Raw genomic sequence first — 62,678 nt, 5'->3', positions numbered from 1 at the left:
CATTTCAGTCATTTAACGAAACTCTGTTATTACTACCCAAAGCCCATAGCCATGTATGTATCATATAATTAGTTCATGTACAAACAAAGAGAGCTATTATTTGAATTGTGTGCTGAGGTTTAATAAATAAGACAGTTAAATGGGGAAGTGACTAGAAAATGGGATTGTCAAAATGGGACCATCAATATCCTTGAAGCACCACTGAAATAAAAGAAATTGGCTATTGCTAACTTTTTTAATGAGGTCCTCTGGGATCAGTGGAAGGTGTTTCTTCTGGGCTCAGCATATTCTTGGATGCACTTCTTCCATAAGCAATAAAATATGAGGATGAGGAAGATTTATTCTGCCAGAAAGGCTGTCTGCAAATTGAAGGGCAACAAAGGGTAAATGTTTGTCTCATCTTTGCTTTTTTTACATTGTCTTTTTACATGGCTTTAGTTTTCCTCCCTTGCCCCTCTGTTGATCATTCAGCTCACTCTGGATACCAGTTGCCGGAAGCCACAGGAGAGGAGAGTGCTGTTGTCCCGCTTGCTGGCATCTGGTGGGCCACACTGAGAAGAAGATGCTGGGCTAGATGGGCCACTGGCCTGTTCCTGCAGACCCTTCTTATGTTCTTAACTTCCTTGCTAATCACTACTAAGGAAGCAAAGAGAATGTGGAAGGGGTCTGGTGGAGGATCAGGATGGGAGGCATAGTGGCTGTATTTTCTGACTGCCTCAAGTCTTTATGGCAGAGTTGGCTAAACTGCAGCCCTCCAGCTGTTGTTCAACTTTCACCAGCTCCAGATACCATGGCAAGTGGTCAGGGATGGTGACAGTTGTAGTCCAGCAATATCTAGAGGACTAGTGGCTCCCTACTCTTGCTTTAAGGGGACAGTCATTACTTTCAATGCAAAAATTAGAAGGAATTTGTATTAAAATGCTGATTGGTTTTGATTAGGACTCTTCTTCTAAACAAATATCAAACTGATGTTGAAATGTGGGAAACTGAATTTAAGATAGGAAAAATGAGAAACCAAGAAACTGAAAATGACAAATCCTTCGGTCCCTAGTCCCTGAGCTCTGCATGTATGGCCAGCACTACCATTTAGACAAATTGAGGAAGCTGCCTCAGGTGGCAAATGCTGGAGGATGGGAAATGTGGAGGGCAGAACTGTGTGTTCCATATGGTCTGCCCTTTGCATCCTAAGCTAGTTGTAGTTGAGGTGTAGTTGAGGATTCTCTGGTATCAAAGTAAAGTTAAGCTGCCAGTTTTGTCAGCAGCTGTGTTTGGTATTATGGAGTGGGGGGGCACCATCTTATTCAGGCTTCCTCAACTTCGGCCCTCCAGATGTTTTTGACCTATAACTCCCATGATCCCTAGCTAGCAGGACCAGTGGTTAGGGATGATGGGAATTGTAGTCTCAAAACATCTGGAGGGCCGAGGTTGTGGAAGCCTGATCTAATTCATATCTTCAGGCAGCAAAAGAGTTCTGCCAGATCTGCTCATGGTCTTGAGAATCTCTGTGGTTGGAGGAAAGAAGGTGTAGGGTCCACCACCAGCAGCAACAGCACTGGATCTCTCTCTTGTTAGTCTTAGATTTGGGAAATGAGCCATAGTGGTAATCTGTTTTGCACTTCAGAAGGTCCCAGGCTCAATCCATTCAGATAAGTGCAAGTTTCAAAGAATAGTTGTTGTTTGTTTATTGTTTCTGAAAGTGCAAATGTGGTCAATTTGGCTTTAACTGCACACTGAATTGAATTTCTCCTCTTCACTATCATTGACATCATGTTCAGATCACAGAGGACTCCATGTAACTCATCTCCTGGGTTTAGTTTTCTGAACAATATGCAAACCAAAGAAAAGACAACCTTTGAAATTTGCACCTGTTTGAATTTTGCAGTGTAGGAATTATAGTCACCTAAGTCCTACTCATAGTTGACCCATTGAAATTAATGAACAAAATATTGCCATGTCCAATAATTTCAATGTGTCTGCGCTGAGTAGGACTAGAGGTGAATACCATCCTAGTCCTACACCTAAGTAATATGTACAGAATAGCTTATAATATAGCAAAATGTGCATTAAAATGCACATAAGTGAAAATAATATTTAACGGAATTGATTAGATCAAAAGAAATTGTTTTGCAGAAATCTGTGTATATTTTTCAAAATTGCATACAAAAATATTTATATTAGGAGAAATTTGCAATAAAATGATGATAAATATTTATGTGGTTTTCTTTTTAAAAAAACCATGGAGTGATGTGTAAATATAGAGAATTTAAGATTGGAAAGATGAGAAACTGAGAGAACCTGAAACTGATAGATCTACCCATCTCTATCTGAATTGCAAAGGAAATACTTTTCCTATCATCAAGACAATATTCCTTGTATAAATTTGGCCGATTGTGAACAGAAAATGAAGTATGAAAAAAGGAATAGTGGCATCAGAAGGCAAAAACAAACACAGACATGTATGTATGATACATTTGTTTGTATCAATATTGTACTCGTGCATCAGTGCTGTATGTGTCCCTGATTCCTATTTCTAGGTAAATGCAAAACATGCATATAATTGACAGAGGTGTTATCAAACTTGGGAATAGAGAACAACAAGGAAAGGATTGTTTTGTTTCTTTGCATTTATGTTCTACCTTCCATCGAAGGAGCTCAAGAAGGCATACATGGTTCTCCCCCACCTCATTTAGCTCTCACTACCATGTGAGGGAGGTACATTGGGATTCATTGCTGTTGTTTGAGGCTCAGATGGCTTCAGTGATGCAGAGTGCCTTCCATCATCTTCAGTTGGTGACCCTGTGGACAGGGATAGCCTAACATCTGTTGTCTATGCTCTGGTAACCTCTAAATTAGATTACTACAATGTGTTATATGTGGGGTTGCCACTGGATAAGGTTAGGAAGCTTTAACTAGTTTCAGCATGTAACACTGATCCTGGCCTGACTGCACTAGCTATCATTTAGTTTCCAGACCCAATTCATAGAATCTTAGAATTGGAAGGCCATTCATTTTTTAAAAAAATGATATTTACTGAAGTTTCAGAAAAAGTTACAAAAGTAGAAAAGAGATAAAAAAGAAGAAGCAAAAAATACAAAGTACAGAAAAAACAAAAACAATTAAAAATAAATCCATCTCTCCATGTCTTGTCTTTCATTTACCTATTTCCCTGACCTCCTCACACCTCCCTTTTTTGTATTCCAGTTCAGTTGGTTAATTCAGTTCAGTTGGTTAATTCAGCAAATCCTTTCCCTCTTTGTTTTTATCTTAATTCTTTATCTTAATATATTATAACTTTACATTTTCACCTGTTAACAATCCATTTTTACATACTCCTTTATAACATTACTGATAAAACCACTTAACTTCATTCCGACATCATTTTAACATTCATTAATTTTACAATGTTTCTGTAAATAGTCTTTAAATTTCTTCCAATCTTCTTCCACCGACTCTTCTCCCTGGTCTCGGATTTTGCCAGTCATTTCCGCCAATTCCATATAGTCCATCACCTTCATCTGCCATTCTTCCAGGGTGGGTAGATCTTGTGTCTTCCAGTACTTTGCGATGAGTATTCTTGCTGCTGTTGTTGCATACATACAGAAAGTTCTATCCTTCTTTGGCACCAATTGGCCGACCATGCCCAGGAGAAAGGCCTCTGGTTTCTTCAGCCATTCAACCTCTCTTTAAAAAACCACACGGAAGGAGAGTCCACCACCTCTTGTGGGGATCTATTCCACTGCTAAACAGCTCTTAGTGTCAGAAAATTTTTCTGAATGTCTCACAGGTACTAATCCCACACTCTAACCACTACAAAACACTGGCTCTGTGTTATGTACTAAGCTTGGATCCTAGAACAATAGGCAAGTAGGATCCTAGAATGCAACAACTGATTGCCCTGCAGGAAAAGACCAATCAGGCTCCAGGAGGGAAGCAGAATCAGCCATTCAGACAGGACTCATTGTGTAAATAATGTACAGTGGTACCTCGGGTTAACTACTTAATTCGTTCTGGAGGTCCCTTCTTAACCTGAAACTGTTCTTAACCTGAAGCACCACTTTAGCTAATGGGGCCTCCTGCTGCCGCCGGAGCCCGATTTTAAAAGGAGCAGGGGTATTGCAATCATTTATTGTTTAACAATCCGAATATAATTGTTTTGCAGGACTACATCTGCAAGGATGGAAAATGGGAATCACACTGTAGTGAAAGAGTTTGTTATCCAGGGGTTGTCACAGCTCTGGGAGATGCAGCTGTTCCTCTGTGTTCTTCTCCTGCTCTTCTACATCATCATCCTACCTGCAAACTTTGTCATCATTGTGACAATCTGTAAGGACCCCCATCTGGGATCCCCCATGTTTTTCTTCTTAGCCAACTTGGCCTTCTTGGACATCTGCTACAGCTGTGTCACCCCACCAAAGCTCATGGCTAACATATTCTCTGGTCGCAGGACTATATCATACCTGGGATGTATCACTCAGATTTTTTTCATTCATTTTCTTGGTGCAGCTGAGATGTTCCTTCTCATTGCCATGGCCATTGACCGGTATGTGGCCATCTGCCAGCCACTGCGCTATGCTACTATGGTGACCCAAGTAGTCTGCTGGGGTATGCTGATATGTTCATGGCTTGGAGGATTCCTGCACTCCATAATCCAGGTCATTCTCATCATCCCTCTCCCATTCTGTGGTCCCAATGAGCTTGACAATTTCTTCTGTGATATCACCCAGATTATTAAGGTGGCTTGCACCAACACTTACACATTAGAATTTGTCATGTTTGTTAGCAGTGGCCTTGTAAGCACTGCGTGTTTCATCCTCCTCCTCATCTCTTATGGGACCCTGCTAATAAAGGTGAGGACAAGCTCAAGCCATGGGAAGAACAAAGCCTCCTCTACATGCATCACCCACATCATCATCGCCTGCATTATGTTTGGTCCAGCCATCTACATCTACTGCCGTCCCTTCCAGGACTTTCCCTTCGACAAAGTGGTAGCCTTTTTCCACACTGTGGTCTTCCCTCTGATGAATCCCATGATCTACACACTGAGAAACAAGGAGATAAAAGTTGCTATGTGGAGACTGTTGAAGAAATATAAAAATTAGTGATTTCACAATCAGTCCCTCTTCCCAAGATTCATGGGGCACAGGCTAGACAGCACCCTTTTCTGACACTCCAATGAATGAATATAGGGGAACAGGTGACCATGGATACTGTTTTGTGTTCCTTGGAGGAACCATGGTATTAACATAAAATAAAACAAATAAATAATGTCAAATAAAAAAGACCCCACTTTTTCCCCCACTGAGGAAATAAAACCTTTATTAAAAAACAAAATAAAAGCAATAAAGGTCTTGGTGTTTTGGTCATTGTTCTAAAATATGTGTCTTCTTTGGGGAGTGCAGAAATGGAGCAAATCCTTTTCCTGTGTACTGCCCCCAGAAAATCATCATGGCAACCCCTCCTTACCATACAACCAGTCATTTCCCTTCTCTGTAGATCAAAGCTGTCTTGCAAGAGTCATAGCTCAGTGAAAGAGCATGTAGACACTCCCAGATTCAATCCCTAGCATTGCCAGGAAGTGTAGGGAAGCTTTGGAGAGCCACTGTCAATCAGTGTGGACAATACTACCCCACCCCCCAATTTTTAAAACTAATTTTCACATTAGTCACGTACAAAAGAAAAAGAAAAAAGACAAAAGAAAAACATTACAATACACAAAAATACAGAAAAACACATAGAAAAGAATTTTAACTTCCAAATCCTGATTGTATTACATTGATGACTGACTTCCTCGAATCCCCTCTAACTGAATTTCATTTTATCACCTAATTAGCAGTTCTCCAAATTCATATTTCTAATAATATTAACTTCTTTAATTTACTAACTTCTTCTCCATTATTAATATTCCAATCATTTGTATTTTTAACTACATCAACTTATTGTAACCCTAGGCCTAATTTTTTAATTCCAAGAGATTTCTCTTTATCTTATATTACAGTATTTAGCTAGATATTCTTTAAAATTCTTCCAATCCTTTTGGGTCTCCTCTTCTTTCTGGTTGCGGATTCTTCCAGTCAGGTTGGCCAGCTCCAAAAAGTCCAACATCTTCATCTGCCATTCTTCTATTGTTCTTTGGTATCTTTTGTGATTTCCAGTTTTTGGCTAATAAAATTCTTGCCGCTGTAGTGGCATACAAAAACAATCTAACATTTTTTTTGGGCAATTCAACCAGAAAGGCTTCTGGTTTTTTAATAAATGTATTTTTCAAGATTTTTTTCAACTCATTATAAATCTTCTCCCAGAAGTCTTTCACCTTGGGACACGTCCACCACATATGGTAGAAAGTATCTTCTTTTTCTTTACATTTCCAACACAAATTATCCTTTGTATGATACATCTTTGCTAATTTCACTGGGGTTAAGTACCATACACCATTTTCATAATGTTTTCTTTTAATACCGTACATGCAGTAAACTTAACACCTTTCTTCCATAGCCTTTCCCAATCTTCCAACATTATATTGTGTCCAACATCTCTTGCCCAATCAATCATCACAGATTTAACTTGTTCATCCTTTGTATGCCATTCTAACAACAAATTGTACATTTTAGAGAGATTTTTTAACATTAGTATCTAACAATTCTGTTTCCAATTTGGACTTTTCTGTTGCAAAACCGTTTTTCCTATCCAATTTATATAATTCATTAATCTGATAATATTGTAACCATCCATCTAATTTGTCTTTGATTTGGTCAAATGGTCTTAGTTTAAATTCTTCATTTTCTTCCACTAGTAAATCATCATATTTCAACTATTTACTCTCCATATTCAACTTTTTCTGAGCCTTAGCTTCCATTGGTGAAAGTCATCTGGGTGTTTTCCTTTCCAAGAGATCTTTATATCTTATCCATACATTATATAGAGATTTTCTAATTACATGATTTTTAAAACCTTTATGAGCCAATATCTTGTCATACCATAAATATGCATGCCAACCAAATACATTGTCAAATCCTTCAAAGTCTAACACATCAGCATTATCTATTTGAATCCATTCCTTAACCCAGCAGAAAGCTGCTGCCTCGAAATATATCTTCAGATCTGGCAGGGAAAATCCCCCTCTCTCTTTTGCATCTGTTAATATTTTATATTTAATTCTGGGTTTTCTCCCTGCCAGATAAATTTAGACAATGCTTTCTGCCATTCTTTAAAACATCTGACATTATCAGTAATTGGTAAAGCTTGGAATAAAAACAACATCATTGGCAGTACATTCATCTTAACCACCAATATTTGGCTCATTAATGACAATTTTAAATTTGACCAAATCTCAAGTTCTCTCTTTATTTCATTCCATAATTTCTCATAATTGTCTTTATATAAATTCAAGTTTTTCACTGATAAATTCACACCCAGGTACTTCACTTTTTACACAAAAACAAGGCCTGTCTTTTCCTGAAGGATTTTTCTCACCTCATTATCTATTTTTTTCCGCCAGTACTTTGGTTTTGCTCTTGTTTAACTTAAATTCTGCTACTTGCCCGAACTCTTGAATCAACTCCAGTGCTTTCACTGCACTGGAATCTGGGTCTTGTAATGTTAACACCAAATTGTGAGCAAAGGCTTTTAACTCATATTGTTTGGATCCTACTGTTATACCTTTAACCTCTTACTCTTTCCTTAGCATGTTTAGCAAAACCTCCAGGACCGAAATAAAAAGCAGAGGGGAAAGTGAGCACCCTTGCCTGGTTCCTTTCTCAATTCTAATTTATTCTGAAACCACATTATTAACTATAATTTTAGCTTTTTGCTCAAAATAGATAGCATTAATGCCATTTAAAAATTATTGTCCAACCTCAATACTTTCTAAATTCCTTTTCATAAAACTCCATGAAGCATTATCAAAGGCCTTCTCAGCATCTACAAACATTAACATTGCTTTAGAGGTTTTTTTAACTTCCAATCTTTCTAACACATCGATTATATTCCTAATGTTATCTTTCATATGTCTCCCAGGTAGAAATCCTGCCTGGTCCTTATGAATATAATCTGTTAGTACCTTCTTCAACCTATTGGCCAGAATGTTAGCAAAAAAATTGAAATCCACATTGAGTAATGAGATCGGCCTATAATTTTTCACATTGGACCTATCTTGTTCTGGTTTTGGAATCAGGGTTATAAAGGCTTCCTTCCAGGTTTCAGGTGCTTTGTCCCCTCTTAATATCTTATTGCATACGTCCATCAATGGCTGAATAAGCCAGTCTTTCAAAGTTTTATAGTATTTTGCTGACAAACCGTCTGGCCCTGGTGTTTTACCAAGCTGCATCTGATTTATTGCATTCTCAACCTCTTGTTTTGTGATCAATCCGTTAAGTAGGATCTTTTTATTTTCAGGATTTTTTTTGCAATCCATGTACTTGGAGAAATTGCTCGATTTTACCATTATCTTCTTTTCCATTTTTATACAGTTGTTTATAGTATTTCTAAAAACATCTTCTTATCTCTGCAGGATTCTCCATAGACTTTCCTTCTAATACAATATTAGTAATAGTACTTTGTTTCTGTCTCTTTTTTAACTGCCAAGCCAGCAGTTTTCCACATTTATTTGCTGATTCAAAGTTTCTCTGTCTCATCATTTTTATTTTCCATTCTATTTCCTGATTTATAATCTGGGAGTATTAGATCTGTAGTGCTTTAATTTCCTTTTGAATCTGCTGATTCTTCGGATTAGATCTCAAGTTCTTCTCTTTATCTTTTAATTGAGACAGAATATTGTCTTTTTTCTCATTCTGTATCCTTTTCTTGATCAAATTTTGTTGTATAGGGAATCCTCTCATTACTGACTTACTTGCATCCCAAACGACTCTTATTTCCACCTCAGAATTAATATTTGTCTCAAAGTAATCCTTTAGAGGGATGCGGGTGGCGCTGTGGGTAAAACATCAGCCTAGGACTTGCCGATCGTATGGTCGGCGGTTCGAATCCCCGCGGCGGGGTGAGCTCCCGTCGTTCGGTCCCAGCTCCTGCCCACCTAGCAGTTCGAAAGCACCCTTAAGTGCAAGTAGATAAATAGGTACCGCTTTACAGCGGGAAGGTAAACGGTGTTTCTGTGTGCTGCACTGGTGCAGGCTCGCCAGAGCAGCTTCGTCACGCTGGCCACGTGACCCGGAAGTGTCTTCAGACGGCGCCAGCTCCCGGGCTCTAGAGTGAGATGAACGCACAACCCTAGAGTCAGTCACGACTGGCCCATACGGGCAGGGGTACCTTTACCTTTACCTTTAATCCTTTAGAGTCTTTTGGGCCTTCCTAATCATCTGCTCATTCCTCAATAAACCATCTTTCATTCTTCATCTGTAAGACCCTGCAGAGACAATTTTATTTCCAACAACACTGCATTATGATCTGAGCAGGTCAGTGTGGACAATACTGAGGCAGATTGACCTGTAGATCTGAGTCAGTACAAGGCAGATTCCCATATTTCTACACAGTCACTAAACTAGTCTGCTGCCATCAGGTACAATGGAGGAGGATACTCTCCCATTGCCATATTTGGATTTGATATTGAATATGTAAATAGATTCCCCCCCCCCATTTTTCCTATTTTTCTCTTTTTCTCTTTTCCCCTTTAAGAGTCGTTTCTTGATGTTTATTTTTTTGCGATGTTTGTTACTGAGAAAACTAATAAAAATGTTTAAAAAATAAAAAATAATCATTTAACAAAACTGTGTTATTACTACCCATAGTCCATAGCCATGTATGTATCATTCATGTACAAAAAAGGAGAGCTGTTATTTACTCTGTGTTGAGGTTTAATAAAAAAATGACAATTAAATGGGGAAGTGACTAGAAAATGGGGTTGTCAAATCTCATGCTGATTATCAATATCCTTGAAGCACCACTGAAATAAAAGAAATTGCTATCCTTTTTAATGAGGTCCTCTGGGATCAGTGGAAGGTGTTTCTTCTGGGCTCAGTATATCCTTGGATGCACTTCTTCCATAAGCAATATAAATATGAGGATGATGAAGATTTATTCTGCCAGAAGGGCTGTCTGCAAATTGAAAGGGAACAAAGGGTAAGTGTTTGTTTCATCTCTGCTCTTTTTTACATTGTCTTTTTACATGGCTTTAGTTTTCCTCCCTTGCTCCTCTATTGATCATTTGGTTCAATTTGGATACCAGTTGTCCTGCTTGCTGGCATCTGGTGGGCCACACTGAGAAGAAGATGCTGGGCTAGATGAGCCACTGGCCTGATCCTGCAGACCCTTCTTATGTTCCTATATTCCTTGCTAATCAATACTAAGGAAGCAAAGAGAACACGGAGGAGCCGTTTACCTTCCCACTGAGGTGGTACCTTTTTATCTACTTGCACTCTGATGTGCTTTTGAACTGCTAGGTTGGCAGGGGCAGGGACCAAGCAATGGGAGCTCACCCCATTGTGGGGATTCGAACTGCCGACCTTCTGATCGGCAACTCCTAGGCTCTGTGGTTTAACCCACAGCACCACCCGCGTCCCCTTTAAGGGGGTAGTCATTACTTTAAATGCAAAAAATTAGAAGGAATTTGTATTAAAATGCTGATTGATTTTGATTAGGGCTCTTTTTAAAACAAATATCAAGCTGATGTTGAAATGTGGGGAATGAAATTTAAAATTGGAAAAATGAGAAACCACAAAACTGAAAATGACAAAATATTCTGTGCCTAGTCCCTGAGCTCTGCAAGTATGGCCAGCGCTACCATTTATGCAAATTGAGGAAGCTGCTTCAAGTGGCAAATGCTGGATGGTGCGAAATGTGGAGGGCAGAACTGTGTGTTCCATATGGCCTGCCCTTTGCCTCCTGAGCTGGTTGTAGTTGATGTGTACTTGAGGATTCTCTGGTATCAAAGCAATGTTAAGCTGCCAGTTTTATCAGCAGCTGAGTGTGGTATTGTGGGGTGGGGGCACCATCTTATTCAGGCTTCCTCAACCTCGGCCCTCCAGATGTTTTTGACCTACAACTCCCATGATCCCTAGCTAGCAGGACCAGTGGTTAGGGATGATGGGAGTTGTAGTCTCAAAACATCTGGAGGGCTGAGGTTGAGGAAGCCAGATCTTATTCCTCATTTCAGGCAGCAAAAGGTTTTCAGTCAGATCTGATCATTCTATCATGGTCTTGAGAATCTCTGGGGTTGGAGGAAGGAAGGTATAGGGTCCAGAAGCAGCAGCAGCACTGAATCTCAGTCTTGTTATCCTTAGATTTGGGAAATGGGCCATAACTCAGTGGTAATCTGTTTTGCACTTCAGAAGGTCCCAGGCTCAATACATTTAGATAAGTGCAAGTTTCAAAGAATAGTTGTGTTGTGGTTTGTTTATTGTTCCTGAAAGTGCCAATGTGATCGATTTGGCTTTAACTGTACACTGAAATGAATTTCTCCTCTTCACTATCAGTGACATCATGTTCTAATTGCAGAGGAGTCCATGTGACTCATCTCCTGGGTTTGGTTTTCTGAACATATTTTAGCCATCCAGTCCAGCTGGACCACATATCACTGAGACATCTAACCCATACAGTGCTGTTAGGCAATCATCAATTCTCTGCGCAAAAGCCACAGAATCTGAATGTAACATGAACCCGTGAGCTATTTTGATCTGCTCCTGGCCAGCCTACCAATTGGTTGCATTTATAATAAGGTGTATAAATGGGGGCGGTGGGATTGCAATCATTTATTGTTTAACAATTCAGATATAATTGTTTTGCAGGACTACATCTGCAAGGATGGAAAATGGGAATCACACTGTAGTGAAAGAATTTGTTATCCAGGGGTTGTCACAGCTCTGGGAGATGCAGCTGTTCCTCTGTGTTCTTCTCCTGCTCTTCTACATCATCATCCTACCTGCAAACTTTGTCATCATTGTGACAATCTGTAAGGACCCCCATCTGGGATCCCCCATGTTTTTCTTCTTAGCCAACTTGGCCTTCTTGGACATCTGCTACAGCTGTGTCACCCCACCAAAGCTCATGGCTAACATATTCTCTGGACGCAGGACTATATCATACCTGGGATGTATCACTCAGATTTTTTTCATTCATTTTCTTGGTGCAGCTGAGATGTTCCTTCTCATTGCCATGGCCATTGACCGGTATGTGGCCATCTGCCAGCCACTGCGCTATGCTACTATGGTGACCCAAGTAGTCTGCTGGGGTATGCTGGTATGTTCATGGGTTGGAGGATTCCTGCACTCCATAATCCAGGTCATTCTCATCATCCCTCTGCCATTCTGTGGCCCCAATGAGCTTGACAACTACTTCTGTGATGTCACCCAGTTCATTAGTCTGGCTTGCACCAACACTTACACATTAGAATTTTTCATGTTTGTTAGCAGTGGCCTGGTAAGTGCTGCATGTTTCATCCTCCTCCTCATCTCTTATGGGGCCCTGCTTATAAAGGTGAGGACAAGCTCAAACCATGGAAAGAACAAAGCCTCCTCTACGTGCATCACCCACATCATCATCGCCTGCATTATGTTTGGTCCAGCCATCTACATCAACTGCCATCCCTTCCAGGACTATCCCTTTGACAAGGTGGTGGCCTTTTTCCACACCATGGTCTTCCCTCTGATGAATCCCATGATCTACACACTGAGGAACAAGGAGATAAAAGTTGCTATGTGGAAACTGATGAAGAAATAAAGAAATTAGTGATTTCACAATCAGTCCCTCTTCCCAAGATTCATGGGGCACAGGGTTCTCATGGATGTGTAGATCTTATGCAAATAGGGTAGACATCATCGCTTTCTGACACTCCAATGAATGTACATTGGGGAACATGGATACTGTTTCATGTTCCTTGGATGAACCATGGTATTAACATGACAAAAATCATATTAATATAAAATCATATATAAATATTTCCAAATAAAAAACACCCATTTTTCACTGAGAAAGCAAAACCTTTATATAAAAACAAAAACAAAATAAAAGCAATAGAACTCCTGGTGTTTTGGTCATTGTTCTCAAATATGTGTCTCCTTTGAGGAATGTAGCAGAAGAGAAAATCCATAGCCTGTGTACTGCCCCCAGAAAATCATCATGGCACCCCCACCTTACCATACTTTCCTAAGCATGTTTATGCAAATATATTTACTTCCCAATAAGTGTAGTTAGGATTGCAAAATGGGGTTGTCAGCCACAAGCTTCCAATCAACATCCTTGAAGTAGCCTTGAAGCATTGGAAATAAATGAAAAAGGAGTTTGGTTTATAATAAGGCCCTTGGGAGCCTGTGGAAGGGTTGTACCCAAGAGCCCAGCTTATCCTTTGATACACACCTCCTCACCTTCAGCTCTCCCAGGGCCAGAAGTAATATAGCTAGGGAGGATGAGCAGACCTGCCGCTGCCTCAAGGGCTGTCATACACTTGGTGGCAGCAGGGGGTAAGTGACAGCTACATCTTCACACTTCAGCCTTCTCTGTCTCCCATCATACCCCACCCTCCCTTCCTTCCTCCCTCCCTTCCTTCCTTCCTTCTGCAAGAAAGCAAGAGGAGCGATAAAAGAATAGGATGAGGGAGCTGAAGTGGCTGTATTCACTCCTTTAGCCACAAGGTCTTTTATGGGATGGGCAAGGTTCTGAATTTTCTCTGCTACCAATAGTGAAGTGGTACAGAGGCCACAGAGTCAATCCCTGGGTTCTCCAGGTAGGGAAGACTCCTGTCTAAAATCCTGGAGAGCAACTGCCAGTCAGTGCAGATAATACCAAGCTAGATAGACGAATGGTCTCACTCGGTATAAGACAGCCTCCTATGTTCTTTATGTTCCTATGTTCTTATGTTCTTTATCTAAACTGTTTTTCTCTCATTAGTAGTTTAAAAGGAAACATACATTCATTGTTTTCTATGTTGCAAAAGATAGTCTAAAACTTGCACCATTTTAATGAGAGAAGAACAATCATGCCTTTTCTCTTGGAGGGACCGAATTTCAGAAAAAGAAAGGTAATATTTTGAGGTCCCTCTTCTGGAAAACTCATGTGTTTGCATATTTTCTACTTCACGGGTCCATAATGTGGGTATCTGAGAGAGAACCTTTATGTGTGTGTGTATCTATTTCCTGTGATTATTCAGTCCCATTATTTATCCAGGCAAAGAATGATGGAAGCAAGCAGGCGCTCCTAAAGCAGGGAATAAATCTTCAGAGAACAACTTCTGTACTCTCTTAACTCCATTTAGGCACTATAAGCACAGGATCTCTCTAATCAAATATTTTTGCTCGTTCTCTCTACCCACTTCTGCCCACAGCTGGATATTTCTTATCTCTTCCTGATCTGATGGGTATCTAATTGAAAAGATGTATATATCTCATATATATATTGCCCAGAGGAGAGAGAGAATTTGTTACACACTGAACACTCAGCCTAAACTATTAGCACACCAGTAACCTAACAAGGAGGACATTAGTACCCAATCATAACATTATTTCTACTGTATTAAGTTGGGCAGCAAGTGAAAGAGCACTAAAATATGAAATGCACAGATGAGCCTTGAACTGATGCTTATTAAATAGAAATTCCACCACTCTATCTTTCTCATTTTTTTATTTCAGTCAATGACCAGTAGAGAATAACCCTCCTTGCAATTCTTTCACTAGAACAGGGAAGGAAAACCTGTGGTCCTTTTGGTGTTGCTGGGCTGCATCAAGGCCCAGACAGTATGGACAATGGTCCCAGATTATGTTGTTGGCATGTGGAGGTGAATGCTCAGCCGAAGCTGAACTGAATACTGAACCCCTCTTGGAGGAGCATGCTTTACCCCAGATATAATCACACTGAGACTCTGGGTTTAGGAAAACAAGGAAGCCAGTGTTTATTAGAGGAAATATATGTTTGGTAAAAAAAGAGATTACCAAGCTTTAGTCAAGAAAGTGCACCTATTCCTGGCACTTTGAAAACTATACCAGTATGATAAACTTCTTTTCATTTGAAATTGACTTTTCATTTGCCTTTTGAAAAAGCAATAGCTGGACAAGATACCCAAACGATAACTGGACCACTGGTTTCTTACAAATCAGCCAATCAATGGGCTGTATGCACTGTTTATATAACCTTGAGATGAAAGGGGGGAGAGGGGAAACCCACCTTGTAGATTTTTCCTGTTTAATATCTTCATCATTATTTGACTGCAGAGCTATGCACTCTAAAAATGGAACAATGGAACCATACAGTAGTGGAGATGGAACTGAACTATACAGTAGTGGCAGAGTTTGTTCTCCAGGGATTATCACAGAACTGGGAGCTGCAGCTGTTCCTCTGTTGTCTCCTCTTGCTCTTCTATGTCATCATCCTACCTGGGAACATCCTTATCATTGTGACCATTTTGAATTATTCCCATCTGGGATCCCCCATGTTTTTCTTCTTGGCCAATTTGGCTTTGATGGACATCTGCTACAGCTGTGTCACCCCTCCAAAGATGATAGCCAACGTCTTGGCTGGCTGCAGAACCATCTCCTACAGGGGCTGCATTGCGCAGCTTTTCTTCATTCATTTTCTGGGTGGGGCCGAGATCAACCTCCTTATTGCCATGGCTGTGGATCGGTATGTAGCCATCTGCCACCCACTGCACTATGCCACTGTGATGACCAGAGTGGTTTGCTGGATGTTAGTTGTAGGTTCATGGGCAGGAGGATTCATACATTCAATAATCCAGGTGATTCTCATCATACCACTTCCTTTCTGTGGCCCCAATGAACTGGACAATTTCTTTTGCGACATCACCCAGATCATCAAGCTATCTTGCACCAACACTTATGCATTAGAATTTGTCATGTTTGTTAACAGTGGTCTGGTCACTACTGGATGTTTCATCCTCCTCCTCATTTCATATGGGGCTTTGCTGGTCAAGGTGAGGACAGGCTCTGGTCAAGGGAAGAGCAAAGCACCTAACCTGCAAATTGCTTCCACAATACAGGGCTTTAATAAGATGCAGGAGGTGTTTATCCTTAGTACTAGCTGTAATTTGGACCATAGTTGGAATCTGAGGATGGAGTCAAAGGCAGATTTCAGGTCCATAAAGGTCACAAAGAGTATTCCCTGTAGAGGTCTGGTGTACTTCTCAGCTAGGAGGGACAGCATTAGACAGTGGTCTGATGTTGAGTGGTTCTCGCGGAAAGCTGCCTGAGCTTCAGATAGTATATTATAGTCATTTAGAAAAGTTGTCGGTTTGTTACAGAGAAAGCGGGGCTACAGCTTTCCAAAACTGAAAGCAGACTGATTGGCCTATAATTAGAAGGCACATTTGGCTGGCCTCTCTTAAAGGTTAGGGCTACTATTGCATGTTTCCAGCTAGACGGTACTTTGCCCGAGTTATTTACTATGTAAAAGTGCCACCAGAAGAGGATCAATTCAGCTAAGATAAAGTCATTTCCTGGGGCCTTACCACTCTTCAGGTTCCCAATTAATGTGTAGACTTTTTCCACTGTAATCGGGCTCCATTGTGGGAGCAGTGACAGTTCTGCTGAATCTTCATCATAAAAACTGGCGGGGAGATTTGAATTTTCCATGAATATATTTCTAAAATGGTTCTCCCATACCTGAGCTGGAATGGCACAGCTAGGGGCTGGAGAGCTATTGCTCAGGAAGCCAGAGACCAGTTTCCAGAAGAGTTTTGTTTCATTGTTTAGCGAAGCATTCAGTAAGAGAGACCAGGAGTTTTGTTCAGACTGCGTTTTGTTTGAAGCAAAAGGGCTTTGTACTCTTTTTAAATTTTGAAATAAGTTGGGGGTAAATAGTTTAGGCCAGCATTAGGCCAAATAAGAGCTCCTTAAGGCTTTCTTCTTCGTGCAGCACTCTTGGTCGAACCATCTGAATCCTTTAGCTATATGGGGCTTGCTGGCTGGGTTTGTGTTAACAGAGACCACATCCTGCAAGAACTCAATGAGATTATAGTAAACCAGCAGGGAGGAATCTGTTGATAGGTCATTTATTATAGTTGATCTTAAATTAATTGCAGTTTGCGAATTCAATCCGGTCTCAACTACAGTAGCCAGCTCAGGTGTCCATTTTTTCCTACACAATGCTGGAACATTAGCTTTATCAATTTTCCCTTGTTCTATGTGAGAGCGCTGAATTGAATTTTGGCCAATAGTGGAGATGATTAGAGGCAAATGATCACTGTTATCGATATTGAAGTTTTTGATTAATTAAAAGGCCTCCCTGTTAGTGAGACAGTACTCTACTCTGCTAGCAATTTATAAATAACTAAATAAATTTCTCTCCACACTTTCATAGGAAAAATGGAGAACCTGGAAGGAAACTACACTCGGGTCAATGAATTCCTCTTGGCAGCCCTTTCCCCATCATGGCAGTCCCAAGCCACCCTCTTTGTGGTCTTCCTCCTGGTCTACACAGCCACCCTAGCAGGAAACACCCTCATCTTGCTTACAGTGACCTCTGACCCCCGGCTGAGCACACCCATGTACTTCCTGCTGGGTAACCTCTCCTTCCTGGATCTTTGCTACTCCACCGTCACAGCCCCTAAGATGTTGATGGACTTCTTGGTCGAGAAAAGGAGCATCTCCTTTGATGCCTGCATGGCTCAACTCTTTTTCCTCCATTTTGTGGGTGCTGCCGAGATGTTCCTCCTCACCATCATGGCCTATGACAGGTACGTGGCCATCTGCAAGCCACTGCACTATCCCAATATCATGAACAGGCAACTCTGCAGCTGGTTGGTGGCAGCTTCTTGGACCGGAGGCTTCATCCACTCTACAGTCCAGACCATCCTTACTATGAGGCTGCCCTTCTGTGGACCTAACCAAGTGGACAACTTCTTCTGTGATGTCCCACCTGTCATCAAGCTGGCCTGCACTGACACCTATGTTATTGAACTCCTCATGGTCTCCAACAGTGGTCTCATCTCAAGCAGCTGCTTTGTCATCCTGGTGACCTCCTATGCCACTATTCTGGTGAGGATCCGCTCCCCTGAGGGACGTCGCAAAGCACTCAATGTCTGTGCCTCCCACCTAACTGTGGTGACATTGTTCTTTGGTCCCTGCATCTTTATCTATGCCAGGCCTTTCTCCACTTTCTCAGTAGATAAGCTGGTCTCTGTCCTTTACAATATCATCACCCCCATGCTGAATCCGTTGATCTACACTCTGAGAAACAAAGATGTGAAGTCAGCCATGAGGAAGCTGAGAAGCAGGGAAACAATTTCTGGTGGGAAGGTAGACATGTGATTCCCTGCATTCTTCCCTATAAAGACATTCACAGCAGCTAAAATGTACACAGTGTGTTAAATGGAGAGTCTCCAAAGTAATTATCTAAACAGCCATGAACTGATAAAATGTGAGATGCTTTGACTCCTCTGATATATGATATTATGACCCACCCTGTTCTTTTGCTAGTATGGTGAATGGTTTATAGGAAATTATCATGATCACTGCTATTTTTCTAGAAAAAGAGATGCTGGAATTCACCCTGAACACCTCCGTTGTTGTCTTATGACAATGGTGCCCAACTGAGAGCTGCTGGAACTGAGTTCCGATGAGTTCCAGCTGAATAAAAGCCCTGATATGATTATCACTCTACATTGAAATCTATGCTATTATTACTCTACACTGAAATCATTAATTTACTCAAGCCATAGGGAAGTCTCTGAAGTTTAATACATTTCTGAGTATTCCATCATGTGCTAGTTTGGGCTGATGAGAGTTGTCATCATCTGGAAGGCACTAGGCTGGGGAAGACTAGAGTACATTTCAGTCATTTAACGAAACTCTGTTATTACTACCCAAAGCCCATAGCCATGTATGTATCATATAATTAGTTCATGTACAAACAAAGAGAGCTATTATTTGAATTGTGTGCTGAGGTTTAATAAATAAGACAGTTAAATGGGGAAGTGACTAGAAAATGGGATTGTCAAAATGGGACCATCAATATCCTTGAAGCACCACTGAAATAAAAGAAATTGGCTATTGCTAACTTTTTTAATGAGGTCCTCTGGGATCAGTGGAAGGTGTTTCTTCTGGGCTCAGCATATTCTTGGATGCACTTCTTCCATAAGCAATAAAATATGAGGATGAGGAAGATTTATTCTGCCAGAAAGGCTGTCTGCAAATTGAAGGGCAACAAAGGGTAAATGTTTGTCTCATCTTTGCTTTTTTTACATTGTCTTTTTACATGGCTTTAGTTTTCCTCCCTTGCCCCTCTGTTGATCATTCAGCTCACTCTGGATACCAGTTGCCGGAAGCCACAGGAGAGGAGAGTGCTGTTGTCCCGCTTGCTGGCATCTGGTGGGCCACACTGAGAAGAAGATGCTGGGCTAGATGGGCCACTGGCCTGTTCCTGCAGACCCTTCTTATGTTCTTAACTTCCTTGCTAATCACTACTAAGGAAGCAAAGAGAATGTGGAAGGGGTCTGGTGGAGGATCAGGATGGGAGGCATAGTGGCTGTATTTTCTGACTGCCTCAAGTCTTTATGGCAGAGTTGGCTAAACTGCAGCCCTCCAGCTGTTGTTCAACTTTCACCAGCTCCAGATACCATGGCAAGTGGTCAGGGATGGTGACAGTTGTAGTCCAGCAATATCTAGAGGACTAGTGGCTCCCTACTCTTGCTTTAAGGGGACAGTCATTACTTTCAATGCAAAAATTAGAAGGAATTTGTATTAAAATGCTGATTGGTTTTGATTAGGACTCTTCTTCTAAACAAATATCAAACTGATGTTGAAATGTGGGAAACTGAATTTAAGATAGGAAAAATGAGAAACCAAGAAACTGAAAATGACAAATCCTTCGGTCCCTAGTCCCTGAGCTCTGCATGTATGGCCAGCACTACCATTTAGACAAATTGAGGAAGCTGCCTCAGGTGGCAAATGCTGGAGGATGGGAAATGTGGAGGGCAGAACTGTGTGTTCCATATGGTCTGCCCTTTGCATCCTAAGCTAGTTGTAGTTGAGGTGTAGTTGAGGATTCTCTGGTATCAAAGTAAAGTTAAGCTGCCAGTTTTGTCAGCAGCTGTGTTTGGTATTATGGAGTGGGGGGGCACCATCTTATTCAGGCTTCCTCAACTTCGGCCCTCCAGATGTTTTTGACCTATAACTCCCATGATCCCTAGCTAGCAGGACCAGTGGTTAGGGATGATGGGAATTGTAGTCTCAAAACATCTGGAGGGCCGAGGTTGTGGAAGCCTGATCTAATTCATATCTTCAGGCAGCAAAAGAGTTCTGCCAGATCTGCTCATGGTCTTGAGAATCTCTGTGGTTGGAGGAAAGAAGGTGTAGGGTCCACCACCAGCAGCAACAGCACTGGATCTCTCTCTTGTTAGTCTTAGATTTGGGAAATGAGCCATAGTGGTAATCTGTTTTGCACTTCAGAAGGTCCCAGGCTCAATCCATTCAGATAAGTGCAAGTTTCAAAGAATAGTTGTTGTTTGTTTATTGTTTCTGAAAGTGCAAATGTGGTCAATTTGGCTTTAACTGCACACTGAATTGAATTTCTCCTCTTCACTATCATTGACATCATGTTCAGATCACAGAGGACTCCATGTAACTCATCTCCTGGGTTTAGTTTTCTGAACAATATGCAAACCAAAGAAAAGACAACCTTTGAAATTTGCACCTGTTTGAATTTTGCAGTGTAGGAATTATAGTCACCTAAGTCCTACTCATAGTTGACCCATTGAAATTAATGAACAAAATATTGCCATGTCCAATAATTTCAATGTGTCTGCGCTGAGTAGGACTAGAGGTGAATACCATCCTAGTCCTACACCTAAGTAATATGTACAGAATAGCTTATAATATAGCAAAATGTGCATTAAAATGCACATAAGTGAAAATAATATTTAACGGAATTGATTAGATCAAAAGAAATTGTTTTGCAGAAATCTGTGTATATTTTTCAAAATTGCATACAAAAATATTTATATTAGGAGAAATTTGCAATAAAATGATGATAAATATTTATGTGGTTTTCTTTTTAAAAAAACCATGGAGTGATGTGTAAATATAGAGAATTTAAGATTGGAAAGATGAGAAACTGAGAGAACCTGAAACTGATAGATCTACCCATCTCTATCTGAATTGCAAAGGAAATACTTTTCCTATCATCAAGACAATATTCCTTGTATAAATTTGGCCGATTGTGAACAGAAAATGAAGTATGAAAAAAGGAATAGTGGCATCAGAAGGCAAAAACAAACACAGACATGTATGTATGATACATTTGTTTGTATCAATATTGTACTCGTGCATCAGTGCTGTATGTGTCCCTGATTCCTATTTCTAGGTAAATGCAAAACATGCATATAATTGACAGAGGTGTTATCAAACTTGGGAATAGAGAACAACAAGGAAAGGATTGTTTTGTTTCTTTGCATTTATGTTCTACCTTCCATCGAAGGAGCTCAAGAAGGCATACATGGTTCTCCCCCACCTCATTTAGCTCTCACTACCATGTGAGGGAGGTACATTGGGATTCATTGCTGTTGTTTGAGGCTCAGATGGCTTCAGTGATGCAGAGTGCCTTCCATCATCTTCAGTTGGTGACCCTGTGGACAGGGATAGCCTAACATCTGTTGTCTATGCTCTGGTAACCTCTAAATTAGATTACTACAATGTGTTATATGTGGGGTTGCCACTGGATAAGGTTAGGAAGCTTTAACTAGTTTCAGCATGTAACACTGATCCTGGCCTGACTGCACTAGCTATCATTTAGTTTCCAGACCCAATTCATAGAATCTTAGAATTGGAAGGCCATTCATTTTTTAAAAAAATGATATTTACTGAAGTTTCAGAAAAAGTTACAAAAGTAGAAAAGAGATAAAAAAGAAGAAGCAAAAAATACAAAGTACAGAAAAAACAAAAACAATTAAAAATAAATCCATCTCTCCATGTCTTGTCTTTCATTTACCTATTTCCCTGACCTCCTCACACCTCCCTTTTTTGTATTCCAGTTCAGTTGGTTAATTCAGTTCAGTTGGTTAATTCAGCAAATCCTTTCCCTCTTTGTTTTTATCTTAATTCTTTATCTTAATATATTATAACTTTACATTTTCACCTGTTAACAATCCATTTTTACATACTCCTTTATAACATTACTGATAAAACCACTTAACTTCATTCCGACATCATTTTAACATTCATTAATTTTACAATGTTTCTGTAAATAGTCTTTAAATTTCTTCCAATCTTCTTCCACCGACTCTTCTCCCTGGTCTCGGATTTTGCCAGTCATTTCCGCCAATTCCATATAGTCCATCACCTTCATCTGCCATTCTTCCAGGGTGGGTAGATCTTGTGTCTTCCAGTACTTTGCGATGAGTATTCTTGCTGCTGTTGTTGCATACATACAGAAAGTTCTATCCTTCTTTGGCACCAATTGGCCGACCATGCCCAGGAGAAAGGCCTCTGGTTTCTTCAGCCATTCAACCTCTCTTTAAAAAACCACACGGAAGGAGAGTCCACCACCTCTTGTGGGGATCTATTCCACTGCTAAACAGCTCTTAGTGTCAGAAAATTTTTCTGAATGTCTCACAGGTACTAATCCCACACTCTAACCACTACAAAACACTGGCTCTGTGTTATGTACTAAGCTTGGATCCTAGAACAATAGGCAAGTAGGATCCTAGAATGCAACAACTGATTGCCCTGCAGGAAAAGACCAATCAGGCTCCAGGAGGGAAGCAGAATCAGCCATTCAGACAGGACTCATTGTGTAAATAATGTACAGTGGTACCTCGGGTTAACTACTTAATTCGTTCTGGAGGTCCCTTCTTAACCTGAAACTGTTCTTAACCTGAAGCACCACTTTAGCTAATGGGGCCTCCTGCTGCCGCCGGAGCCCGATTTTAAAAGGAGCAGGGGTATTGCAATCATTTATTGTTTAACAATCCGAATATAATTGTTTTGCAGGACTACATCTGCAAGGATGGAAAATGGGAATCACACTGTAGTGAAAGAGTTTGTTATCCAGGGGTTGTCACAGCTCTGGGAGATGCAGCTGTTCCTCTGTGTTCTTCTCCTGCTCTTCTACATCATCATCCTACCTGCAAACTTTGTCATCATTGTGACAATCTGTAAGGACCCCCATCTGGGATCCCCCATGTTTTTCTTCTTAGCCAACTTGGCCTTCTTGGACATCTGCTACAGCTGTGTCACCCCACCAAAGCTCATGGCTAACATATTCTCTGGTCGCAGGACTATATCATACCTGGGATGTATCACTCAGATTTTTTTCATTCATTTTCTTGGTGCAGCTGAGATGTTCCTTCTCATTGCCATGGCCATTGACCGGTATGTGGCCATCTGCCAGCCACTGCGCTATGCTACTATGGTGACCCAAGTAGTCTGCTGGGGTATGCTGATATGTTCATGGCTTGGAGGATTCCTGCACTCCATAATCCAGGTCATTCTCATCATCCCTCTCCCATTCTGTGGTCCCAATGAGCTTGACAATTTCTTCTGTGATATCACCCAGATTATTAAGGTGGCTTGCACCAACACTTACACATTAGAATTTGTCATGTTTGTTAGCAGTGGCCTTGTAAGCACTGCGTGTTTCATCCTCCTCCTCATCTCTTATGGGACCCTGCTAATAAAGGTGAGGACAAGCTCAAGCCATGGGAAGAACAAAGCCTCCTCTACATGCATCACCCACATCATCATCGCCTGCATTATGTTTGGTCCAGCCATCTACATCTACTGCCGTCCCTTCCAGGACTTTCCCTTCGACAAAGTGGTAGCCTTTTTCCACACTGTGGTCTTCCCTCTGATGAATCCCATGATCTACACACTGAGAAACAAGGAGATAAAAGTTGCTATGTGGAGACTGTTGAAGAAATATAAAAATTAGTGATTTCACAATCAGTCCCTCTTCCCAAGATTCATGGGGCACAGGCTAGACAGCACCCTTTTCTGACACTCCAATGAATGAATATAGGGGAACAGGTGACCATGGATACTGTTTTGTGTTCCTTGGAGGAACCATGGTATTAACATAAAATAAAACAAATAAATAATGTCAAATAAAAAAGACCCCACTTTTTCCCCCACTGAGGAAATAAAACCTTTATTAAAAAACAAAATAAAAGCAATAAAGGTCTTGGTGTTTTGGTCATTGTTCTAAAATATGTGTCTTCTTTGGGGAGTGCAGAAATGGAGCAAATCCTTTTCCTGTGTACTGCCCCCAGAAAATCATCATGGCAACCCCTCCTTACCATACAACCAGTCATTTCCCTTCTCTGTAGATCAAAGCTGTCTTGCAAGAGTCATAGCTCAGTGAAAGAGCATGTAGACACTCCCAGATTCAATCCCTAGCATTGCCAGGAAGTGTAGGGAAGCTTTGGAGAGCCACTGTCAATCAGTGTGGACAATACTACCCCACCCCCCAATTTTTAAAACTAATTTTCACATTAGTCACGTACAAAAGAAAAAGAAAAAAGACAAAAGAAAAACATTACAATACACAAAAATACAGAAAAACACATAGAAAAGAATTTTAACTTCCAAATCCTGATTGTATTACATTGATGACTGACTTCCTCGAATCCCCTCTAACTGAATTTCATTTTATCACCTAATTAGCAGTTCTCCAAATTCATATTTCTAATAATATTAACTTCTTTAATTTACTAACTTCTTCTCCATTATTAATATTCCAATCATTTGTATTTTTAACTACATCAACTTATTGTAACCCTAGGCCTAATTTTTTAATTCCAAGAGATTTCTCTTTATCTTATATTACAGTATTTAGCTAGATATTCTTTAAAATTCTTCCAATCCTTTTGGGTCTCCTCTTCTTTCTGGTTGCGGATTCTTCCAGTCAGGTTGGCCAGCTCCAAAAAGTCCAACATCTTCATCTGCCATTCTTCTATTGTTCTTTGGTATCTTTTGTGATTTCCAGTTTTTGGCTAATAAAATTCTTGCCGCTGTAGTGGCATACAAAAACAATCTAACATTTTTTTTGGGCAATTCAACCAGAAAGGCTTCTGGTTTTTTAATAAATGTATTTTTCAAGATTTTTTTCAACTCATTATAAATCTTCTCCCAGAAGTCTTTCACCTTGGGACACGTCCACCACATATGGTAGAAAGTATCTTCTTTTTCTTTACATTTCCAACACAAATTATCCTTTGTATGATACATCTTTGCTAATTTCACTGGGGTTAAGTACCATACACCATTTTCATAATGTTTTCTTTTAATACCGTACATGCAGTAAACTTAACACCTTTCTTCCATAGCCTTTCCCAATCTTCCAACATTATATTGTGTCCAACATCTCTTGCCCAATCAATCATCACAGATTTAACTTGTTCATCCTTTGTATGCCATTCTAACAACAAATTGTACATTTTAGAGAGATTTTTTAACATTAGTATCTAACAATTCTGTTTCCAATTTGGACTTTTCTGTTGCAAAACCGTTTTTCCTATCCAATTTATATAATTCATTAATCTGATAATATTGTAACCATCCATCTAATTTGTCTTTGATTTGGTCAAATGGTCTTAGTTTAAATTCTTCATTTTCTTCCACTAGTAAATCATCATATTTCAACTATTTACTCTCCATATTCAACTTTTTCTGAGCCTTAGCTTCCATTGGTGAAAGTCATCTGGGTGTTTTCCTTTCCAAGAGATCTTTATATCTTATCCATACATTATATAGAGATTTTCTAATTACATGATTTTTAAAACCTTTATGAGCCAATATCTTGTCATACCATAAATATGCATGCCAACCAAATACATTGTCAAATCCTTCAAAGTCTAACACATCAGCATTATCTATTTGAATCCATTCCTTAACCCAGCAGAAAGCTGCTGCCTCGAAATATATCTTCAGATCTGGCAGGGAAAATCCCCCTCTCTCTTTTGCATCTGTTAATATTTTATATTTAATTCTGGGTTTTCTCCCTGCCAGATAAATTTAGACAATGCTTTCTGCCATTCTTTAAAACATCTGACATTATCAGTAATTGGTAAAGCTTGGAATAAAAACAACATCATTGGCAGTACATTCATCTTAACCACCAATATTTGGCTCATTAATGACAATTTTAAATTTGACCAAATCTCAAGTTCTCTCTTTATTTCATTCCATAATTTCTCATAATTGTCTTTATATAAATTCAAGTTTTTCACTGATAAATTCACACCCAGGTACTTCACTTTTTACACAAAAACAAGGCCTGTCTTTTCCTGAAGGATTTTTCTCACCTCATTATCTATTTTTTTCCGCCAGTACTTTGGTTTTGCTCTTGTTTAACTTAAATTCTGCTACTTGCCCGAACTCTTGAATCAACTCCAGTGCTTTCACTGCACTGGAATCTGGGTCTTGTAATGTTAACACCAAATTGTGAGCAAAGGCTTTTAACTCATATTGTTTGGATCCTACTGTTATACCTTTAACCTCTTACTCTTTCCTTAGCATGTTTAGCAAAACCTCCAGGACCGAAATAAAAAGCAGAGGGGAAAGTGAGCACCCTTGCCTGGTTCCTTTCTCAATTCTAATTTATTCTGAAACCACATTATTAACTATAATTTTAGCTTTTTGCTCAAAATAGATAGCATTAATGCCATTTAAAAATTATTGTCCAACCTCAATACTTTCTAAATTCCTTTTCATAAAACTCCATGAAGCATTATCAAAGGCCTTCTCAGCATCTACAAACATTAACATTGCTTTAGAGGTTTTTTTAACTTCCAATCTTTCTAACACATCGATTATATTCCTAATGTTATCTTTCATATGTCTCCCAGGTAGAAATCCTGCCTGGTCCTTATGAATATAATCTGTTAGTACCTTCTTCAACCTATTGGCCAGAATGTTAGCAAAAAAATTGAAATCCACATTGAGTAATGAGATCGGCCTATAATTTTTCACATTGGACCTATCTTGTTCTGGTTTTGGAATCAGGGTTATAAAGGCTTCCTTCCAGGTTTCAGGTGCTTTGTCCCCTCTTAATATCTTATTGCATACGTCCATCAATGGCTGAATAAGCCAGTCTTTCAAAGTTTTATAGTATTTTGCTGACAAACCGTCTGGCCCTGGTGTTTTACCAAGCTGCATCTGATTTATTGCATTCTCAACCTCTTGTTTTGTGATCAATCCGTTAAGTAGGATCTTTTTATTTTCAGGATTTTTTTTGCAATCCATGTACTTGGAGAAATTGCTCGATTTTACCATTATCTTCTTTTCCATTTTTATACAGTTGTTTATAGTATTTCTAAAAACATCTTCTTATCTCTGCAGGATTCTCCATAGACTTTCCTTCTAATACAATATTAGTAATAGTACTTTGTTTCTGTCTCTTTTTTAACTGCCAAGCCAGCAGTTTTCCACATTTATTTGCTGATTCAAAGTTTCTCTGTCTCATCATTTTTATTTTCCATTCTATTTCCTGATTTATAATCTGGGAGTATTAGATCTGTAGTGCTTTAATTTCCTTTTGAATCTGCTGATTCTTCGGATTAGATCTCAAGTTCTTCTCTTTATCTTTTAATTGAGACAGAATATTGTCTTTTTTCTCATTCTGTATCCTTTTCTTGATCAAATTTTGTTGTATAGGGAATCCTCTCATTACTGACTTACTTGCATCCCAAACGACTCTTATTTCCACCTCAGAATTAATATTTGTCTCAAAGTAATCCTTTAGAGGGATGCGGGTGGCGCTGTGGGTAAAACATCAGCCTAGGACTTGCCGATCGTATGGTCGGCGGTTCGAATCCCCGCGGCGGGGTGAGCTCCCGTCGTTCGGTCCCAGCTCCTGCCCACCTAGCAGTTCGAAAGCACCCTTAAGTGCAAGTAGATAAATAGGTACCGCTTTACAGCGGGAAGGTAAACGGTGTTTCTGTGTGCTGCACTGGTGCAGGCTCGCCAGAGCAGCTTCGTCACGCTGGCCACGTGACCCGGAAGTGTCTTCAGACGGCGCCAGCTCCCGGGCTCTAGAGTGAGATGAACGCACAACCCTAGAGTCAGTCACGACTGGCCCATACGGGCAGGGGTACCTTTACCTTTACCTTTAATCCTTTAGAGTCTTTTGGGCCTTCCTAATCATCTGCTCATTCCTCAATAAACCATCTTTCATTCTTCATCTGTAAGACCCTGCAGAGACAATTTTATTTCCAACAACACTGCATTATGATCTGAGCAGGTCAGTGTGGACAATACTGAGGCAGATTGACCTGTAGATCTGAGTCAGTACAAGGCAGATTCCCATATTTCTACACAGTCACTAAACTAGTCTGCTGCCATCAGGTACAATGGAGGAGGATACTCTCCCATTGCCATATTTGGATTTGATATTGAATATGTAAATAGATTCCCCCCCCCCATTTTTCCTATTTTTCTCTTTTTCTCTTTTCCCCTTTAAGAGTCGTTTCTTGATGTTTATTTTTTTGCGATGTTTGTTACTGAGAAAACTAATAAAAATGTTTAAAAAATAAAAAATAATCATTTAACAAAACTGTGTTATTACTACCCATAGTCCATAGCCATGTATGTATCATTCATGTACAAAAAAGGAGAGCTGTTATTTACTCTGTGTTGAGGTTTAATAAAAAAATGACAATTAAATGGGGAAGTGACTAGAAAATGGGGTTGTCAAATCTCATGCTGATTATCAATATCCTTGAAGCACCACTGAAATAAAAGAAATTGCTATCCTTTTTAATGAGGTCCTCTGGGATCAGTGGAAGGTGTTTCTTCTGGGCTCAGTATATCCTTGGATGCACTTCTTCCATAAGCAATATAAATATGAGGATGATGAAGATTTATTCTGCCAGAAGGGCTGTCTGCAAATTGAAAGGGAACAAAGGGTAAGTGTTTGTTTCATCTCTGCTCTTTTTTACATTGTCTTTTTACATGGCTTTAGTTTTCCTCCCTTGCTCCTCTATTGATCATTTGGTTCAATTTGGATACCAGTTGTCCTGCTTGCTGGCATCTGGTGGGCCACACTGAGAAGAAGATGCTGGGCTAGATGAGCCACTGGCCTGATCCTGCAGACCCTTCTTATGTTCCTATATTCCTTGCTAATCAATACTAAGGAAGCAAAGAGAACACGGAGGAGCCGTTTACCTTCCCACTGAGGTGGTACCTTTTTATCTACTTGCACTCTGATGTGCTTTTGAACTGCTAGGTTGGCAGGGGCAGGGACCAAGCAATGGGAGCTCACCCCATTGTGGGGATTCGAACTGCCGACCTTCTGATCGGCAACTCCTAGGCTCTGTGGTTTAACCCACAGCACCACCCGCGTCCCCTTTAAGGGGGTAGTCATTACTTTAAATGCAAAAAATTAGAAGGAATTTGTATTAAAATGCTGATTGATTTTGATTAGGGCTCTTTTTAAAACAAATATCAAGCTGATGTTGAAATGTGGGGAATGAAATTTAAAATTGGAAAAATGAGAAACCACAAAACTGAAAATGACAAAATATTCTGTGCCTAGTCCCTGAGCTCTGCAAGTATGGCCAGCGCTACCATTTATGCAAATTGAGGAAGCTGCTTCAAGTGGCAAATGCTGGATGGTGCGAAATGTGGAGGGCAGAACTGTGTGTTCCATATGGCCTGCCCTTTGCCTCCTGAGCTGGTTGTAGTTGATGTGTACTTGAGGATTCTCTGGTATCAAAGCAATGTTAAGCTGCCAGTTTTATCAGCAGCTGAGTGTGGTATTGTGGGGTGGGGGCACCATCTTATTCAGGCTTCCTCAACCTCGGCCCTCCAGATGTTTTTGACCTACAACTCCCATGATCCCTAGCTAGCAGGACCAGTGGTTAGGGATGATGGGAGTTGTAGTCTCAAAACATCTGGAGGGCTGAGGTTGAGGAAGCCAGATCTTATTCCTCATTTCAGGCAGCAAAAGGTTTTCAGTCAGATCTGATCATTCTATCATGGTCTTGAGAATCTCTGGGGTTGGAGGAAGGAAGGTATAGGGTCCAGAAGCAGCAGCAGCACTGAATCTCAGTCTTGTTATCCTTAGATTTGGGAAATGGGCCATAACTCAGTGGTAATCTGTTTTGCACTTCAGAAGGTCCCAGGCTCAATACATTTAGATAAGTGCAAGTTTCAAAGAATAGTTGTGTTGTGGTTTGTTTATTGTTCCTGAAAGTGCCAATGTGATCGATTTGGCTTTAACTGTACACTGAAATGAATTTCTCCTCTTCACTATCAGTGACATCATGTTCTAATTGCAGAGGAGTCCATGTGACTCATCTCCTGGGTTTGGTTTTCTGAACATATTTTAGCCATCCAGTCCAGCTGGACCACATATCACTGAGACATCTAACCCATACAGTGCTGTTAGGCAATCATCAATTCTCTGCGCAAAAGCCACAGAATCTGAATGTAACATGAACCCGTGAGCTATTTTGATCTGCTCCTGGCCAGCCTACCAATTGGTTGCATTTATAATAAGGTGTATAAATGGGGGCGGTGGGATTGCAATCATTTATTGTTTAACAATTCAGATATAATTGTTTTGCAGGACTACATCTGCAAGGATGGAAAATGGGAATCACACTGTAGTGAAAGAATTTGTTATCCAGGGGTTGTCACAGCTCTGGGAGATGCAGCTGTTCCTCTGTGTTCTTCTCCTGCTCTTCTACATCATCATCCTACCTGCAAACTTTGTCATCATTGTGACAATCTGTAAGGACCCCCATCTGGGATCCCCCATGTTTTTCTTCTTAGCCAACTTGGCCTTCTTGGACATCTGCTACAGCTGTGTCACCCCACCAAAGCTCATGGCTAACATATTCTCTGGACGCAGGACTATATCATACCTGGGATGTATCACTCAGATTTTTTTCATTCATTTTCTTGGTGCAGCTGAGATGTTCCTTCTCATTGCCATGGCCATTGACCGGTATGTGGCCATCTGCCAGCCACTGCGCTATGCTACTATGGTGACCCAAGTAGTCTGCTGGGGTATGCTGGTATGTTCATGGGTTGGAGGATTCCTGCACTCCATAATCCAGGTCATTCTCATCATCCCTCTGCCATTCTGTGGCCCCAATGAGCTTGACAACTACTTCTGTGATGTCACCCAGTTCATTAGTCTGGCTTGCACCAACACTTACACATTAGAATTTTTCATGTTTGTTAGCAGTGGCCTGGTAAGTGCTGCATGTTTCATCCTCCTCCTCATCTCTTATGGGGCCCTGCTTATAAAGGTGAGGACAAGCTCAAACCATGGAAAGAACAAAGCCTCCTCTACGTGCATCACCCACATCATCATCGCCTGCATTATGTTTGGTCCAGCCATCTACATCAACTGCCATCCCTTCCAGGACTATCCCTTTGACAAGGTGGTGGCCTTTTTCCACACCATGGTCTTCCCTCTGATGAATCCCATGATCTACACACTGAGGAACAAGGAGATAAAAGTTGCTATGTGGAAACTGATGAAGAAATAAAGAAATTAGTGATTTCACAATCAGTCCCTCTTCCCAAGATTCATGGGGCACAGGGTTCTCATGGATGTGTAGATCTTATGCAAATAGGGTAGACATCATCGCTTTCTGACACTCCAATGAATGTACATTGGGGAACATGGATACTGTTTCATGTTCCTTGGATGAACCATGGTATTAACATGACAAAAATCATATTAATATAAAATCATATATAAATATTTCCAAATAAAAAACACCCATTTTTCACTGAGAAAGCAAAACCTTTATATAAAAACAAAAACAAAATAAAAGCAATAGAACTCCTGGTGTTTTGGTCATTGTTCTCAAATATGTGTCTCCTTTGAGGAATGTAGCAGAAGAGAAAATCCATAGCCTGTGTACTGCCCCCAGAAAATCATCATGGCACCCCCACCTTACCATACTTTCCTAAGCATGTTTATGCAAATATATTTACTTCCCAATAAGTGTAGTTAGGATTGCAAAATGGGGTTGTCAGCCACAAGCTTCCAATCAACATCCTTGAAGTAGCCTTGAAGCATTGGAAATAAATGAAAAAGGAGTTTGGTTTATAATAAGGCCCTTGGGAGCCTGTGGAAGGGTTGTACCCAAGAGCCCAGCTTATCCTTTGATACACACCTCCTCACCTTCAGCTCTCCCAGGGCCAGAAGTAATATAGCTAGGGAGGATGAGCAGACCTGCCGCTGCCTCAAGGGCTGTCATACACTTGGTGGCAGCAGGGGGTAAGTGACAGCTACATCTTCACACTTCAGCCTTCTCTGTCTCCCATCATACCCCACCCTCCCTTCCTTCCTCCCTCCCTTCCTTCCTTCCTTCTGCAAGAAAGCAAGAGGAGCGATAAAAGAATAGGATGAGGGAGCTGAAGTGGCTGTATTCACTCCTTTAGCCACAAGGTCTTTTATGGGATGGGCAAGGTTCTGAATTTTCTCTGCTACCAATAGTGAAGTGGTACAGAGGCCACAGAGTCAATCCCTGGGTTCTCCAGGTAGGGAAGACTCCTGTCTAAAATCCTGGAGAGCAACTGCCAGTCAGTGCAGATAATACCAAGCTAGATAGACGAATGGTCTCACTCGGTATAAGACAGCCTCCTATGTTCTTTATGTTCCTATGTTCTTATGTTCTTTATCTAAACTGTTTTTCTCTCATTAGTAGTTTAAAAGGAAACATACATTCATTGTTTTCTATGTTGCAAAAGATAGTCTAAAACTTGCACCATTTTAATGAGAGAAGAACAATCATGCCTTTTCTCTTGGAGGGACCGAATTTCAGAAAAAGAAAGGTAATATTTTGAGGTCCCTCTTCTGGAAAACTCATGTGTTTGCATATTTTCTACTTCACGGGTCCATAATGTGGGTATCTGAGAGAGAACCTTTATGTGTGTGTGTATCTATTTCCTGTGATTATTCAGTCCCATTATTTATCCAGGCAAAGAATGATGGAAGCAAGCAGGCGCTCCTAAAGCAGGGAATAAATCTTCAGAGAACAACTTCTGTACTCTCTTAACTCCATTTAGGCACTATAAGCACAGGATCTCTCTAATCAAATATTTTTGCTCGTTCTCTCTACCCACTTCTGCCCACAGCTGGATATTTCTTATCTCTTCCTGATCTGATGGGTATCTAATTGAAAAGATGTATATATCTCATATATATATTGCCCAGAGGAGAGAGAGAATTTGTTACACACTGAACACTCAGCCTAAACTATTAGCACACCAGTAACCTAACAAGGAGGACATTAGTACCCAATCATAACATTATTTCTACTGTATTAAGTTGGGCAGCAAGTGAAAGAGCACTAAAATATGAAATGCACAGATGAGCCTTGAACTGATGCTTATTAAATAGAAATTCCACCACTCTATCTTTCTCATTTTTTTATTTCAGTCAATGACCAGTAGAGAATAACCCTCCTTGCAATTCTTTCACTAGAACAGGGAAGGAAAACCTGTGGTCCTTTTGGTGTTGCTGGGCTGCATCAAGGCCCAGACAGTATGGACAATGGTCCCAGATTATGTTGTTGGCATGTGGAGGTGAATGCTCAGCCGAAGCTGAACTGAATACTGAACCCCTCTTGGAGGAGCATGCTTTACCCCAGATATAATCACACTGAGACTCTGGGTTTAGGAAAACAAGGAAGCCAGTGTTTATTAGAGGAAATATATGTTTGGTAAAAAAAGAGATTACCAAGCTTTAGTCAAGAAAGTGCACCTATTCCTGGCACTTTGAAAACTATACCAGTATGATAAACTTCTTTTCATTTGAAATTGACTTTTCATTTGCCTTTTGAAAAAGCAATAGCTGGACAAGATACCCAAACGATAACTGGACCACTGGTTTCTTACAAATCAGCCAATCAATGGGCTGTATGCACTGTTTATATAACCTTGAGATGAAAGGGGGGAGAGGGGAAACCCACCTTGTAGATTTTTCCTGTTTAATATCTTCATCATTATTTGACTGCAGAGCTATGCACTCTAAAAATGGAACAATGGAACCATACAGTAGTGGAGATGGAACTGAACTATACAGTAGTGGCAGAGTTTGTTCTCCAGGGATTATCACAGAACTGGGAGCTGCAGCTGTTCCTCTGTTGTCTCCTCTTGCTCTTCTATGTCATCATCCTACCTGGGAACATCCTTATCATTGTGACCATTTTGAATTATTCCCATCTGGGATCCCCCATGTTTTTCTTCTTGGCCAATTTGGCTTTGATGGACATCTGCTACAGCTGTGTCACCCCTCCAAAGATGATAGCCAACGTCTTGGCTGGCTGCAGAACCATCTCCTACAGGGGCTGCATTGCGCAGCTTTTCTTCATTCATTTTCTGGGTGGGGCCGAGATCAACCTCCTTATTGCCATGGCTGTGGATCGGTATGTAGCCATCTGCCACCCACTGCACTATGCCACTGTGATGACCAGAGTGGTTTGCTGGATGTTAGTTGTAGGTTCATGGGCAGGAGGATTCATACATTCAATAATCCAGGTGATTCTCATCATACCACTTCCTTTCTGTGGCCCCAATGAACTGGACAATTTCTTTTGCGACATCACCCAGATCATCAAGCTATCTTGCACCAACACTTATGCATTAGAATTTGTCATGTTTGTTAACAGTGGTCTGGTCACTACTGGATGTTTCATCCTCCTCCTCATTTCATATGGGGCTTTGCTGGTCAAGGTGAGGACAGGCTCTGGTCAAGGGAAGAGCAAAGCCTCCTCTACGTGCATCACCCACATCATCATTGTCTTCATCATGTTTGGTCCGGCTATCTACATCTACTGCCGCCCCTTCCAAGATTTCCCCTTTGACAAGATAGTGGCTTTTTTCCACACTGTGGTCTTCCCTTTGATGAACCCCACGATCTACACACTAAGGAACAAGGAGATCAAAGTTGCTATGTGGAGACTGATGATGAAGTATAAAATTTAGGCAGATATCTGAAAGGAAAATAGAGTGTAGTGCTTCAGTGATCACTTTATGTTTTACTTTATCATCCCAGTTTCTTGGACTAATGTAGTAACACAGTAGTGTCTTTATAGTGAGTGCATATCATCAAAGGTAAATTTTAAGGTTTATTTGAAATGAAGTATTTCTATGAAATAAAGTGATATAAGTGAGTGAAATTGATTTTCAACACTGTAGTCTAATTAACTGTGTAGTAAAGCTAGCACATATTTTTTAATAACTTTGGAATAACTTGCCAAAACCAATCTTCATGCTGGAAAATGTTAGCTATTTTTGAGTCATTCAGATTTGTGCTGCAGTTTCACCCCCAAACCTTTGTAGTAAAATAGACTCCTTAAACAAAACTTGAAGATGAATCTTTACTTGTTAGGATGGCAACAACTGAACAAGCTGTATTATTTATATATTGAGTTGAATACAATTTATTTCTCTCCCTTGAGCCCAAGAGAGGGTTCTTCTTGGTCTTCTTGTTCCAAAAATACAGACTTTCATAGCAATGCATAAATCGTTAGTCCATTGCATGCCTGTCTTCATAATTTTTTCTGGACAGAGCCTGCTTGAAGTCTTCACACTCCCATGTTCTCAGGCAACAAAATGACAGCAAACACCCCCATCCTCACATTTCACACACACACACACACACACACTTTTTAAAGGCAGTTAACAAGTTAAAAAGGCAATACAATTTATGCTTTGTAAAATGCAGTACAAAACTAACAGGAAACACTTCAAGCACATTTGTTTCCTTCACATCTTCCTACTTACACACACTTCCAAGTGTTGGAAATGTTGAGAACATTCTCCTAATAATGATGAGTATTTGTAATAAGTTATCAACTTTTGTTCCAATCATTAGACATTCTAGGAATATTCAAGTGTAATCTATGGAGCAGAGGTGGGTATGTTGTGACCCTCAAGACATTGCTGGACTCCAACTCCCATCATTCCTGACCAATGGCCGTGCTGGCTGAAGCTGATGGGAGTTGGTGTCCAGTGACATATTTAGGGTTTATGTGCCCAAGCCTCCTATAGAGGAACCCTGTATTATTAAAATTGCACAGAAAACAAAAAAAAAAACTGATATATTTCTGTGCAATCCAAACTCATGATCTACCTATATTGAATGCCCTGATATTCTTTTACCATATAGCTGTGAGTTTGCATTTCTTAGTACAGAAAGTATTGATCTGATATGTAGAGATCTTTCTTATTCTAATTAATTCAAGATGGTTTCTGGAAGCTTCTCTGTGTGAAAGAAACAAGCAGAAGGTTCATGATGTTTGGATTATTCCTTCAGAGAAGCTGAACCTGGGTTTCACTTTCCTTTCTGTCTTTCTTTCCTTTTGGTGTGGTGTTCTGTACATAGTATACTTAGTGTTAAGGTTTAGACTTATTATAATTTATTATAAGTTTAAGTTAAGTCTGCTGCAACTAGAGTTCTTATGGACAGTGCCAGTCCTGAATGTATTGGATTTGTGACCATTGTGCTACTTTGCCTTCAATAGCAGTAAAGCTCTGCTGGATGAAATACAATTGCCTCTTGTCTATTTACTGGGAATCCTACAATTCTACAAGTTTTTACTCTGCTAACTATACATTGGAGTTCTGCTCTGGGTGATATTGAGTAGAATTTCATGACAATAGCCAGTCATATTTTACTATTTAACAGCACCACAAAGCCAAATTAGGCAACACTAATCTAAATAACCAATCACACAACTTCCCTGTAAGATATGGCTACATAAGATATGGCAATTAGAATAAGATCTGTTATTTGATTATTGATGTAAATCCCCAAAATGTATTTTTTATTGTTAAGTTTTTACCTCTATCTTCAGTACATTTTATTTTAATGCTTTGGCTAGTGGCTGATGCAAATAAAGATTCTTCTGATTCTACATGAACATGTTGCAGTGCCAGTTAATAACTGGCATTCTGTCAACGTGGAAAAGAGCAAATTTATTCACTGCTGATAAGAATCCAGGGCAGGCCTGACAGGATTTCAGAGCCCATCAAGCAAAAGCAGAGTCATCAAGAAAGGCAGGAGTCAAAGAGTGACAATCCAGCTAACAGTTGCAGTCAGTGCCGGATTTACGTATAAGCTAAACAAGCTATAGCTTAGGGTCCCACTCTCTTAGGGCCCTCAAAAAATGTAAAGGAAAAAAAACTGGATGTACATTTCCAAAATATAAGATAAAAAACAAATAAAATAAAACCTACATAGAGGAAAAGTGTTTTGTGTTGTGTATGGACCTATTAGGTCCATAAATTACCATATAGCATGTATTCAGCACACAAAAAACAGCAACAATTTGTTGTTGATAAAGGACAGCTAGACATATAAAGGGCCCCATTACCTTCAGTAGCTTAGGGTCTCATCAAACCAAAATCTGGCCCTGGTTGCAGTAAGCTGATCAAAAGTAGATGAGAGAAATTAACAGTAATGCAACAATCATGTCTACCAAAGGAAGAGATTGTTCGGATAAAATGCTATCACAATCATGTCAGCAAAGCCAGGGATTATTCAGTATCTAGTGTTGTTGAGCAAATGTTAACTCAGGGGTAGGAAACCTCTGTCCCATGGGTCAGTCTTGCCCCTCCCGGGAGTCCAAGATGACTCATGAGGCCATATTCTGCAAACCACACCCACCTGTCCATCATCTGATGTAATTGGGTGACATCACCTGATGGGTGGAACAGTGGGGTTCAATCCTGTTGGGGGTCTGCTTTGTCAGCATATTGCCTGAAGATTCAAAGGGCAGCACAAGCTGTTTGAAATCCCTGCTTTAAACAACCCCATGCTACTTCCGAACCTCCAAAAACTGATAATTTATAGGACTTCCAAACTTCCCTGCATTGTACTTTGAAGTCCTGGCAGCTGAAGCTCCAAAGCTGACTTTTTAATAAAGTTCTTGATGCTAACTTTTTAATAATGTCCTTGGGAGGCAATGGAAGGAGCTGCTCCTAAGGGCCCTGGATGTCCTTGAATAGGCAACTTCTTCTCCCCACTTTTGGCTCTCCTAGGGCCAGAAGCCATATAGCCATGGAGATGGATGAGGGAGCCTAGTGGTGCCTCAAGGACTGCTAGAAAATTAGGGAGGGCAATTGGGGACTGGTAAGAGGCAGCTTTCTCTCAATTCTACAGCCCTTTCCTTATCCTTGGTCTTCTGCAGCTCTTCTTACCCCTTCTTCTCCTTCTCACTTGTTGTTGTTTAGTCGTTTAGTAGTGTCTGACTCTTCGTGACCCCATGGACCAGAGCACGCCAGGCACTCCTGTCTTCCCCTGGCTCCCCCAGTTTGGTCAAACTCATGCTGGTAGCTTCAAGAACACTATCCAACCATCTCGTCCTCTGTCGTCCCCTTCTCCCTCCTTCTCACTAGTCACAACTAAAGAGGAAGGAAAGTAGGTTGGGCCACTGGCGGAGGAATGAGGTAAACTGATTATTATTTTTTTTGCTCCATTCTTTCTGCCACTGTAGCCCTTCAAGGAACAGGCACCAGTGGCGTAGCGTGGGGGGTGCAGGGGGGGCCGGCCGCACCGGGCACAACATCTGGGGTTAGGGCAAATCCACGGGTTAGGGGGCGCAAATCCACGGGTTAGGGGGCGCAAATTACTTGCCTTGCCCCGGGTGCTGACAACCCACGCTACGCCACTGACAGGCACATTCCCTTCTGGACAAGGACTTTCTGGACAAGCACCCACAACACTTTCACCCATACAGTATATGAGTATTGGCACCTCGTTTTTAAACAAAAGAAAGCATAGATATTGGGGGGGGGATACTTGCATAAATATGAAAAGTGGGAGAAATACATAGAAAAATGTGTACAATGTACTTTTTTTAAGGAGAGTTCACATACTGGTGTGGAAATTGGGGGAATGAATTTAATACTGGTGAAATAAGCATCAGAGAAAGAAAAATCAACAGATCTATCCATTTCTAGGTTACCCAGAGCATAAGCATACAAGAGTGAAGATCTGATCAGGAAGGAAACTAGGGATCATTTTCTTCCCTTATAATGAGGAGCCCATTGGCTGTTGTTAGGTTGTATTGATGCAGGGTGTCTAAGAGCTGAACTGTCCTTGTTTCAAATGCTAGATTTGCTAAGTTATGCCATAGAGATCCTTGTGCTGTAGTTCCTATTGACTGAAATAACACACTTGTTTCTGGCTGAAATCACTACTAAGAAGGTTTGAATTCCACTAAGAGCTTGCCTCTTGCTTTGCCATTTCTGTGGACAGGAATCACACATGGGTGCTGGAATCACACAAGAGTGATCCTGACCTGCTGTATTTATGAGCTAAAGCTGCAGAGACCAAATGGATCGACATGAGCCTTTTTCCTGCTCCCTGCTGCTTGGAGTACTGCAACACACCCAATTTTGGGGGGAATTGATCAGCGCTTCTTGCTGGCACTTGCTGGAATGGTATAACTTGCAACACTCTCAACTTTTGCACCTGGGTGGAGCACACAAAAGAATAATCAACCGCACCACTGGAGTACCTGTGAGTAAGGCCAAGGAACACACTCTTTCATTACCACATCTAGACCTTGAGAGGAAGTGGGAACGTTTGAAGTGGGTGGCAACTTTGTGGTTTTGTCTATGTTAATTTATGTTTTTGTCTGTGTTACTAGTGTCTTGCTGCCATCACTTGCTGATTCATATAAATAGTGTTGTTTGACAATACACAAACATGATCAGGTTTAAGAATTAAGAGCACTTATGATGGAGCTTTGAGGAAGGTGAGGGCTCATTTGCAGAGAGGAGAATAGAGGAAAAGAGCATATAGTTTATGGACCCCACATTAGCTAACCTTTGCTCTTCCTGATGTTTCTGAACTACAACTCCTGTCCTTCACTAACAAAATGGCTGATGGAAGTTGCAGACTAACAACATATGGAGGACCACAGGTTCCCTAACCCTGATCTAATGATCCAAACTCTCTCCATTTTTTAAATATGTTCTAGAGTTATAAGAAGCATAAGATTTTGGAAGTTCTAAAACAGATTGTACAGGTCTCCTTATCTGCCAACTCACCCCTTCCTTTTATATAAATGACATCCCACAGAGATGTACCACACCATCTACACTTCTCTGTGCAAAATTGAGTTGATCCAGACACAGCTTAGAAGGTTCATCTTTTCCTGGCCAGCGTACTAACTGGCTGCATGTAGAGGAATGGATACAAGTGAGGGGGAGGGAATTCTGTGATTGTTTTCTATTTAATGTCTTCATCACTGTTCCACTTCAAGGCTATAATCTGCAAGGATGGAAAATGGAACTCATACAGTAGTGGTCGAGTTTGTTCTCCAGGAAATATCAGAGATCTGGTTGGTGCAACTGTTTCTCTGTACCCTACTCCTGCTCTTCTATGCCATCATCCTACCTGGAAATGTCCTCATCATTATGACAATTAGGCATGACCCCCATTTGGGATCCCCCATGTTTTTCTTCTTGGCCAACCTGGCCTTCATGGACATCTGCTACAGCTGTGTCACAACTCCGAAGATCATAGCCAACTTCTTGGCTGGCTGCAGAACCATCTCCTACAGAGACTGCATGGCTCAGCTTTTTTTCATTCATTTCCTCGGTGGGGCAGAGACCATTCTCCTTATTTCCATGGCTGTGGATCGCTATGTGGCCATCTGCCACCCAATGCACTATGTCACTGTGGTGACCAGGGTGGTTTGCTGGGCTATGCTGGTGTGTGCATGGGCTGCAGGTTTCATACACTCCATGATCCAGGTCATTCTCATTGCCCCACTGCCTTTTTGTGGCCCCAATGAGTTGGACAACTTCTTTTGTGACATAACCCAGATCATCAAGCTGGCTTGCACCAACACTAATACATTAGAGTTTGTCATGTTTGTTAACAGTGGTCTGGTCACTACTGGATGTTTCATCCTCCTCCTCATTTCATATGTGGCCCTCCTTGTCAAGGTGAGGAAGGGCTCAAGCCAAGGGAAGAACAAAGCCTCCTCTACATGCATGACCCACATCATCATTATCTTCATTATGTTTGGCCCAGCTATCTATATCTATTGTCATCCTTTCCAGGACCACCCGTTTGACAAGGTGGTGGCCTTTTTCCACACTGTGATCTTCCCTGTGATGAACCCCATGATCTACACACTGAGGAACAGGGAGATCAAAGTTGCTATGTGGAAACTGCTGAAAAAAATTCAAAATTTCCAGACAAGTGAAAGATAACTATGGCATAGCATTGCAATACTTGCTTTTATTCTTATGCTTCCTTGCACTTAATCATTATTCATTAGATTTCTTACACACCCTTTGCTTAGTGAATTCCAGACACGACAGTAAATTAACAGTACATATTTTGAAGAGCAAAGAAGAGGACTCTAGAACAACTCTTATTTTAAATACCTCTGCTATATGTTGGCTATAGAAGCTGTGATACATTGCTGAGGGGGGCAGGAGGAGAGAAGAGGAAAGCAAGTCTTCAGGCACCAGTTAAGTCTATGTCTCATCCAGAAATTATAGCCAAAGACATTTTTGCAAATTTAAAAAATCCATCTGGACAGAAACTTTACCTCTAAAAAAGAGGACATGGTCTGGAAAAAGAGGACACATTGGAATCCTAACTGAGTAGATAGATTCAGACCATACATTTAAAGCACATTCAGCACACATCTACAGCACATGACTTCTCCCAAAGAATCCTGAGAACTGTAGTTTGTTATGGATGATAGGAACTGTAGATCTGTGAGGTGGAACTAGAGCTCCCAGGAAGCTACAGTATGTACTTTACACCTGAAGAAATGTGAGCTTTGCATTCAAATTTAATTCTAGTTTTTACATCATCATCATCAGGCTGGGAGAACTGCCACGTTTGCAAAAGTACAACTATAAAATGCAAAATAGCCTTAGGGGAAGGCAGCCCCCCCCCCCAAAAAAAAATAAACCCTGTTGAATAAGTACTGAGCATGTTCACCAGCCAAGGGATTCTAAATTCCTTTTTGAGTGGAAAGGGGAAATGGCTAGTTGAAACAGTGTAAAAATGGTTGTAAATTTTTCTCCATGGACACGCTCTTCTGCCTTATTCCTTGGATAAATGGTTGTTGGACTAGCGCCCAGATCAAGGCCTACTGCTTCACCATTTCCACTCCCATCCCAGAGGTCACCTGCACTCTCTCTCTCTCTCTCTCTCTGATGCACAATGCAAACTTTTTAATGAGCTCCCTTAAGACTGAAAGCTGGGGTGTCTCTGCCTTGAGTCTCTGGAGCTCTTACTATGGCAGCTTCCAGTGTCTGTGTGCCAAGGCCTTTAGATGAGCAGGGAAGTATTTTGTTCTTCCCAAAGAGGAAAAGAATGTGACCCTTTTCACTGCCCTTTACCCCAGAGGAAGAATAAGGAATTAGTTCTTTTTTCTTTCCTTCCTCACAGTGTTCAGATGTTAGTTATTATTTTCTCAGGTTTCAGGGCTAGATCTTCAACAATCAAAAGCATTTTGTCCTCACTCACACATCCCTGATCACACATACATTATGTGTTAACTCATGCGTAAGCCCATGTTGCCACAGAGGTGTGATACAAGCAAGATCTTGGGCCCACAGTTTTGCCACAAGGCAGGGGTGTTGCAGTGCACTTCAGCTATGTTAGTCAGCGATAAAAACAATGAGAAAACAAAGACAGCAAGGCAAGCTGTGGATCATTATTGTTCTGTTTGCAAGCAGCCTCCCCCTGTTCATGCAAGGAGATGAAGAGCCCAGAACAAAAGCATGTTATAATTTTTTAACCCTCAGATAGTACCCACCCTTGTAACAGAAAAGCTACCCCCCAAATGGCAGCTTTAAATGGCAGAAAAATCAGGTCATGCTCAGAGTTCATGTTTCTCCACCATATTTACGAGTCTGTTAATCAAGATGCCTGCAATGCCTGCTATTTGCCTTTTCCAAACCAGTTTGAGATACCCTTTGAAATATTGAATACATTGACTCCAGAATCCATTATCAAGAACCTGTTTCATTCATACATAGTTAGCTGCTCTTTGGGCAAGTCTGGGGGATAGTTATCAATACTTGTTAAACCAGAGAGGAAGCTCGGGAAGGATTTCCTGCTATGTGGCTGGAGGAGTCTCGATGCTCACTAGGGGTTAAACATGGCTGTTGTATTGCTATCTGTTTTCAGCTCAGGGAATTTTTACTGGTAAAATTGATATTTCATTAATTTTTCCATAACAGTTACAAGCTGGTCACTGAGGATATGTGCACCATGTATTTTTTAAAAGTACATTTAAAGCACATTTCTCCCCTCAATGAATAATGGGCCCTGTAGAACAGGGGATAGGTTGTGATTCGAGGAACACCCCCCCCCCCGGCTTGGAGATAAGAAAGACACAAGGACACAGTATATTAGGTTAATGGGCTAGAAAAGGCCACAACTTTATTGATTACAGCATGTGGGAGGTATTGGCTTAGGCATTGGATAAACAGCAGAGCTTGATTCCACCCCCTCAGGGTGGGGTGAGTCTAACAAGGGTTAACCACCAGTAGGGGGAGCCTGTTGATGCAAATACAACTGTAAGCTCTCCCCTGATGTCACCGGGGGTCGTGCCATGTCCCCCAGCCACCAGCAGGGCATCAGACAGGATCCACGACCGCCGGATTCCTTTAACGGAATACCCATAAAGTGAAGGGGTAGGCGATGGCCACACCCTGCCCTTCCATACACCAACAACATATTCCAATGCCTAACCGCCAATACCAGAAAGTTGTGACGATTTGCTGTGAGGTAGGCGAAAAACCAAGTGGCCGGTGCCAATTGGGTAAAAATTCCTACCAGGCCCCTTGGGCAACCAAGGCGACCAACCAGAGGTCCATAGTAAGGTCAAGCACGAAGCGATGAACTAAAGGGAAGGGTGGGTGGGTGGGTGACCCGTTGAAACCTGGCAGCGCAATGAGGGGAAAGAGCTGCTGTGGCTGCATTTGAGTGGCTAAACCCCACCCCCGAGCTTCCCTCCGATTGGAAGACTGACCGGGAAGCGTGGCGAAGCAGCAATGATGGCAAGCAGGGGCCAGAACGCCCCCTGCGAAGTGCGGGAATGGCTCCAGATCACAACCCCTCCCCTCCGGGAGGAGGAGAGGCTTTACTGAGAGCTATAACTGTGAGGAGTAACAGTGCCCCAAATTATTTGTGGGAAACAATGTGCTTTGAATGTACTTTAAAGGTATAGTGTGTATGTAGCCAGAGTCCCCATTAAGGATAAAGATAAATTGGCATATTATTACAAAGCATCAAAATGGCATTGGAAAGTCAAATGGCTTATAGATGCCTGGACTGTGTAAAATGTGTGGATCTGGAATTACACCTTTTTATCTCCTTCAAAAATAACCATACTCTTGGGTAAACAAAACTCTGGTCTACATAGATCTTCAAGGTAAGATTCTGGAGGCAGAACATGGAATCATTTAAATGTAGTGGTCCAGTATTTGTTGATATAGATTTAATGGAAGGGCAACAATGATTCCCCATTTCCCCATAGCCCCATAGACCAAATGGTTTAAGGCTAGGCACATTTTCAGAGCAGTGAACATTTGATCTACCACTCAGAGGTCTGTGTTTTGGGTACATGGGTACATGCATGTTCCTAGCAACATATGTAACAGGGTTGCCAGATTAGCTGAGCACCTGGGTAATGATATAGCCACAAAATGTCTTGATAATATTAATATCATATACAACCTTCCTTCCTTCTTTGAAGATTAATAGAATTGGAGATCATTCAATTGGTTGAGTGCACATGCACAGTTTGGAGATTACCCTGTTTTTGATCCCTTGCCACCTACCCAAGAAACCAAATGAGAAGTCAAACCAATAAGCAATGCACCCCTGAGGACAGTTGTGTATCACATCCCTTAGTGACAAAGTATTGTTTTCTTCTCTAGCACCATTGGAGCAGATAACACACCAACAAATGCAGTCAAGCAGATATATCATCCACATAGATATTGTCATCCCCACACCAGTCACAGGCAGAAGAAGGAACTGGATCAAGCAGCTCCATGCTGATCAGGACAGAAGAAGTTGCTGTAGCAACCTCAAGGAATTTCTGTTGGATTTTGGAGGTGGGTGAGAAACCACTTGAGGATGTATTGCATTTTTCCAGAATTCAGGTGCGAAACAATGGGAAGAATGACATATTGCAAACATCTCCAAGGAGCTCTCGAGCCATTTCCATCAACTAATCTTCTCTTTCCCATTCTCTAACTCCAGCACTTCAAATGCCTTTTGGTGGATAGATTGCTGAGTAGTGTGAGGACTGGTCAGCATTATTATCGTGTAATTGTCCACCCAGAACACTGAAGACTACATACTATACCCAGTTTCTGATATGATTGGCCTCTAAATCCTGGGGAACAGCTGTGGGAGAGGTCTACTGCACTTGTGTTACATTTGAGAAATTAGAACTGTCATTCTACATCAGACAGCAGCTACATACCCATGGCAGTTTATTCAATTTTCCTGATGTTTCTCTGTTAATTTCTGCATGTAAGTAGAGCTTTCATATGACATAAAAGCCACTTCAAGAACTATAGAGGAATATAGTGAATATTTAATGCTCATTTCCATATTAGTTGCAAATGATTTTATTTTTTTTCTGGAAAGGAATAACATGGAAACTAGGACTAAATGGCACTATAGTTCTGGAAGTGATATTTGCATCATGTGAATGCAGAAATTAACAGTTCGCGAAATGGGAAAATGGAATAAACTGTAGTGTGATTTCAGCTTGTGACATCAAGCTGAGCACTCTGTCTTCTTATGGTGACTAACCAGATGTTACTTTGGAAAGGAATCACAAAATAGGGGAAGCTAATGCATCTGGCCTATTAATAATTCAATCAGAGCAACACACAATATTAAGTTAAGTCTTTGCACAACAAAAAAGAAGTGGATACACTTCAGTAATGAAGATAGACAATGGATCTATCATATCCACCTTTGTGTGTGTGCACAGTCCTGTGATGCAGTCTCAGTCAAACACCCTGCCGGTGGAGCTGATGCTAAATGAAACCACTGTGTAAGGGCACAAGGCAGCTACTTATTTCTTCTCCATGGGCTCTTCTCTGTGGTAATTTCTCCTTGGAATCTCCTTCTGCAGCAGAACTGGAGTACCCAAATGGGTAGTTCTTCAGATATTCCACAAATTTAGATTGTATTTTGGAAAGTGGTCTGCTTGTTAGGAAGATAGATAGTTGGAAAGATGGTGTGTGTGTGTGTGTGTGTGTGTGTGTGTGTGTGTGTGTTGAAGAAGGACAATATATTTTAGAGGAGCTGCATTGATGGGGAAGGCTCATAGCCCACTAGTAGAGCATCTGCTTTCCATTTAGAAGGTCCCAGGTTCAGTCCAAGTAGGAGTGTGAATTTTATCCTCTAAAACTCTGAAAAACCACTGCCAGTCAGTGTAAACTATACTGAGCTATATGAACTAATAGTCTGACTCAATATAAGGCAGCTTGCTGTTTCCCTAAAAGAGGTGTGTGTGTGCACTACAGCCCTTCAAATATCTGTTGAGCTCCCACTCCCATCAGCCCCAGCTAGCTTGGACAATGGTCACGGGCAAGGAGCTGGACTCTGTAGGGCCACAGGTTCTCAACTCCTGGTGCAGATAATACTGAGTTGGATAGAGGAATGGACTCTTCCTATGACTAATGTATGAACAATTAGGATTGGGGTCCCAGGACCTAGTCAAGAATACAGTGGTACCTCAGATTACAGACACTTCAGGTTACAGACGCTTCAGGTTACAGACTCCGCTAACCCAGAAATAGTACTTCAGGTTAAGAACTTTACTTCAGGATGAGAACAGAAATTGCGTGGCAGTGGCACGGTGGCAACAGGAGGCCCCATTAGCTAAAGTGGTACCTCAGGTTAAGAACAGTTTCAGGTTAAGAACGGACCTCCAGAACAAATTAGGTTCTTAACCCGAGGTACCACTGTAATGGCAGCTGACACATAGCTATACTCTTTGCTAAGGCTATAATGGAAGTATCTCATTACCACCTTTTTCTCCCTTTCCAGTTTTTACAGTGATTTGCAAGAAGACAATGGCATGGGGAAACCAGACAATGGTGACTGAGTTTGTCCTGCTGGGCCTCTCTGAAACTTGGGAGGTCCAATTGGTCTTCTTTGTCTTCTTCCTCCTCCTCTATATGGCTACTTTCTTCATCAACATTCTCACCCTCTCAGCTATTTTCAGATGTCTCCATCTTTCAGACTCACCCATGTTCTTTCTCCTGGCTCATTTGGCTTTCCTGGACCTCTGCCTGTCCTCCTTTGCCACTCCAAGATCTCTTTTTGATTTCCTTGCCCAACACCATGTCATTTCCTTCCATGGCTGCATGGCACAAATCTTTTTTCTTCATCTCTTTGGAGGCAGTGAGATGCTCCTGCTAGTAGCCATGGCAATTGACCGGTATGTGGCCATTTCCCATCCTCTCCATTATGCCACACTCATGAATCGGCGGCATTGCATGGGGCTTGTGCTAGCCTGCTGGACTGGTGGGCTCCTCCACACCACTGTGCAATTGGTTTTTACAATTAAGGCACCTTTCTGTGGGCCCAATCTTGTGCACAATTTCTTCTGTGACCTCCCCTTTGTCATCAAGTTGGCCTGCACTGACACCTACCCACTGGAGGTCATGATGGTCACCAACAGTGGCATTTTGTCACTGGTGTCTTTCGTTGCTCTGCTTCTCTCGTATGGATTTATTATTCATACCATCTGCTCCATGCCCCACTCTAAAAGGACCACAAAGACTGCTTCCACATGTACCTCTCACCTCATTGTGGTCACCATGTACTTTGGGCCCTGTATTTTTATTTACCTGCAGCCATACAGTCAATTAATGGCTGATAAAGTGCTCTGCATCTTCTACACCTGTTTCACCCCCTTGCTGAACCCAACTATCTATGCTTTGAAGAACAAGGAGATGAAGGTTGCTATGGGAAGCCTGCTGGCAAGGCTTTCTGGGAAGGTTTCCACTCAAGGCCAGCCCTATCATTAGTCAGCATGAGATGGCCACCTCGGGCAGCTTATTTTGGTTGTCACAAAAGAGGCAAAATCAATAGTTATTTAATTTACTGCTCACAGTGTGGAGAACCCAAGTATCTATGCATTAAAAAACAAAGAGATGAAGGCTGTCATTGGCAGTCTGTTGGCAAATATTTCTGGACAGGTCTCCACTTAGGGATGAACCTACCACTAGGCAGCAGAAGGCAATTCTTGAAATTGAATTTGGGTGTCACGAAAGAGCAACAAATTTAATTTTCTGATCTTCTTGCATTTATACATGGGGTGGAGAAAGCAGTTAGAGAGAAGTTTTTTCTCCTTAGTCTAGAACCCGGGCTCATACAGTGGAGCTGAAAATGAAGTGCTTCCTTACACAGCACACAGCTGATGGGTGGGGAAGCTAAGTTTTTAAAAGTCTTTTTAAGAAACCTCATTCAACATTAGCTCCACCCACCCCTAAACTGATTTGCGCCTGGATGTAGACCAGATGTTCTCTGGGTAGCCTCAGGTCAAATGGGGTGCTGTGTGCCACCCTAGGATTTATTTGATTTTCTACCTCAGCTACCAAAATAACTTGACCAGCCACTGGTACGCAAAGACCTATGCAGCTTGGGGACCAGGATACCGGAAAGACCAGCACACCCCTTATTTACTATGCCAAGGCATCATCTTATCAGAAGGTCCTGAATATTGTTTTTAATCCAATCAGTATTTATTGACGTTTTAATAAATATTCTATTCTCCTTTACATCTACAGGTGTGGCAGTTGATGTGCTAGATCAGTGTCTGGCTTTGGTAATAGACTGGATGAGAGCCAGTAAGCTGAACCTCAATCCAGATAAGACAGAGGTACTGTTAGTAGGTGGTTCCCTAGACAGGATGGATGGGAGACTGCTTCCTTTGGGGGGGGGGTTACTCTCCCTGTGAAGGAGCAGAGACATAACTTGGTGGTGCAGGCAATACTCCTTAGCTCACTCCTATTGTTCTGTGTTTACCAAATTGATTTATTGAAAAATCCATTGCACTGGTTTACTGTAATCACGTCGTCATTATGTACTATAATTTATTTTTTACCTGCACCATAATTTATTTTTTACCTACCCATTTTTTTGTCAGTCATGTCATGTTTTATTATTTATATGTGTACAATTTTGCAACAAAAAAATAAAATAGAAGGGGGAAAGTATAAACAAAAATCTTATTGCTGATCTTGTTGTCTACTGAGAGGGGATTGTGACCAGGAAGGCAGTGATCAAACTGAAACAAGAAAGAGACAATGGTGGGATTGGAGGGAGGGGAGGAAAGAGAGGAAGAGGAAAGAGAATGGGTGAGAAGAATTTAACATGTCTTCTTGAGTGATCTTGCCGGTGCAGAAGTGGAAGAGCCAGGAGTCTTTGTGGATGTCAAGTGGGAGGCCTCCCATCACCAGCCATGAGGGGGAAGCAGTGCCAGCACAGACCTGAAGGCCCAGCCCATGCACAGCTCATCTCCCTGTGGTTCTGAAAGGGAGCCTTGGCAAGGGAGCCTGTTGTAGGGCCACTGGGATGCACCCCCTCAGAAATCTGGGGCCAGAGAAGCCACCCCCGAGCTCTGTACCACACAATGCCTCTGATTGATTGACTTTAGCCCAGATGTCACACTCTTCCATTGTCTCTCAAGACAAATCAATGTCATCAAGTAAGTGAAACCAGTGGTCAACACTCAAGGATATAGAAATTGATGGTGTTCCTATAGGGGCATTAGCATTGATGAAAAAGAAGCTCCCTAATTAGAGGTGGATATCATTCCATTGGGATAGGTGGTAGAATCACACACATTTGGGACAGGGAAAGAAAATCACACCCCTATTTATCCCCCCTTTTTATCTCTTACCATCTACCCAGAAAACCAGACCTGAAGTCAAACCAATGCACAATGCATCCTTGAGGGCAGCTGCGTAAATCTTGCTTTAGTGACAAAAGTATTACTCCCCCCCCCCCGCTCTGTAAGAACAGATAAGGCACCAACTAAAGCAGCCCCCCGGGGGGGGGGAATGAGCAATTAATTACACACACATACCACTGTCTCTTGATTTGCTCTTTAGCCTGCCTTTCAAGCAGAGATCACATCCACATAGATAACTCATCCTCACACCACTCATAGGCAGAAGACGAAACTGAATCAAACAGCTCCATGCTGAGGCTGAGCTGAACAGAAGAAGTTGCTCCAGAAAACTTCAAAGAATCTCTGCTGGGATTTGCAGGTGGGTGATATAGACCATTTGAGGGGGTGTTAGATTTGTCCAAAGGCAAGTGCCTTTGGGAAGAATGACACATTGCAGACTCCTTCAAGGAGCTCTTCAGCAGTTTCTGTCACCTAAACTTCTCATTTCCACCTCCAGCACCCCACATGCCTTTTGGTGGTTGAATTACTGATGGAATATGGGACAATGTGGGAACTGGTCAGCATTGTTACGACATACTCATTCATCTAGAAGACTGGAGAATATATATTACATTGAGTACTGGGGTGACATGCCTCTGATTCCTGGGGAACAGCAGCGGGAGAGGGCTTAATACATTCATGTCCTTTTTGTGGGTTTCCCATAGGTGCCGTCAGAAGGCAAAGCACTCAGTTATATGGGCACAGCCTGATCAATAATGGTTTGGGCCCGGCATGTTGTTGGAATCCTGAGGTTAGGGAACTGGTGCTCCCTGCAAAATAAAATATAAGATCTTAAGAAATCAGAGCTACCATTCCAGATCAGACTGTGGCTTGTATCTGCATGTTTATTCCACTTTCCCAACAGTTCCCTAACTGTTGTTTTTTACATTACATTTGAGCTTTCACGTGATGCAAAATCCACTTCCAAAATTATAGAGAAATATAGCCTAGGTTTACCACTTATTTCAATACTATTTCCAATGATTTATTTTTCCCCTGGCAGCAAATAACATAGAAATTAGCACTAAAGTTTGTGCCATATTCTAGTGTAGGTCTGAAAGTGCCTTTTGCAATGTATGAAAACTCAAAGATAATGTGAAAATTAACATTTAGAGAAACATTGGAAAAGGTGACCATCTAGATGAGGACTCCGTTTTCCAACAGTGCCTAACAAGATGCTCCTTTGTAAGAGAATAACAAAATAAGACATGATAATGCATCTGAACCTGTTAATGATTCTGCCAGTTTGTTTCTGCCTCTGAACATGGTGTCATGGATAGAAGTCATTGAGATACGTGTGTGTGTGTGTGTGTGTGTGTGTGTGTGTGTGAATATAAGTTTTATTCTCTTCTCTTCTCTTCTCATCTCTTCTAGTCTATTCTATTCTTACTGAATATTACAATATTCTGAGACAATAACTCCTAGGGTATGACCTGCCTAGCTAGTTCTTCTTACTTTGCACAGCAGAACACAATGGTTGTAATATCTATAATGCTGTCTAACAGTGATCTTGGCACCAACAGGGCTGTAGCCTAAAGAGGGCTGCTGAGGAAGAAGAGTGTATCAGCATCCTCAATGGAACCCCAAGGTTAACAGAAGTGCCACAAATAAAATAGGGAAGCACCAATGAAGCTGAAAGGGGAAACAGATGAAATAAAGTACTTCTGGAGGCAATGATGGCCTCCAGTTTGGATGGCTTTAAAAGAGCATTCAATGCATTCATGGAGGACAGGGCTATCAGAGGCTGCAAGTCATGATGGCTACGGTCTGCCTCCATGGTCAGAGTCAATATGCTTCTTCATACTAGTTGCCGGAAGCCACAACAGGGGAGAGTGCTCTTGTGCTCAGGTTCTGCTTACAGGTTTCCCGCAGGAATCTGGTTGGCCACTGTGAGAACAGGGTGATTGTTGTAACTCTACTTACACTTCATGTGCAAGGAACCATGGAATGGGTGAGGAAGAGAAAGACCAGGGCTTCAGCTCACCAGCTCACATTTCCTTAAAAAAGAGGTGGAGGGTGACAACTAAAATCCTAACATGTAGTCACTGCCACACACCCTGGTGGTGGAGCTGCCACTAAGTAAAGAGCTGTGAAGGGCACCATGCAGCTTATGCTTTCTTCTCCACAGTTTTCTCTGAATGGTAACTTCTTCTTAGAATATCCCCTAATCTTTGCTGCACCAGATCTAAAGAACCCAAAGGGATTGTGCTCCAGGCAGTGCTATTTTTCTAGAAAAAGAGGTGCTGGAATTCACCATGAACTCACTCTTTCTCTTAGAATGGCAATGACACCCATTGTCATTGTTCTGGAACACACCTGAGAGGTGCCAGAACTGAGTTCCAGCGAGTTCCCTCTGTTTACACAGTTTTTTGGGAAAGTGGTCTGCTTCTTAGGAAGATGGGTAATTAGGGAATTGTGGTGTATGCATGAAACTATGGACACAAGGGCAGTGTATTTTAGATGAGCTGATAAGATGAAGGGTTGTAGCTCAGCTGCAGAAAGTTCAAGGTTCAATCTCCAGCATTCTTCCTTTGTCAAAAACCTTGAAGTACTACTGCAAGTTACTACAGACTATACTGAGTTAAATGGACCAATGATCTGACTTGAAATAAGGCAGCTTGCTCTCATCTTAAAAGGTAGGCCTCTCAGGGGGCGGGACTCCAACTCCCATCAGCTCCAGCCAGCATGCTCAGTTTTTGGGATGATGATGTGAGGTGAATAACACCAACATCTGAAGAGCTACAGGTTCCCCATCCCTTGTGAAGACAATAGTGAGCTAGATGAAGTGATGGTCTGACTCATTATAAGTCACCTACATATGTTCCTGTGATAATGCATGAAGCACTAGGCTAGGAATCCCAGGACTCAGTCAAGAATAATGTCAGATGATACAAAGGCACACCCTTTGCTGATTTAACTGAAGACTGCGATGGAAGTATCTCATTGTTGTCTCCTTTCTCCCTTCCTAATTTTCACAGTGATACGCAAGTACTGTAAGGAATGTCAACAAACCAGACAATGGTGACTGAGTTCCTCCTGCTGGGCCTCTCTGAAACCTGGGAAGTCCAAATCTTCTTATTTGTTTTATTCCTTCTCCTCTACATGGCTACATTATTCACCAACATCCTTATCCTCTCAGCAATTTTCAAGGATCACCACCTTTCAGACTCACCCATGTTCTTTCTTCTGGGTAACCTGGCTTTCCTGGACCTTTGCATGTCTTCCTTTTCCACCCCAAATCTCTTTGATTTTCTTTCTGAACACCATGCCATTTCCTTCCATGGCTGCATGGCACAAATCTTCTTTCTCCATCTCTTTGCAGGCAGTGAGATGCTCCTGCTGATAGCCATGGCCTATGACCGGTATGTGGCCATCGCCCATCCTCTCCGTTATACCTCACTTATGAGCCGGTGGCATTGCATGGGGCTTGTGCTAGCCTCCTGGGCTGGTGGGCTCCTACATGCCACTGTGCAATTGGGTTTTATCATTAATGCACCTTTCTGTGGGCCTAATCAGGTGGACAGTTTCTTCTGTGACCTCCCCTTGATCATCATGTTGGCCTGCACTGACACCTACCCCCTGGAAGTCATGATGATCACCAACAGTGGCATTATGTCACTGGTGACTTTTGTTGGCTTACTTCTCTCCTACGGATTCATTCTCTACACAATCCGCTCTCGGGGGGCATCTGAAAGGAGCACCAAGGCTGCTTCCACATGTACCTCTCATCTCATTGTGGTCACCATGTACTTTGGGCCCATTATGTTTATTTACCTGCGCCCATATGCCCGGTTCATGATTGATAAAGTGCTCTCTGTCTTCTACATGTCTGTCACCCCCTTGCTGAACCCAACTATCTATGCTTTGAAGAACAAGGAGATGAAGGCTGCCCTTGGAAATCTGTTAGCAAGGCTTTCTGGGCAGGTTTCCACTCATTGATGGCCCTACTGTTAGGCAGCTTGAGGCAGCCACCTCTAGGAACTGATTTTGATTTTCACAACAGAGCAGTAAATTGTCAGTTGTTTATTTTACTGTTCCTGTTGCATTTATACATGATGTGGAGAAAGTGTATAGGGTGCATTTTTTTCTCCTCTTGTAATTGTAGAACTTGGGCTTATCCAGTCAATCAGGAAAGGAAGTGCTTCTTTACACAGCAACCAATTGACCAATAGATTTTGCTACTTCTCCGCCAGCAATTCTTAGACCACCTATGTATCCCAACATGGAAACCAGAGACAGAGGTTATATGCTTCTTATTACTGGGGAGAGACCAGCAGCTCACCAAGACAGTAGCCAAGTTCCTCTATTTGATTTTCTGCCACCAAAGTATGCTACAGGACCCTGCCCTTGCTGGAGTCCCACAGAGGTGAAATGGATTGCTTGCCTCTTCTTCCCTTTGGTAAATGACTGTAATGTTGAAATGGTGACGAGATCGCATTGACCTATTTATTCTGAATGTTTGTAAGTGATCCCAATAAAGGTTTGATGATGATTATAATTTTGCTAGTACAAGGGATGGCCACCACTTTGAATGCCTTAAATGCATTAGAAAAAATCCTGGATGACAAGGCTATCAATGGCTACTGCTGATGATAGCTACATTACCGGCAGTATCCAGAAAATTCTATGGTAATTACCAATATGTTGAACATGAGGTGAATCACACAACAATTTTAATACCATTGTTGGAGTTCCATCTGGATAGCACCAGCACAAGTATACACATGTAGAGTTGTTCTTACAGACTTATTTTAGAAGTATTTGGACTGTTTGGGTTTGAGTTATTTAGTTGCATATGTCATTATTATTTTGGCATTGGAGATATCATTTAAAATTCCATGTTTTAGAAGGTGCTGAAATGACATTTATTACTGTTAATGAATTTTTGTAAACTGCATACAGAGTTGTTCAGCTTGTGTTTTATCTCTCTGTATTCCTCAGTCATCTAGGTTTCGGGCAAGTACTCGTTGGTTAGAGAACCCCAACAGAGATTTAAAATCACAAGATATGCAGCAAAGTAAAATGTGGCAATATAGGCTGTTAGACTTTTAAAATGTCCCATTTTAAGTTGCTCCCAAAGTTCCCATCTTCCCTCAGCATAGAAAGAGTCCACACATTTGTTAAGTTACACATGGTTTGCTTACAAATGCTTCAACGGTCAGATTCATGTGCTTTTCCATACAGCAGTCTGAAAACATGGGCATTAAAACTTAGGTTTCAAAGTGGTGAGTGATTTTTAATCATTTATAATAATAATAATAATTTATTATTTGTACCCCGCCCATCTGGCTGGGTTTCCCCAGCCACTCTGGGCGGCTTCCATAGAAAACCAAAAATACACTAAAATATCACAGATTAAAAACTTCCCTGAACAGGGCTGCCTTAAGATGTCTTCTGAATGTCAGGTAGTTATTTATCGCTTTGACATCCGATGGGAGGGCGTTCCACAGGGCAGGCGCCACTACCGAGAAGGCCCTCTGCCTGGTTCCCTGTAGCTTTGCTTCTCGCAATGAGGGAACCGCCAGAAGGCCCTCGGCGCTGGACCTCAGCATCCGGGCAGAACGATGGGGGTGGAGACGCTCCTTCAGGTATACTGGGCCGAGGCCGTTTAGGGCTTTAAAGGTCAACACCAGCACTTTGAATTGTGCTCGGAAACGTACTGGGAGCCAATGTAGGTCTTTCAAGACCGGTGTTATGTGGTCTCGGCGGCCGCCCCCAGTCACCAGTCTAGCTGCCGCATTCTGGATTAGTTGTAGTTTCCGAGTCACCTTCAAAGGTAGCCCCACGTAGAGCGCATTGCAGTAGTCCAAGCGGGAGATAACCAGAGCATGCACCACTCTGGCGAGACAGTCCGCGGGCAGGTAGGGTCTCAGCCTGCGTACCAGGTGGAGTTGGTAGACAGCTGCCCTGGACACAGAATTGACCTGCGCCTCCATGGACAGCTGTGAGTCCAAAATGACTCCCAGGCTGCGCACCTGGTCCTTCAGGGGCACAGTTACCCTATTCAGGACCAGGGAGTCCTCCACACCAGCCCGCCCCCTGTCCCCCAAAAACAGTACTTCTGTCTTGTCAGGATTCAACCTCAATCCATTAGCTGCCATCCATCCTCCAACTGCCTCCAGGCACTCACACAGGACCTTCACCGCCTTCACTGGTTCTGATTTGAAAGAGAGGTAGAGCTGGGTATCATCTGCATATTGATGGACACCCAGTCCAAACCCCCTGATGATCTCTCCCAGTGGCTTCATATAGATGTTAAAAAGCATGGGGGAGAGGACGGAACCCTGAGGCACCCCACAAGTGAGGGCCCAGGGGTCTGAGCACTCATCCCCCACCACCACTTTCTGAACACGGCCCAGGAGGAAGGAGCGAAACCACTGCATAACAGTGCCCCCAGCTCCCAGCCCCTCTAGACGGTCCAGAAGGATGTTATGGTCGATTGTATCAAAGGCCGCTGAGAGATCCAGCAGAACTAGGAAACAACTCTCACCTTTGTCCCTAGCTCGCCGGAGATCATCAACCAGCGCGACCAAGGCAGTTTCAGTCCCATGATGAGGCCTGAATCCTGATTGGAAGGGATCCAAATGGTCCGCATCCTCCAGGCGTGCCTGGAGTTGTTCAGCAACCACGCGCTCAATCACCTTGCCCAAGAATGGAAGATTTGAGACTGGGCGATAGTTGGCCATACTGGCCGGGTCTAAAGATGGTTTTTTAAGAAGCGGTTTAATGACCGCCTCTTTCAGCGGATCTGGGAATGTTCCCTCACAGAGGGAAGCATTCACCACCCCGCAGAGCCCATCGCCCAGCCCTTCCCGGCTTGCTTTTATTAGCCAGGATGGGCAAGGATCAAGGAGACAGGTGGTTGGTTTCACGCGTCCAAGCAGCCTGTCCACATCCTCGGGGGTAACGGATTGAAATTGATTCCATGCAACTTGACCAGACAGAGCTCTAGCACTCTCCCGCCCCAGCCCTGCTCCCACGGTGGTGTCTAGCTCCTTCCGAATATGAGTGATTTTATCTGCAAAAAACTTTGCAAAATCGTTGCAGGAGATCTTGGGGTCTTTACAAGGCCCCGGTGGTAAAGGTGGTTCCGTTAAATTGCGAACCACCTGAAAGAGTCTCCTGCTACTATTTTCTGCAGATGCAATAGAGGCGGTGAAGAAAGTCTTCTTCGCCGTCGCTATCGCCACTTGGTAGGCTCGAAGTTGAGCTCTAACCTGTGTCCGGTCAGATTCGGAGTGAGTTTTTTGCCACCGACGCTCTAGCCGTCTCAGCGATTGTTTCATCGCCCTCAGCTCCAAAGAAAACCACGGGGCTGTCCGGGCTCCATGCAATCGGAGAGGGCGCTTCGGAGCCAGACAGTCGATAGCCCTGGTTAACTCCGCATTCCAGCGGGCCACCAGGGAATCAGCTGAAAGGCCATCAACATGGGATAAAGCATCCCCTACCACTCTCTGGAAACCATTTGGATCCATTAAGTGGCGGGGGCGGACCATCCAAATTGGTCCCACCTCCCTGCAGAGGGGAAGGGTTGCGGAGAAGTCCAGTTGCACCAGGAAGTGATCTGACCATGGCACTTCTTTTGTTTCACTTTTACTTAGTGTCAGATCACCCACGTCACTAGAGGTGAACACCAGGTCTAAGGCATCTCCATGACTATGAGTTGGGCCAAACTTATTCAGGGACAGCCCCATGGAGGCCATGCTTTCCACGAAGTCCCGAGCGGCCCCTTGTAAGGTCGTGTCGGCATGGATGTTAAAATCCCCTAGGACAACCAAACTAGGTGTCTCCAGGAGAAAATCCGCCACGACCTGAAGCAGCTCAGACAGGGAATCCTTGGTGCAGCGGGGAGGCCGGTACACCAAAAGGAATCCTGTACTGCCCCTATTGCCCAACTTCCAGCACATGCACTCAGAAAACTGGATCTTCCCAGTAGGACGCCTGGTGCAAGCTAGTGACTTCCTAAAAATCACTGCAACCCCCCCTCCCCGCCCACATGACCTGGGTTGCTGTGCGTAAGAGAAACCTGGTGGGCAAGCAGCGGCAAGGACAGGCCCATCTGCTTCCTCCAACCAGGTCTCTGTCACACATGCCAGGTCAAATCCTCCATCCACAATCAGGTCGTGGATGGCAGTGGTTTTATTCATCATTGACCTGGCATTACACAGCAACACCTTCAGGTCATGTAGGTTTCCCCTGTTGATTCCAGTATCCATCCGGTCAAGGCCAGACCCGGAGGCAGGGATAGTCTTCAAACAACGACTAAACCTGCCTCCTCGGTAATGACATGGTCTGGTCTTAGCGTAACTCCGCCTCCTGCCCATGATCACCGAGATCGGATGTCCCAGTGCTTCCCCCCCTGTGGAACTTGTCCCAGCCATCGTGTTGGCTGGGGCCCCACTCCCAGGCAGCCCTGATCCCGCCCCTTAAAAACAAAACGCAAACTATACAGAACCAATAAAACAACAACAAAAAAAGAACAGAACAATTATAATAAAATTAATCCCCAACCAAATATCCATCCCACCCACCCCCAACAAAGGAAGAAAGGAAAAAAAGAAATAAAAATTTAAATTGCCACCGACTGCTTGAGGACATTTTAAAGCACATTAACCCCCTGGAACAGGGAAGCAATGGCAGAACACTTCCCACCCTTCCCAAAAAGTTTGTTCCAAAAAGGGCCTGGGCCACGCCCCCTGGGCTAGTTGGAAAAGGCCCTAGAATGGAGCAGGCCCTGCAGTCCTCACCCAGCCGATGGTCCGAGGCCTCACTGCAGCAGGAGTCCCTTTATAGCTGGGAGAGAGGGCCTGGGCCACACCCCCTGGGCCAGTTGGAAAAGGCCCTGGAAGGGAGCAGGCCCTGCAGTCCTCACCCAGCCGATGGTCCAAGGCTTCCCTGCAGCAGGAGTCCCTTTATAGCTGGGAGAGAGGGCCTGGGCCACGCCCCCTGGGCCAGTTGGAAAAGGCCCTGGAAGGGAGCAGGCCCTGCAGTCCTCACCCAGCCGATGGTCCGAGGCTTCCCCGCAGCAGGAGTCCCTTTATAGCTGGGAGAGAGGGCCTGGGCCACGCCCCCTGGGCCAGTTGGAAAAGGCCCTGGAAGGGAGCAGGCCCTGCAGTCCTCACCCAGCCGATACATTTGTGTATAAATCATTTGTACATATATTGTTTAAGCCATGTGGTCTGAGTTTTGTACAACCAACTTAGACCTCTTTACTAGTAAGGTTCACATGGTGGAATGAAGGCAGAACAAGGGACTTGATAACCTTTCCTACAAAGGTGATGGTGAGTGACTCTAGTTAAAACTGGCAGGACAGCTTACTTTATGGTTTTAACCCTTCATGCATCAATTAGACTTAAGCATGTTGGTTACTGAGGCTGGTTATCCCACACCTTCTTCTTAGGTAGGCAGGAACCTACCCTATACTGAATCAGACCATTAGTCCATCTCCACAGTGTTGTTTATACCAGCTGGCTGTGGCTACCCGGGGTTTCAGACAGGGGTCTCCTGCAGCCCTGAAACTCAAAACAATTGCAAGGGCAGTTTTATGAGTCCAGAAGACTCAGAATTCCGGGTGCTGACTTCTGACTTCAACTTACACACATACAGAGAGGTTCAGGAACACATCTCCAGTCCTGAGATAGTTCAATGACATCTATTCTAATTTCTTGTGGTTTCTATAGCTAAGTGTTACAGTTCACTACTTTCTTCTCCACTTGGAAAGGGCCCTTTATTCTTCAGATTGAGGAGTACAAATGTATCAGGATGTATTAGAATTAAAATGGACTCATGGAGGTACAGTGGTACCTCGGGTTAAGTACTTAATTCGTTCCTGAGGTCCGTTCTTAACTTGAAACTGTTCTTAACCTGAAGCACCACTTTAGCTAATGGGGCCTCCTGCTGCCGCTGCACTGTCATCGTATGATTTCTGTTCTCATCCTGAAGCAAAATTCTTAACCCGAGGTACTATTTCTGGGTTAGCGGAGTCTGTAACCTGAGGCATATATAACCTGAAGCGTATGTAACCCGAGGTACCACTGTATTGCATTGCATTGATTAGACCATTGTGACTGAAACCTCATTTTCTCCCTCCCCGGTGTAATAAAAATATGCTTTTTAAATTGTCTGTCTTGTGAATTTCTGGATTGAGAACTGTTTAGGTACATTTTGCAGGCAAGGACCATTTGATTCACACAAAGATCTACCTCTCAGAAATCTTGCTAATCTTGTTATTCACTTGGAATCCTATCCTTCCTTTCACCCAGAGTGGAACAGTTTGAAATGATTCTGTTGGTGGAGTTGGTGAAATCATGTATTCAAGAAAGGGGTAGAAAATTGCAGCCTTCTCTCTTCCCATCTTCTTTGATCCCTTGTCATTTACCAAGGGAAACAAGCCAGAACTTAAACCAGCACCATTCACCCTTGAGGGACATCACGTAACATTTGCCACAGTGACAAAGCATTACCTTTTCCACTAGCTTCCTAGGAGCAGATAAGTCACCAGCTTCAGCAGTCTCCTTTCAAAAAGAATGAGCAATTAATCCTACACATTCCATTGACTGTCAATTTGCTCTTCATCCTGCTTCTCAAGCAGCTATATCATCCACACAGATATTCACAGCCCCACACCACTTACAGGCAGAAGAAGAAACTGGATCAAATAGGTTCACGCTGATTCTGAGCTAGACAGGGGTCTCCTCCAACATCAAGAAAACATCAAGACATTTCTGCTGGGATTTGCAGGTGAGTAAAAACCCAGTTGAGGATGCATTAGATTTCTCCAAAAGGCAAGTGCAAAATTCTGCAAAGTATTACTTTGTAGGCTCTCCTGCAGTTTCATCTGCTAATCTCCCCTCTCTATCTCCAGCACTCCACATGCCTTTTGGTGGGTAGATTGGTGATAGGGGTAATATGACTACTGGTCAGCATTATTAGGATGTAATTGTCCACCCAGAACACTGAAGACTATATAGAATGCCTCCAGAAACAGGTGACATGCTTCTAAATGCTTGGGAAAGGCAGCAGGAGAGGGCTATTGCACACATGTCTTTTTTGTGGGCTTCCCATAGGTGTCTGGTTGACCACTGTCAGAACACAGAACATTCCACTAGATGGCTACAGCCTGATCTGGAATGGTTAAGTCTCAGCATGCTTTTGGAATAATGAGGTTAGGGAAGTGATATTCCTTGCTAAGCAAAATATAATAATTTGATGAATTAGAAATGCTATTCCAGATCACACCGTGATCATCTCGCTGAACACCTATTAATAATTCTTCCAGAATTCCTACACCTGGTACTCTAAACATGATGTAACGGGTGGAAGTCACTGAGATATCTATTTATATACCACTTGATCATAAAAAAGCTCTCAAAGTGGTTTACAAAGTCTGTGTGTTTGTGTGCATTTGTGCAATTCGTTATTACTGAACATTACAATATGCTGAAGCAGTAAATCTCACAAGCTACCCATGAGCTCTCTAGCTGGTTCTTTTTACTTTGCATAATGGAATATCATGGCTGTAACATCTGTGGTCCTGTCTAATAGTGATCTTGGCACCAAAAGGGATGTAGTGAAAACAGGACCACTGAGAAACGAAAGGGAAGGGTCAGCATCCTCCGTGGAATCCGAAGGTCATCAAAAGTGAAAACAAAATTCTTTCAGGAAATTATTATTATTATTATTATTATTATTATTATTATTATTATTATTATTATTACCCCACCCATCCAGCTGTGACACCCCAGAGGCTCTGTGAAGCTTACAGCATATATAAAAACATAGTAAACACCAATGAAACTGAATGATCATTCAGGATGGATGAAGGAAAGTAATTCAGGAAGCAGCAATGGTCACCAATGTGGATAGCTTTAAAAAAGGATTAGACAAATTTATGAAGGACAATGCCATCAATGGCTACTGGTCATGATGGCCCAACTCTACCTCCATGGTGGGAGGCAGTATGCTTCTGAATACCAGTTTCTGGAATCCACAGCAGAGAAGAGTGCTCTTGTGCTCGGGTCCAGTGGTCACAGAAAGCTAACTGCCTCTTGCTATTTTCAAGGTGGGGGTGGAAAGATGGTGAGCTAGAAGAGTGAGAATACAATGGAGTTTACAGGAAGAGGAGATGGCTAAGTAGGATAGTGAAGCACTCCTTATTGTAACATTCCCTTCTCTTCCATTAATGTTTACAGAAATGGTTAGACCTATCTGAGAGTCGCTAAGAATAGAATGGGTAAGGAAGAGGAACATCAGTCTACCAGCCCACATTTCCTGAAAAAGAAGTGGGGGTGGAAAACTTATTCAAATGGTGGGTGGGGTGAAACCAAGGACTAAGATGGATTTTAGACAGACATAAAAAGAGGAGAGGCGTTCCCCTTTAAGATAAGCCTTTAAACAACACAGCATCCATAGATACAGTTAAGTACCAGATAGACAAAGGGATACATTCAGAGCACTCCTTGTGTCTATAAAAGGAGTCTGGAGATGCAGTCTCCGGTGGTGGAGCTGCTGCTAAATAAAAGAGGTGTGAGAGGACACAAAGCTGATTGTGCTTTCTTCATACTAATCAATGGATGATAACTTCTCCTTATAATCTCCTGCAATCTCCTTTTGTAGCAGCTCTGAAGACGCTTATTACATTGCATTTTGCAAAGTGGTCTACTTCTTAGGAAGACTGATAGTTGGTGATTTCAGGTGCATGTGTCTATATAAAATGTGGGGAAATGGGCAGTATATTTTAGAGGAGCTGATAAGATGGGGCAGGATCATAGCACAGAGGCAAAGCATCTGCTTTGTATTCAGAATGTCACAGATCCAGTGCCCAACATGTGAATTTTCTTGTGTC

General features: G+C 42.1%; 9 protein-coding genes and 2 long non-coding RNA genes across 11 annotated transcripts; 9 read left to right on the top strand and 2 right to left on the bottom strand.

Annotated features, from left to right (window-relative positions):
• Positions 1–4,175: 4,175 nt before the first annotated feature.
• LOC310747156 (olfactory receptor 4N2-like) lies at positions 4,176–5,182 on the top strand (the record flags this gene model as incomplete). The annotated part of the gene is made up of 1 exon (XM_083581509.1): positions 4,176–5,182. One exon carries the CDS (start codon positions 4,176–4,178, stop codon positions 5,097–5,099), a length of 924 nt encoding a protein of 307 aa, XP_083437635.1. The 3' UTR covers positions 5,100–5,182.
• Positions 5,183–9,915: 4,733 nt separating this feature from the next.
• On the bottom strand, positions 9,916–13,422 carry LOC310747213. Its single transcript, XR_014540904.1, has 3 exons — positions 13,303–13,422; positions 13,084–13,195; positions 9,916–10,047 (listed from the first exon to the last, which is right to left on the bottom strand). It is a non-coding gene; the product is annotated as an uncharacterized lncRNA (long non-coding RNA).
• Positions 11,752–12,666, top strand: LOC310747161 (olfactory receptor 4N2-like; the record flags this gene model as incomplete). The annotated part of the gene is made up of 1 exon (XM_083581515.1): positions 11,752–12,666. The coding sequence occupies one exon, from the start codon at positions 11,752–11,754 to the stop codon at positions 12,664–12,666; it is 915 nt and encodes a 304-aa protein (XP_083437641.1).
• A 1,276-nt stretch (positions 13,423–14,698) lies between the features above and the next one.
• Positions 14,699–16,141, top strand: LOC310748546 (olfactory receptor 4N2-like; the record flags this gene model as incomplete). Its single annotated transcript, XM_083584397.1, has 1 exon — positions 14,699–16,141. The coding sequence occupies exon 1, from the start codon at positions 15,167–15,169 to the stop codon at positions 16,139–16,141; it is 975 nt and encodes a 324-aa protein (XP_083440523.1). The 5' UTR covers positions 14,699–15,166.
• A 1,114-nt stretch (positions 16,142–17,255) lies between these two features.
• Positions 17,256–18,332, top strand: LOC310747143 (olfactory receptor 4Q2-like; the record flags this gene model as incomplete). Its single annotated transcript, XM_083581495.1, has 1 exon — positions 17,256–18,332. The coding sequence occupies one exon, from the start codon at positions 17,256–17,258 to the stop codon at positions 18,198–18,200; it is 945 nt and encodes a 314-aa protein (XP_083437621.1). The 3' UTR covers positions 18,201–18,332.
• Positions 18,333–22,893: 4,561 nt separating this feature from the next.
• LOC310747154 (olfactory receptor 4N2-like) lies at positions 22,894–23,900 on the top strand (the record flags this gene model as incomplete). Its single annotated transcript, XM_083581507.1, has 1 exon — positions 22,894–23,900. The coding sequence occupies one exon, from the start codon at positions 22,894–22,896 to the stop codon at positions 23,815–23,817; it is 924 nt and encodes a 307-aa protein (XP_083437633.1). The 3' UTR covers positions 23,818–23,900.
• Positions 23,901–28,633: 4,733 nt separating this feature from the next.
• Positions 28,634–32,140, bottom strand: LOC310747210. Its single transcript, XR_014540901.1, has 3 exons — positions 32,021–32,140; positions 31,802–31,913; positions 28,634–28,765 (listed from the first exon to the last, which is right to left on the bottom strand). It is a non-coding gene; the product is annotated as an uncharacterized lncRNA (long non-coding RNA).
• Positions 30,470–31,384, top strand: LOC310747162 (olfactory receptor 4N2-like; the record flags this gene model as incomplete). The annotated part of the gene is made up of 1 exon (XM_083581516.1): positions 30,470–31,384. The coding sequence occupies one exon, from the start codon at positions 30,470–30,472 to the stop codon at positions 31,382–31,384; it is 915 nt and encodes a 304-aa protein (XP_083437642.1).
• A 1,276-nt stretch (positions 32,141–33,416) lies between the features above and the next one.
• Positions 33,417–34,884, top strand: LOC310747139 (olfactory receptor 4N5-like). Its single transcript, XM_083581490.1, has one exon. It carries the CDS (start codon positions 33,885–33,887, stop codon positions 34,833–34,835), a length of 951 nt encoding a protein of 316 aa, XP_083437616.1. The 5' UTR covers positions 33,417–33,884; the 3' UTR covers positions 34,836–34,884.
• A 5,258-nt stretch (positions 34,885–40,142) lies between these two features.
• LOC310747228 (olfactory receptor 4N2-like) lies at positions 40,143–41,084 on the top strand (the record flags this gene model as incomplete). Its single annotated transcript, XM_083581566.1, has 1 exon — positions 40,143–41,084. The coding sequence occupies one exon, from the start codon at positions 40,143–40,145 to the stop codon at positions 41,082–41,084; it is 942 nt and encodes a 313-aa protein (XP_083437692.1).
• A 6,039-nt stretch (positions 41,085–47,123) lies between these two features.
• LOC310748545 (olfactory receptor 4K14-like) lies at positions 47,124–53,773 on the top strand (the record flags this gene model as incomplete). Its single annotated transcript, XM_083584396.1, has 2 exons — positions 47,124–47,400; positions 53,271–53,773. The coding sequence occupies 2 exons, from the start codon at positions 47,124–47,126 to the stop codon at positions 53,771–53,773; spliced, it is 780 nt and encodes a 259-aa protein (XP_083440522.1).
• Between the last annotated feature and the right edge of the window lie 8,905 nt (positions 53,774–62,678).

The sequence above is a fragment of the Podarcis filfolensis genome (assembly GCF_964270895.1).
Source record: "Podarcis filfolensis genome assembly, chromosome: 13".
Lineage (NCBI taxonomy): Eukaryota > Metazoa > Chordata > Lepidosauria > Squamata > Lacertidae > Podarcis > Podarcis filfolensis.
The sequence above is the reverse complement of the archived record's forward strand: the minus strand, read 5'-3'. Positions and strand labels throughout refer to the sequence as shown.

Excerpts from the sequence above, each read along its gene's own strand:
- LOC310747139 (XM_083581490.1), top strand. The coding sequence starts at position 33,885 with ATGGAACAATGGAACCATACAGTAGTGGAGATGGAACTGAACTATACA.